Source organism: Argopecten irradians, chromosome 6, assembly GCF_041381155.1.
Source record: "Argopecten irradians isolate NY chromosome 6, Ai_NY, whole genome shotgun sequence".
Lineage (NCBI taxonomy): Eukaryota > Metazoa > Mollusca > Bivalvia > Pectinida > Pectinidae > Argopecten > Argopecten irradians.
The window spans coordinates 10,053,417-10,125,505 of record NC_091139.1 but is presented as its reverse complement, the minus strand read 5'-3'; the positions used below and the strand labels follow the sequence as shown (position 1 = coordinate 10,125,505).

Genomic DNA, 72,089 nt, shown 5'->3' with positions numbered 1-72,089 from the left:
GAATAATGAATGCATTTTCCTAGGCTTGTCATTTATTTTTAACATTTACATATCATGTACAAATTTTGCTTGATTCATGATATTAATTTCATGTAACATCCGTGACAAAAAAACCCTCAAAAACGATGGCGTTAATTCGATTTAAAGCTGATACACCACCGAAAGAATATTAATTTTTCATCAGGAACAGACGGATTAGTAGTTTCCTTAGGTAATTAAATACCTACTTTACATTTTTCTATCTTTGAAAAGCTAACAATGCATACGTTTTGAAGTTTTACACAACTTGATTCATCAAACGTTATAGTTTTCAATAGATTGCTGAAGATAAGATAACATGTCAAAATTTTCACCTAGTTACAGCACATATAATTTTAAAAGTATTGTATTTTTAAGGTGTAAATTCAAATAAAAATATATATGTTTACTCATGTAGAAACAAATAATTATCTCAAAACTGCATGTACTTGTGGGTATATCTTGTACTCATGTACGAGTCTAAACTCAGTGTAGGAGCATCAAGCGATATGTGAGAGTAAAGATGATCCAAACTTGTCTAGCTGATAAAAAAACCCATTGTGTCCACCAATCGAAAATGATAAAGATTTGATACAACACGTAATATAGACAACAGCTGCAATGTTATACACAACTACCGTGCAAAAAAACGTCTTGTAGTTATCAAAACAACAGAAGGTGTCCACAATATTATATTGGTGCTTTCATAATATCGAATTTGCTAAGTACGGTTAACGTGCAAAGGGCGACAACTCAAAGTACCAACCCATGGAGAAAATTTCTATTAAACTTTTTTTTATTTTTATTTTCTCCTTTCTTTTATCTTTTTATCATTCATTGTTTATTTTTTATCTGTTGTTCGCTCCCTCACTGCTGTGAGATATTTATAAGTTTTTTCTACATTTTGCGGAGTAGTCATGATTTACCGTCAGTGAAAAACTACAGTCTAGCCAACATGATGTATTAATAAAGAATTAAATGTAATGAGGAAGTTAACCGATATCAACACGCCAATTGTTCGCGCTTTGTTGGTTGTGGCGATGATGACGAGGTTTATGAATCATGTAGAAACCAATTAAGCCTATAATTTTTTATGTAAGCTACGTCTATTTCTTTTTTATTATTTGTTTTGTCCTATGAACATTCACTGGAAGAGGATTGGGTTAAAATGTACAACGAATTCAGTTAATTGCAAATGAAGTATGCAAGCGTTAATTAACCCATTGCCAGAATTAATTCAGACTGAATTTCAGTTAATTAAGCCTACGATTCTAGTGGACGCTGTTTTATTGATTTGTCGACCACATCACTTCACAATGATCTTAAATATAATATGACTATAACAGCTAACTTGGTATATGAAGGTGCACAAATAAGACAAAACCACTAACGTTTAGAATTTAGATAAGAATACTTCGTAAACAGTTGAAGGATATAAGTTTTTGAAGAACGATAATTGAGCTTAAATATGGAAGAACTCATCCTAAAATATCTATTTCCTTGACGCCTGCTTTCACTTGGCTGTCGCGAAGATACTAATAAGATACCTAATTATAAGTGACTAACACCAGACATGATTTCTCTCAGGATTCTAATCCTTCAGTCTGACGATCAGACAGATCAGGTGTACAGCGCAACACAATTCCTCTTTTATGGTCATTTCATTGCACTTATAAAATTGGTATATATAACCACCACTGTTTTTTTTAACTCAAATTGCATGTTTAATTAAATCCTCTAAAAAGATTATGGAAAGTTGATGTCTATTTCGTTTATATTTTACGTTGATGACTTGCTTTGCCCATGATTTTTCAATTTATACCGATAAAAATAGAAATCATCTTTTTCTGGTTATTTAAATTATTTTGATTTTCAAATACTAGTTCTCCAGAGGGAGAATATAGATAAACATTAAATAGTATAAATATCCCTTCCACAAATTTTCGGCCTCTTGGCCAACTTCAGGTACATACAGTAGAAACACAAGAAAAGCTAGGTGAAATCAATCTTGAACGTTTTGATATCTTACACGTTTTGATATCAAAACGTTCAAGATGGATTTCACCTAGCTTCTCTTGTGTTTCTTTGTACCTGAAGATGACCGAAAAATTAAAGGGAAGGGATATTTATACTATTTAATGTTCATAATTTTGATGTAAATTGATGTGACAGGTTGTTAATGTTACGTCAAAATAAGAAACATAATAAACAGCAGATAAATTATAACGTTTTGCGACATGTTGCAAACATTAAATTACATTAAATTACATAACGTAATGAAGTATTTGTGACTTAAAGGCTATTTTAGGCAACCTATATTTCCGTTTTGCTTTGTTTTCAATTTAATTACCGCGTTGTTAAAAAGAAAAGCATCGCGTGGGCTTACCATTATATGCCTTACAAATGACAGGACTTGTCCAAAGAAAATGTATATGTAAACTGAAACATATTTATCACTAATGTCGTCTCATCGAACAAAGAAAGACGTGTATAATAGCCAAGTTGTCATACTACAAAGGTCAAACCGTATTTAAATTGACCGTAGAAAAGTGGTCCTATCGAGCAGGTGGTCGTTATACAGAGATTCTTACAAAGACAGATTTTCCCGTATTTTCTGTAATTTTAATGAAAGTGAAGAGCTATGATACATCTCTATGATACTTTTCATTCATGTGTTGTGTTTATCTTACATTACAGAATCTCTTTACAGGTACTGAAGTCAAGTAACGCTTTATAAAATGAGTGATTATGCCTGGTTACATAAGCGATCAGGACAGATGGTAATACTAGCAATAGACCAGTTCAATGTATTTGGTCGGAAAACATGCAATTAACCGTTCACTGTTTCTCACTTCATGATAAACCGCATTGATTTTATACATCGCCGCGAAAATATACATGTTATCACAAGATTACATCATTTCAATCCATTCTGATAGTGATGACATATGTACCATGTTGTGATTTGTATACCGATATCTTAATGTATTTACATTATATATTTTATCCTAAGTCCAATATGTCTTGCGTCGCGCCATTACTGCATTAATTGACTTTTATTATGGCTATTAATTCCAACCATTTTTATATTATATTATTTCATCTTTAAAGGCCCACTACCTTTCCGAAACAAAAATCAAAAGTTTCTTTAAGACAATTGTAGCATAATCAGATTGATATCGATGACCTTAGATGAAGTTAAAACATCAAACAAATGTGAAATTCTCTACGTGATAGATGTCAACAGTGACGACCAATTATGCTGTGTTGTCGTCAGGCGCAGTGATAGTCAACTAACGCGCGGTAATTAGGACGACGACGGGAAACATAAGACGACCCGCGTTATGAAAATGAGAATGAGCCTGTTCTCCCTCTTACATTTAATCTTAATTGATGTTTCCGCTATCAATGAGATGTTATTAGACAGAAACATTTCATTTAGTCGATGTTATGTCAATCTTCTCCTGAGGTAATAATTAGATACACACCTGTTTCCGCCAACCCTGTAGCTAATCCAAGACAACTGAACGCGCCCATCATGGCTAGATAAGCCTCCAGTAAAGAAATCGCGACAGAGTTTTCAGCGATCAGCCTCAGACTACAAGTGAGAGAAATATAGGGGCCGAGTTTGCCAATGAGAACGCTCGTACTTAATGATCCACAGTTATGAGCTAAGTTGTACATTGTAAAATAGGAGGAAGCCTGAGTGAAAGTCACGCCCGTATTTATCTGGATCTCCAATAACATTGGTGCTAGTATGTTATCTACCCAGCCCTGAAATAGAATATGATGCATCACAAGTACAGAAATAAAAACATCTAGAATACAATGTATGCTATATTCCCCTTTGTTACATAAAATCTGCCTAGTATGTATTCTGTTCCATAAAATTGATTTTGCTGTTACGTTTATTTAACAAAAATAAACCATTTTTATCAAATAAGTATTTACAGCGTAATTATTTATTGTTAATGTAGAAATAGCAGTAAAAATTTTCTGAAGAAAAATACCACGAGACTCAATATATGAGTCTGGAGTTTTGGAAGGTTTTATCGTCGACGGAAAAAATGTTATCTTCATATTCTTTGAAGGGAGAAGAAGGCGAGACAGCAAAAGATGAAATAAAGATCTTATTCCGACACATTTCTGTTTGGTGTATGGATTCATCCTCCTCCTTAGTTTTAGGTGATGTAGACAAACCCATAATGAAAGCTTTTGAAATGCCAATATGACTATGTCTGTAGGACATATGCCCGTCGACATGTGCAATGTGATGCTTGATATACTACGGGATAATTATGTACCTTTAAAATCAATAAGGAATTGATGATTATACATAGCTTTCTATAACACACCTAAACGTCGTTAAAAAATTCATATGCGCTTTTAATTCCTCTTTTATAATTTATCAATAATGAACATGGAGCATATGGGGCAGTACATATATACTGTTTCTCTCATACGGGTATAATTAATTTTTCTTTGTTTTCATACCAAATCTGGCTTTCTGATTGGCCAATATATTTTTTTTGCATACCATTATGAAAAAAAATCCGAGAATGGCGCGAAACCCCGACGTTATCGTGACGTCACAATAGAGACATTGACGTTGCGTATTGATTCGGAAAAAAGAATCCCTTGAAAAACCACTATAATGTTACATTTAAACATACTTCATTTTATCAAATAGAGTATAAAATCAATTGTAAGTATTGATGTCACTATTTTTTTAATTTTATCGGGTTATGAAAAAAATTGTTTGCAAACTTTTGTGAGAATCCGCTACGCGGACTCACACAGTTTGTAAACAATTTTTTTTTCATTTAAGCATTGATGTCACTATTTTTTAATTTTATCGGGGTATGAAAAAAAATTGTTTGCAAACTGTGTGAATCATTCTCACAAAAGTTTGCAAAGAATTTTTTTTTCATAACCCGATAAAATTAAAAAATAGTGACATCAATATTTATAATTAATTTTATACTCTATTTGATAAAATGAAGTATGTTTAAATATAACATTATAGTGGTTTTTCAAGGGATTCTTTTTTTCTGAATCAATAGGCAACTTCAATGTCTCTATTGTGACGTCACGATAACGTCGGGGTTTTGCGCCATTCTCGGATTTTTTTTCATAGTGGTATGCAAAAAAATATTGGCCAATCAGAAAGCCAGATTTGGTATGAAAACAAAGAAAAATTAATTATACCCTGATAAAATTAAAAAACTGAGTATACTTTGCAGTTGTATAAGTCTTTGCCATGAGTTTAAAAATGAGAAACATTTTCCTGCAAAACAATACGCAAACGTTTTAACTCCACTGGATGTCTATATCTTTAGTCAAACATTACTGCTCAATGCTAAAAGAGAGGCTTTTACACGATTTTAAGCCAACCATGGTCAATATGCAATATTTTCATACAATTCCTCTAGACCAGTCTTCTAGGTTGTCTCTAGGAAAATATTTACCTCTAATGCAGTAGGTGATTTATTCATAATTTGAAATGAAGGATCGAATTCGTTGATTTTCCTGCCGAATTGGTTCTATACACTTGATTGGGTCCATATCCAGAAGTAGGGCTGGTTAAGGTTCACAGTAATTGGCTCTTGCTGTATATAATCGTGTACGATGTAGCCTGGCATTGTAAGACAGGAAGATAGGATGTGCGGCCGTAGCGTGGTCGTCACAATAAGGATCCACGATGTTCTCTTTATGTCTGACCAGTCAATGTGCAATCAAGAATTGCTTGGCCAGAGTGCAATGGCTGAAGAGTCAAGTCCAGAAATAACTTACTCTGCACCAAATGCTGAAGTGCCGATGAAAATTATCTGTTGATATTCTATTGAGGTGTATGCTGCCCATTCTTGTTGTCCCCCTTTATACAAACAACACTAACTAGTTTTCTAAGTTCAGTATAGAAGTTTTATATATCGACTCAATCTGTTACGTCCTTCGTTACAATTATAAAATTCGTTATACAAACAATGCAGATATATCACGGGAACCTTGACTGCTTTCTTTAAAATCAAAGTTTGGATATAAATAGTTGTGCGGTGCCCATACCATCAAAGAGGGCAGAAAAACAGTGCTGTCCTGAGCATACCTAATGAGCTAAAGAGCGAAAACAGTTGTATGATACCGACGTTCATGCAATTCTGATTTGGAACAACGTTGGATGACGTGGCTGTAGTGGTAACCTTCATCGAATGTCCCTAAGATCAGTTTTAGATGTAGATGAGTAATTCGGTATAACGATTGTGTCATTAGCTAGCGAATCAGGTGATACACTTTTCTTTTCCCTCAGCAAGATACAGCCACATATCAGAACAAAACAAATACAACTTTCCGTCAGTATAATATATCCGAAAAACATGTTTGAAACATGTTCCATGAAGTAACTTAAAAAAGGGGCGTTAGCTGCAGAACCTAAACATGACAAAGTCACAATGAAAGATGCTATTTTACCAGTGATGGGGAAAAAGCATTCTTCAGCAATAACACACACTAATGTCCATATTACAGAGTGTCCAAATCCAGCCAGGGAACAGCTTATCCACATGACAGCATCTAGGTTATATATCCCGCTTAGTATCAGTCCACAGAAAGATAGGATCGTTATCACAATGTGTGCTGTCGCAGTTTTTATCGGGTTGATACCTCTCTTCGCGTATATAATGCCACAAAAACTTCCAATAGTACAACATACGATATAGCTTGAAAGGACTAAAGCGCCGTTTTGGTTGCTCCAACCCATTTGAATAAAACAATAATACGAAATGAAATCACAGAATATATCATCGATCCCTGTGGTCAACGCTGTTAGCAAACCAATCAAAATAAGTCCTATATACATATGCTTCCCAGTTAGATGATTTTTTGGCTTCATCCCATCGTGCTTGTAATCAATTTTGAATTTCCTAAATTGTGACATAAAATAAAAGAAAATGAACGACATCGAGGTCATTATTGTTATGCCAGCTGCTATACTTAAAGGGAAAATCAGACCTGATGGTGGTCGTTCGTGTCTGGAAATCAGAGATATTTCCGTCGATAGTGAAATATTTATAGTCATATTGTAATTTGTCAATTCCGTGTCAGCTTTAACTGATTGATTTGTTGATGAAGTGATGGCACTTATGTCTTTATGTTTCACCTGTCTAAGGAAAGGTGTGATACTGAGGGGTGATATCATGGATCCGAAGTTCTTGGCGAAACATGCAACATGCATTGGCACATCTGTGTCAGAACTCCAAAGACTCATAACCTCAGTCAGGGCGACTGAAACAAAAAATATATCTATCTGTTCGACAATCGAATTTTATGTAATGGTATGAAAAACATTTTGAAAATATGTCCTTTTGCTTGTATCAAACATTTTCATTGGCTTAAAAATTACTTTATCATCCCATAAATTGAAAATCGCGTCGCCGGTTGTAACGTCACCTCTGATTGGTTGATATAAGGGCATAATCATTTCATAGAAAAAAGAATTTTGTTTATCTTTAGTAAACTGAATTATAAGGATAAATTCGCGGTTTATTTACAGTACACTCAGATTTTTTTTATATTATATCTCTATAGTATAGAAAATCTATTCAATTAATCCTTAAATATGCTCGTTGAGGACACCATCTTATTAGAATGAGCCTGTTCTCCCTTTTATATTTGATTTTAATTGATGGTTCATCATCAATATATTGATGTATCCGCTATCAATGAGATGGCATTAGACAGAAACATTTCATTTAATCAGAAAAAAGGTCGATGTTATGTCAATCTTCTCCTGAGATCATAATTAGATACACACCTGTTTCTGCCAACCCTGTAGCTAATCCAAGACAACTGAACGCGCCCATCATGGCTAGATAAGACTCCAGTAAAGAAATCGCGACAGAGCTTACAGCGATCAGCCCCAGACTGCAAGTGAGAGAAATATAGGGGCCGAGTTTGCCAATGAGAACACTCGTACTTAAAGATCCGCAGATATGAGCTAAGTTGTACATTGTAAAATAGGAGGAAGCCTGAATGAAAGTTACGCCCGTATTTATCTGGATCTCCAATAAAATTGGTCCTAGTATGTCTTCAACCCAGCCCTGGAATAGAGTACGATGCATAACAAGAAGAGAAATGAAAACATTTAGAATGTAATGTATGCTATCTTCCTCTTTGTTACATAACATCTGCTTAGTATGCATTCTGTTCCATAGTACTGAAAACAATCTGATTCTACTGTTATGTTTAGATAACAAAAATAAACTGAAGATGTATTTACAACGTTACTATTTATTGTTAATGAAGCAATGCCAGTAAACATTATCTGATAAAAGATCCCACAATTCTGACACGAGACTTAATAAATCAGTCTGGTGTTTTTGAAGGTTTTTATCATTGACGGTAAAATGATATTGTCATATACTTACAAGGGAAAAGAAGGCGAGGCAGCAACAGATGAAATACATGATCTTATTCCGACACAGTTTTGTTTGGTGTATGGGTTCATCCTCCTCCTTAGTTTTAGGTGATGTAGACAAGCCCATAATGAAAGCTTTTGAAATGCCAATATGACTATGTCTGTAGGACATATGCCCGTCAACAAGAGTAGTGTAATGCTTACTTTAATGCAGGATAATTATATATCATTAGAGTTAATAAAAAATTGATGAATATACCTAGCTTTCTATATAACACCTGAACGTCGTTAACAAGCTTCATGTGCGTTTTTATAATTTATCAATAATGAACATGGAGCATATGGGACGGGATATATACAGTAAAACCCCTATAACTCGAACAGCAGGGGACCAGATCAATAATTCGAGGAATACAGGGTATTCGACTCATCCGAGATTGGTCATGATCAATCGTTGACAGTCAAAATGTCCGATCTCCCTATATATAGCTATGACAAACAATGCATTGCAATGACATTTTAATTACCGAAATTTCAGCATTTTGGTTTTTTATGAAAGTGTTTTTTGATAGCAATATCAAGTTGAAAAAAAATGTATTACATAAAATGAGGGTTTTAAAATACTAACGACAAAGTAAATCAAATGTAAACGATCGTCAAACGTGGTACAAAATACCATATTGGTTAAAACAGACAATGTGTACAATATCGATGATTTAATTATCAAAATCATTTAACACATTTACAAAATAAATACACACTATAAAGTTATTAACCAGCATAGTTAAGAACAAACAACGATACCTATGGCTACCTTGTAAAAGCGTTAGGTTACACGTGTTCAAGAGGAAAGTTACGAAAATACAATATGCGGGAAAAGATAAAAACGAACATGGGTCACCTTCTTTTGAAAAAAACTCCACAGAAATTAAAAAAAAATATTGAACTTATACAGGAAGTAGGACGTCCGCGATTTCTTCCGGCTCTTTTGTCATTTCACAATGAGTACTTTCTATTAACTTGAATGAACATCTTCCGTATGTTCGTATTTAAGCGAAGATTATTACGAGAGAGATATCGATAATTTAAAGCCTTTTCTGAAATATTAAAATAAAGTTTGCATCAAACAAAGACTGGCGATCGTGTACGTAAGTAATACTGACACCGTTAATCCCTTAATTACCGAAATGCTGGATACGACACTTGTATTAACACAGGTCGTGAGCTATCATCCGTGATGGTCGGTGCAGTCAGGTGTGACAAAGGTAAAAAATTATCAAGGGCCGAACACCTGTTCGACGAATGCATGGGTAGATACTATGTATTTGCTGAAACGGGGATATATTTCTGTTGAAGGAATAAGGGGTATTCGACGAATAGCTGTTCGAGCTATCCGGGAGTTTGTTACAAAGATTATATAGGGACACGGTCTGGACCGTGCGACCAGTTCGACGAATATGGGGTATTCGAGGAATCCGGGTTCAAGTTAGAGGGGTTTTACTGTATTTAGTGTTTCTCTCATACAGGTGTAATACTACACTCGTACTGGATGACACTGTATCATATTGCTACGTATGCACTACACCCTTGTGACGTATGTTATGCAACAAGAATACTCTTTAATCGGTAATCCTTGGAAATAGAGACTGAGATTACGGTAGAGGCAGGATTTGCTTTAATAATATCACGCAATATTTTTATATGGAGACCGACGGCCTTTCCTAAAACTAAAATTGCTACAGATTGCAAAATGTCGTGATATTTTGATTGTGATATTGTAAAAAATTGTCGAAGTATGAATGAACATACTCTTTCATATGTGGATAAGAGATATTCTTCCGTTGGGATCACACAATGTTGTTTATTACTTAAACGTAGAATATTCCATTCTATCCCATCGAACAATGACATCTGCACTTCCGGTGAGGTTGAGATTTTTCTGTCTTACCCTGGGTAAGACAGTCTCTGGGTAAGACAGTCTGCACACGAAGAACATATTCCCGTGATAAACCGGAAGTTGTAAAACGTAATATGAAAAAAAAAAAAAAAAAAAAAAAAAACTAACCTGTGCAGTCCAACTGGATTATCCATATCATCTTTAACCTCAAGCGCGTGCTGAACTTCTGCCTAACATTCTTCGTAAAAAAAAATAGACATTCAAGTTTGAATTCGAACGAGCTAGATTTGAGAATGTGACGATTATGTAATTCATTCAAATATCTTAATTTCAATCATGAAGTATACTGAAATGTGTAAATATACTCCTTCATATACATACAGACATATCGACTGTCGTCTTTTACACATTTTCCGAATAATATACGATATAAATGATTCAATTAACATAATAACATTTACTCTTCAACTTGTTACATCATTGGTTCAGATACTTTACATATATATTTCATCAGGTAATAATAAATAGTTAATTAGTGACTCCGTGATAAAAGAATACTTCAACATGATCGAAAATGGTTTTACTTGTAATTTGAGTCATCTTGATAAATATAGGTTATTTGTAAGTACTAAGTGCCCTTTATTATAATGGATGAATTCTACGATGATAAACCAGACCTATAATATCCCTGACATATCTGTCGGGTACGTACGACAAACTTATAGCGGCACAGAGGGAACACGAAAATATATTTTTCAATGGTGGGTAATTTTTTTTTTGTTTTATACGAAGATGAATAATGTTTTATTTTATATAGGATGAACATTTTTTTCCGCGTAATAACTTTTACGTGAGCACGTAAAAGAAAACTATATTTTTCACACCACATATAATAAAATATGTTTTGTCCTACATTAAAGCATTTTTCGTGTGATCTCTGTGCCGCCGTATAAACCTAATCAAACGGGATTAACGAACACTTTTACGGAAAACTTCTAGGAACATAAAATAGTATCAAACACGTCTTATGTTATACAACAAACGCAAACAGTTAACCATAGAACGTCATTTTTTGTTTAATGTTTTTATTATAACTAGTCTGTTATAATCATACTGTTAGTTAATTTTCGACGTATTTTATTTAAGCATTGATGTTATTATTTTTTAATTTCATCGGGGTATGGAAGAAATTTTGTTTGCAAACTGTGTTAAAAAATAGTGACATTAATGGTTATAATTAATTTTCCAGAATAATTGATGAAATCAAATACATTTACGTACGATTCCATTGATTTTCCAACGGAATATTTTTCAAACTCAATCAGCAACATCAATGTTTCTAGTGTGAAGTCACGATAGTGGTATGAAAAAAAGAATCGGTCAATCAGAATGCCAGATTTAGTATGAAAACAAAGACAAAATAATTACAGCCAAGCATTTATCAACTTCTTTTTGATAAAAAAACTTTAATTTTTTTCTCGCTGTGTTAGTTGAATAAGGTACTGAGGTTAGTACGAGTTGTCGAGTTGTCTTCCTTTATTCCAACCAACCCTAAGTTAACTACTTTACTAAGCTCGGTATCATATCTATTTATGTTAGATCCGTCAGTTTTGTCCTTCGTTAGCATCACTCTTTAAAACTATTGATTTTACATGTACATTATACATAACGGTTATTATATTATTAAATAAATAATACATATTATGACGTTATATCAAGTTTTTGTACCGCATCAATTGGCCTTATATTGACATATACACCTAGTCCGCTAAACCTGCCTATATGATATTAGGCTTTTTTATTTATTTTTTTTGCCTAATATATAGTCTATATATTAGACAAAAAAAAAAAATTTAAAAAGCCTAATAATATAGGCAGGTTTAGCGGACTAATATACACCCTGTTCTGCTTCGGCAGAGGTGTACAACTAAAGTTGTTTGTATTTTGAAGTTTCTTGACCTAGTGTGTCTCTGACCCAGTGTTAATGAAGTAAATTATATGATTTGATCTAATTTTGGCCGGCATTATATTATCCAACAATATTTGATTTATCAGCCTGTTGGTCAAAGTTCAGTTCTATATTTAATTTCGTCCTAAAACATGTTTGAGGATTACATAAGACAAAGGTTAAATACCACCTTAGTTTTTAACGGAAAGGTTTCAAAAAAGACCATGTACATTGTATACTGAATTTATATTTTGTATCTAATATGGTTAGGTCAAAAGCTAGTGAAGTCATGAAAACTAAGTAAACTGTGCAGTTGTATATGGCTTTGCCATGCGTGTAAAAATGAATAGCATTTTTTGTTGTTTGCAAAACAGTACGCAAAAGTTTTAACTTCATCGGATCTCTATATCTAAAGTCAAACATCAATGCTCAATGTCAAAAGGGACACTTTTACACGATTCAAAGTCAATGGTGGTTGATTTGCATTTTTTTATACAATTCCTCCAGACCAGTTCTCTAGGCTGTCACTATGAAAATATTTACCACTAATGCAGTATGTTGTTTAAAATTTGACATGCATGAAGAACCGAGTTCGTTGATTATCCTGCCGATTTGATCCCATACGCGATGGGGTCCATATCCGGTAATAGGACTGGTTAAGGAGTCACATTGATTAGCTCTTACTGTAGACAATCGTGTACGATGTGGCCTGGCATTGTAGTCCAGGATGATAGGATGATCGGTCGTAGCTTGGTTGTCACAATGAGGATCAACGATGTTCCTTAGGACGTTGCCTCTGTATGTCTCTGTATGTCTTGGGACGTTGCCTCTGTATGTCTGTCCTGTCCAATGTGCAATGAATGGAGAGTCCAGAAATAACTTATTCGGCAACAAATGCTGAAGTGCTGATGAGTATTATCTGTTCATATTCTATTGAGGTGTATGCTGCACATTCTTGTTGGTGTTAGTTATCCCCCTTTATACAAACAACACTAACTAGTTTTCTAAGTTCAGTATAGAAGTTTAATATATCAGCTCAATCAGTTACGTCTTTCGTTATAATTATATAATACGTTATACAAATAATGCAGATATACCATGGCAACCTTGACTGGGAATGAAAATCGTTATAACCATGACTTTTTGTAAGCGTGTTCCTTATAAACGTGTTTCAGTGTAAGCATGTAACATAAAATGACAAAATTGTTTATACGATATTTAAAACCTGACAAAAAGCAAACTAAAAGAAATAAATCAATGAGCAGCCACTATAGAATGTACGCAGGCAATAATACATTTATGTAGGCCAAACAAGTTTCAATCTGTAAGGGGAAATGTGAGGACTGGTTATACTCGAAAACAGACATGTGTATACATCTCCGATGAAACTTATGAAGGCATTCGTTACATTTCATTGATTGGATTTAAAAAAACTAATTGTATACACACACGACATGGGTAGAGACCTGGGTTTTGGCAGATATCCTCTGCCAGCAATAACAAGTTTTGGGTTTCTCTTTTGAGATTGGATGTCAAGTAATCGTTGGAGAGTTCCGGGTGTTTCACAATGTGTACATAAAAGAAATATTTTGAAGCATGTTAATAACGAAAATGTAATTCAAAGTATCTCCTTATAATTGTTCCTATCTGTCTAAGAACGATCCGAAAAGGAGAATAAAATTCCAATAAGAGAGCTTAACTCAGGAGCAACACTGTACGTACGTCTCATCTATTCACTATATTGAATTATCTGTCTCTGTATGTCCGACTAGCCATACGGTTGTTATGTCACTATTGCGTACTTTGTTCTCAACAAGACTCAACAGAAACCTGCATTCTTTAGAATCAAAGTTTAGATATAAACAGTTGTGCGGTGCCCATAACATCAAAGAGGGCAGAAAAACAGTGCTGTCCTTAGCATACCTAATGAGCTAAAGAGCGAAAACAGTTTTATGGAGCCGACGTTCATGCAATTCTGATCTGGAACGTTGGATAACATGGCTACAGTGGTAACCTTCATCGAACGTCCCTAAGATCAGTTTTAGATGTAGATGAGTAATTCGGTATAACGATTGTGTCATTAGCTAGCGAATCAGGTGATACTCTTTTCTTTTCCCTCAGCAAGATACAGCCACATATCAGAACAAAACAAATACAACTTTCCGTCAGTATAATATATCCGAAAAACATGTTTGAAACATGTTCCATGAAGTAACTTATAAAAGGGGCGTTAGCTGCAGAACCCAAACATGACAAAGTCACAATGAAAGATGCTATTTTACCAGTGATGGGGAAAAAGCGTTCTTCAACGATGACACATATTAATATCCACAAAACAGAGTGTCCAAATCCAGCCAGGGTACAACTGATCCACATGGCAGCATCTAGGTTATATGTCCCACTTAGTATCAGTCCACAGAAAGATAGGATCGTTATCACAATGTGTGCTGTCGCGGTTTTTATCGGGTTGATACCTCTCTTCGCGTATATAATGCCACAAAAACTTCCAATTGTACAACATACATTATAGCTTGAAAGGACTAAAGCGCTATTTTGGTTCGTCCATCCCATTTGAATAACACAATAATACGAAATGAAGTCGTCGAATACAGCGTCGATCCCTGTGGTAAACGCGGTCAACGAACCAATGAAAAACAACGCTATGTACATGTGCTTTCCACTAAGTGGATCGTCTAGCTTCATCTCATCGTGGCTGTAAACGATTTGAAATTTTCTAATTTGTGATATAAAATAGAAAAAAATGTACGACATTAAGGCTACAATGGCGATACCAGCAGATATACTATAAGGGTAGATCAGCTTTGAAAGTGGTATTTCTTCTTTAAGACTGTTATGAGTTTTTGTTTGGAGTGAAACGTTTATAGTCATATTATGATTGATGAATCCTTCATTTGCTATAGATGATTGATTAGATGACAAGTCACTGATATCATCATTGTTCACCTGTCTCAAAAAAGGTGCGATACTGAGAGGCGATAGCATGGATCCAAAGGCCTTGGCGAAACATACAACATGCATTGGTACATCTGTATCTGATCCCCATAGTCCCGCTATCTCAGCCAGTGCAACTGCAAAGAAATACATTTATTCATGATACATTGGAATTAGAACAGGGTTATAAAGAAGTTATAGAGACCAACGAAATAGCATTGCTATAAGCATAGTTCGTCCTCAATAATAATGATTTATATCGAATATACTGTTTTCTCGCACCTCGGACAGGGAAATCTCACATGATACCCGGTGCTAGATTTTTCTATCTCGTCCGATCTGTCTGGTACCTTTACGCGAATTTTGGCGGAATTTTACGCCATTCATGTAAAAGTCCGCGCATGTGACGTCAAACTCTCGAACCGGTGACGTCACAACCGTCAGATAATCAATATCATTAGAAATATGTGCATTCAGTCATTTACCATGCATTGTTTGGTTGTTGTTTTTAATTACGAAAACAGTATGTATCGATTGATCATCGTTTGTCTTTGATATAACCGAACTATAGTTTTATGCGGAATGACTGAAATCGAAGCGCAGATGAAATGGTTAATCGGCTTTGAACCAGGAGGCCCAAGACGGGATAGTTTTACACTCTGAACGCGTATATAGATGGGTTTTGTTATATCTTAGAGGCGCGAGAAAAAAAATCTATTACTTTTAACGCCTCGGTTGGGATTATGTTACAAAATCTTAGCCCTCGACTGAGATAACCCGATCTCGTTTACTTACAGGTAACAGATTTTATTATTATAACATTTTTTTCTCAGTTTTTACACCACTAATTATACACTTCAAGTATTCAAAAGGCGCTTCGACATTTATTGTGAAGAACATTCTTTTGCGCAGAACAATACCCTTTTACATAGCTGGTGTAAAAATAATCTTCCATTATTCACTGATTGTCACCGGTTTTAGTCGTGGGAGATTTCTCTGTCAACCCCTAAGGTATGACAGATTGCGCGCGCTAACCTTTTAAACCTGAAGACATTAACGTGATGACATGACTGCATGCGTTGTGACCGTGGAGTGAATTGTCGATGACGTCATCAATATCGACGTGCAGACGATGGAACTATGTTAATGTCGCGGTGGAAATGCTTCTGTTAAGGCTATCATTTCCTCTTTTTCTTTTGTATGTAGGAGAAAAAGAATCATTCCCTACCTATGAGTGTGTGACAACAAATCACAACCCTCTGGGAATTCCTGAATGTCAAACCCTCGGCAAGCCTCGGGTTGGACGTTCATGAATTACCCCTCGGGTTGTGATTTTGTTGTCACATCTTTTTAAGTAGGGAAATATTCTATTAGTCATTAAATAATCATGGAAAACTACACACCTGTTTCCATCACCCCTATCGCTGATCCAAGACAAGCAAACGCGCCCATCATACCCAGATAGGATTCCAGTAAAGAGATTGTGACTGAACTAACAGCAATCATTCCCAGACTGAAGGTGAGAGAGATATAGGGACTTAGTCTGCCACTGAGGAACCCCGTACTCAGAGATCCAAAGATATGAGCGAGGTTGTACATCGTGAAATAAGATGAGGCTTGTGTGAAGGTAACGCCCGTGTTTATCTGTAGTTCCAGCAGCGCCGCTCCTTGTAGATCGTCTACCCAGCCCTATACCGAAATAGAATACCAAAATGTATTATAACTATTATTATTTAGAATATAGATTTGCTAACTTAACCGATGTATCCCTGATAAAATTTCGACAGGCTTTGCATCAGGAAAATAAGCTAGAGATTAACTCATTTACAATTAAATATGCTCCGCCGGCAACAGAGCGTTATAATAATATGTATCATTTGAAAAATAAATAGTTAAATGTTTAATGGTGTATTTACGTATGTCTAACTTACAAAATATGCCAATGAAAAAAAAAATTGCTTTTGACGTCTGCGCAATCATTCCATGTATAACAGGTCATAATGTCCTAGATACCTTCACGGTGAAATTATTTGTCTTAAATACTTTTTTATGAAGTAAAATACATTTTTAAGAAGCTCAAAGTTTTCATTGATAGTAATAGAATAAGGTAAGTAGCTTTTGTTATTGAAGATAAATATTTAATAGAATGCTCATGTATTACAATTAATAGGTAAAATAATATTATCGTTCGTCAGTGGTATAACTCATTTAACATGTTATGGTTACAAGCCAGTAAATAAAGGACGAACTTTTGTTTTCAGTTAAAAGTGCTATTATCGAATGCGTCTCTATAACAATAAAAAGTGATAGTATCATATGTTGTGAAGTTGACACATTGCATATATATACTTACGAGAGAGAAGAAGGCGAGGCAGCAACACACTGAATACAAGGTTTTGATCCAAAACATTTTTTGATCTGGTTTGGATTCATTATCCATCTTAGCATTTGGTGACGTCGATGAACCCATTATTAAAGTTTATTTGGAAAAATGAAGATATTACCAGAACATTTGTCTTTTCCAAATCACAATATGATGTTGATATTGTGCACCTCGTGCACCTAAGTGACTTTGCAGCAAGAATATCAAAGTGATAACTATGTATAATTTTCTATAGTGCATTACTAAATATCATTACGAGTCTGCATATGTACTTTATAGGTATTATTTATGTGTTATCAATAGTGTGTAGGCATGTGGGACATATGGTTCGCACTGTACTCAACCGTTAATGACTGGTTCATTGATTATATACATACTTAATCAAACAGACAAAATAATCTATCAATAAGTCGGCACTGTCATCCTCTAATGAAGTTCTATATCAAAGTATGGTAAAATAAGGTATTAAGGTGACATTTAATGTCAAAAGAGAAATTATGTGTGAACGCAATAGACGTTCAATTCGAGCGGATAAGATTATATTTGTGAATAATGTCCTATACCACATTAATGTATATAAATGTATATGTATTTCTGTCATGCATGTCGGAATATGTCGTAATTGTAAACAGCTGTTATATTTCAAGATATCGACTGTCAACTATTGCACATTTTGCGGAGATGGTGCGACATAAAGTCTCTTTTAAATGATGTATTATTAGTTTAGTTAAATTGGAAGATATTCCTTTTGGTGTAAACAATTTCAACAAATTTTATTTCATACAAAATGTGAAAATTAAAGGGATCACCCAACAGGCTAAGCATATACAGGTTCTCTCACATTGGGTGTAAATACCACTGAGTTCGATTAATGGATTAACAGCAGTCGACCAAGAACTTGATAAACTGTGTACAGGGAGTTTTCGCCAGCTAATTGGGATATTTTGTAGTTCCCTTGTGTTCTACATATGTATGTCATATTTAGTGCATCTTAGATCTATCTTACTTACTGCACACATTAGCATTCAAATTGTCTATACATTCCTGATAAAAAGTCTTACATAGAACCTGTGTTTAAACATTTGATTAGGTCAACATTAAATTTAAATTAATATTGAGCCAACCTACGGTACCATTATTATACTGACATAGGTATTTGGTATGTTAAATTTGTGATACGTGACAGAAAAGTCATATCCATAATACCCCGATATATGGTACTGCAACTCCTTCATAAAAAACAGATTTATACAAAATTATCAAAAAGAATGTCTCTTCCGATTTGAATTACCTAAATAAGATACGTTATTTATAGCAGATGGATTCTGAATAGTCAAACCAGCCATTTGCTATCTCTAACCTTGCTAGTTAGTCGTTCATAGTTAACAAGGTCAATGTGGTGCCGGGCATGTCCGATTTTAGCATAGAGATTATCACCGGATGTTATTTCCTCGACTGTAAAACTTTCTCATCAGTATGTATCTATCTAACCTCTGTCAAGTCGGGATATCTGTTGTGACAAAATATTCATACCGAATTTCTATAGTAGATATTGACTATTTGTAGTTTTGGTATCCGGACTGGGTGATGTATAGGTCCTCTATCTCTCTTTACATATCGTTTTTAATTATTCATTAGAATAACTGTTAAAGCGCTAGAGGTGTTATAAATAGCAACAAATGAATTACATTCAATATGGGACAACGTGGCTGTTTGGAAAAAAACCCAAAAGTTAAGTAGCTCTGATGCTTTAGAATTGTAGAATGAGCGAGTCGCTGTGGTTTACACATATAATAGTGTTAGGCAAGGTCCCTATCACTCAGCTGACGGAGCATGCTTCTTGGCTAAGTCAGTAGAGCCGTAGTTTTCCACCCTGTAGACCTGGGTTCGATTCTTGGTCGGGGTATCCGACAGGATTCATGTGTGTTTCTCTGTGTTCTGCTACATAATCATGTTTCCTGACTATTTAGATAAACAAAGGACAGTTGGTTTGTTGGTAGGATTAATATTCTTTAAACAGCTCGGGTATCATGAACGACAGTATTCTCTGTATGCAATGTGTTGTATGTGAATGTCAGTATGTATTAGGATGTTACGGCATATTCCTTTCGTGTCCCTATGCATTGGTGGAAACTGTTGTCCTTTTCACAGTGCTATCTCACTAAGTATGTCGTTTTAATCACTTAACGATGAGCGCTTAGCAGGAGCAGAAACTACTACTGGTGTGTCTCAGCCGACGGGGCGAGCGCTCACATGCTGATCAAAAGTGAGGCGGTCTCAAGGGAGAAGTCAGGATGAAAGTCAATTAAAGTTAATTAGGAAGAAAAGAAAAGATAAAATTCTAAATTATATTTGATAGTCACCTTTTACAACCACGCAATGTGGCAGCACCCACAATTTTAACTTGAATATAGTGAAATAAACTTAAACATCAACTATATCACCGCCCAAAATTTACTTTTAAGCTTCGCTGCCTGAAGAGAACTAGTAAAGTTCAATTACTTCATTTTTCAATTAAGATTAATTATGGACGGCGCGATAATACATTCTTCATATTGATGACCTAGTTTTAAGCCACTTCAGTTTTAAAAAAGGATATCGTTGTGCATTTAGAAACAGTTGCAGAAATGTTTGATGAAGAGTTATTTAACATTGCGGAGTCTAGAAGAATGGACATACTGTGATAAAACGCTGACATACACTGCAGATCCAAGCAAAACGGAAACATAATTTTATTTGACTGCATCGCATACGATAGACACAGGGGTTCGGTTTCCACCAAGCTTAGTTAACACATGTTTTAATATCAGCTACACATAATTATTCGACGAAAAGTTTTGATTATGTATAGAGACACGAACTGTATGACATATAAAAAATAGTCAATTTCATCGAAACCTGACCCCTGCGAATCGAGTAACCGGATCAAATATTCGCTGCACTTCAGAACTGCGCAATTTGTTTTAAATATTTTATGATACAATGTAAACCATTAAGTTTTGTAAATGAAAATTTTAATTTCAAAATCGGCGATTTTAATCATGGCAACGTTCACACAATAAAAAACATGCATATACAATGTAACAGGTTCAATGTTGCAAATTTGCATAATACTAATATACCGAATACATATAATTTGATATTTTTTTTACGGTGGGAATTTTAATTGGTTAGTGTAAATAGAAGAATTGATAATCAATCTTACACTTCAGTTCATTTCATGAGATTATTTTTTTATCCTTCAATGCACGCAACAAAATTGACAAGAACAAAAAAAGGTAAATTAAGCAATGTGTTTTTCTATCTTCAATAATGCGAAAAGTTCCACGTGCAAGTCATATTTTTTCAAAAAAAAACTTCAATACATTGGATGAAAGGTATAATTGAATGCAGGCATTAAATGATTAAGTTTTAACTGCTTACAAAAACACAATACATATATGAAAAATTATAAAGCTTCAAAAACAATTAAATGTAAGTCTTTTCAGAATAACAATAGCAATATTGGTGAAAATTGTGTTATAGATCAGTAAAATACATAACAAGGTCATGAACTACCTAATATACATTTCTATAACAATTGGAATTAAGAATAGCGTAAAATGTTACTTGTCATTTCTATAATATAAACTAGCCAATGCAAAGTAAAGTATATGAGGGTAAAACTGACACCCAAAATGTGACCAGTATGACGTCACTATTGTTGACGTGATGACGTCAACTGTTCACCGGTCAAAATGACTGTTCTATCTTGTTTCAATGTTATTGCAGAGATCCCAAAATGAGTTAATAATGTAAACAGAAGTATTAAACTGTCGATATAGATGCCATAGATTTGCAGACAATCGATGCCACAGGTAGATAGTTTAATGCTTAAATATATGATTGTAATCATATGCAATAATTTTCAAACACTTTTAGCTATGTTTTCGAAATGGACTAGGAGTAATTTGCATTTTTGTCAGTGTTAATAATAAAAGACAAAGAAATGAATACTTGCTGAAGTGTAGGAATTTGTAATGTATTGTCACTTTGAACAAGTTCATTGATAGTGTAAATATGGTACTGGATGAACGTTACGCATTATGTTGTATCACCTATTACATGGAAATTTTACAATATATCATCTATTACACGGACATTTTACAATATTAACTATTACACGGATATTTTACAAGATGATCTGTTACATGGATATTTTACAATATTATCTCTTACATGGATATGTATAGTGTGGAAACAGGAACAATAATCATATATTTTCAGACCGATTGCTTGGTTTGCTAATCATTTCCTTTATAACCATTGTCTATGAAATAGTCTAAATGCACCTTTTGACCACTACGTACTTGACATCGACTAACTATCAAAATTAAAATTACATAACGGCTGTGCATTCATCCTCATCATTGTTCACACCCCATTAAATTTCGTGCCGCACCCGTGACGACGATTTCATATTTAACATATCAGTGATAAAATATATCAACCATGAAACAAAATATGAAAATATTAGCTTTAATCAAATTTAATTAAAATTAATTTATGACCCTAGGGGAATGATATTTACCTAAAGAGGTGTTTTATTTCCCGAGGGCTTGCCCGAGAAACAATAATATAGGGTTGACACGTGCAAGCTTTTGTGGAATTAGCTAATCAATTATTTACTTCCTATTTCCAAATATTTTATTGTTACGAAAACATTAAAATTAATAGGATAAGACATCAGGCATAGCCTATCTTAGTATAATAAGTGTGTTCTTTCTGCAAACAACTATATCAAACTTATGAACAACGACAGCGCTAAAAACAGTCCTATCGGTGTTTAGTGAGCACCATACAAAAGGATGTATGACAATCGTACGTTTAATACAAAATTTTATATAATTATGTCGAGTGAGCGAATTGTAAGCAAAGTTGAAGAAATCAAAAAGATCAAAAACATGAACAGGAAAGATATCATGTATATATAAACCATATGCTATTCCTACATTCCCTTGCTAACGCATGATTCGTTGTTCACGAATCGACTTCGGAACGCCACATCTATTTTGTAAATAATGACGTAATACGTTGTAAATAATAATGCATTATATCAAGTGCATATGTTTGTATTGTTCCGTCAACTACTCAAACTCCTCAGTATCAGTACATTCCCATCATCTGCATCGTTTGTCCTTTATGCAGTGTAATTTGAGCGTCTGGAACAGACCTTATTAAGACAGGCATTTATGATATTATTTGCTGTCTTCTTTTTCAAGTTATACCGATTTCTTTCTCAATCTTAATGAGGGATTATCTCCTGTCATTATACTAATCAGTCTATGAAAGGTTGTGCAATCACTTCCAATAGTCTATTTAATCGTTTTGTTAAATCACCCCGTTATAATTCGTCACTTGTACCTTTTCCTTGATATGGAAATGATTGACAATCTTGTTCAGTGTGACAGTCATCAGTCGATGATAACTTCCGTTACGGTACTATAGATTCGCTCATAACAATGTCTAACACATTAATGTCCTTGCTATTTTCTTTAAAAAAAACCCCACACAAAATCTATTTCCTACACACAGATGTGATGAAGGACTTGAGACGAGGGAGATCCATTGCTATGATACACCCAAACACAGAGACCAGGACCCCGACTCCAAAAACAGATCCGAGATTCCTGGCCGATTTCCTGCTATCTCCAGCACAAACGAGTTTCCGTCGGTAGAAACTGGTCCGTTTCCTGTCTATTGTTAACTTCATCTTTAGCTCTTTCAGTCGCTCGGTCAGTTCTGACATTGTGGGTACTGTTCTGTTTACATATCGACAACATTGGGCGACCGGGCAGGGTGTTGTAGTAGTGTTTACACATTGTTTACCCGGACAGGTTGTTGTTGTAGCGTTTACACATTGGGCGCCCTGGCAGGCTGATGAAGTATTTAATGCTACATTTGGAGATGCCTGTGACGTCACGTCAGTGGAAATAAGAGACGACAAAGTGTTTACGTCATCAATACTTGTTGATGACGTGGACGAAGCATGCGAGACGGTTGCGGATGACGTATTTGGTACGGCACAAATCATTCCGAACCCTGGAACATATTGATAAAGTACATGTATATATTTACATTTGTATAATTAGAACTTTATTTTGAGTAATATCAACATTAAAACTCTAGTTGGATTTTTGCGGTCACAGCTTCTGCCCTGGAGCCGACGAAGTCGGCGTAACTCCAAACCAGCCCTCTTTCTCTTTGACACTCATTTGGATATTCTTAATCGATTGTTCATAAAACAGCAGCTATTTTTTTTGTTCTAAATACAAAAATCTACACGCATTTTCATTGTTGATTCGCATTAACGTTAACACGTTATTCACATGTTAAGATTATTTAGTACACGCATTTCCATTATTATCGAATATTTACCTCTAAACTGCAGTTAACACAAAAATGAACATTTTCCTTAAAAAAATAATTATGTTGTTTGTTTTGGTTATCGATCACTTAAATTCTATTCTTCATAGTAATCATTTAACATTACAGAAATATTCTTTAATTCTTATATGTATTCCTCTTTTCACCAATAACATTTGAAGATACCTATAATTTTTCAAGCATTTTTAACAAATTGCTCTTGACATTATCAATTACAACCTCCTTTTTATTATTATTTTTTTAGTTTTTAGTAAAGACGAATTTTTATACTGACCTGAAACCTTAACCTCACATAAAGCTAGTGATCTCCCATTTGCGTTTCGCATGTAAACACGTAAATACCGTCCCACAGAGCCGTTTGTACAGGGGAAAACTCTCTCCTCCCCATCCCCTATACCGCCCCCTTCGTGGAAGTGACAGAGTACCGCCCCAGTCAGGTGTCCTGTCCCATCGTCTTGTTCAAACATGGATATTTCTATACCGAAATCACTCAGCCGATAACCTGCCAAAAATAAAACGATGAAAGATGGATTTTGTGATGTTGATTCATAATCGCATAAATAAATTCACTTGAAAAGCTTGTTATTTTGTTATTTTTATACTTAACTATTTTATTAAATATTGTTTGAACTAAACTTTAATGTGATATAAATGTACAAAAATAGTTATCGATTTCGGGTTGATGCTTTTCTAAATATTCTCGTTAATTGCATTTTTTTCAAATTCTCTCTATCTATGATAGTCATAGCCGGGTCGTCATTTTCTAATCATGTACAATGTGATCTACTTGTAATAAAAACTGAAGCCGAGACTTTTGAAGGGCAGATGATCGATGTTAATTTATTCAATCTGGCAAGAACAAGAACATAAGGATACAGTTAAATAACTTCCCATTTCCTTCCCACTTGGATTCATGTCAGCTTTCGATATTTCATTCAAAAGAAGGGGACATATCATTCCAAACAACAACATCTATAACTGGCCATGCAATATATTATAAACCTCACGATAGCTTTTGAACCTATACTCATATTCTCATTAGGAAAAGTACTGTCTGGCGACATATAACCGTGAAAAACATATTATCGTGATTTTTTTATGGAGAAACAATCCAAATGATTTTTGTTTGATTGAAAAGATACCACACATAAAAATGTCAGGATCAGGACTTTTAGAAGAAAAATCTATGTTTATCATGAAAAGTCCATATTGCAATAAATCTAACCGCACAAGTTTAACAAAAATCAGGGGAATTACGATATCGGCTTTATTCTAAGCTAAATAATCCCGATGCAAAAATCGTCTAATTCTTGTAACGACAGACGGCAGCGTCCATAAACCGAAGATTGTAAGAGAAATCATTCCATCTGAGTGGCCGACACAAAATAACGCTAGTCGGCGTCACCTAAGCTCTTCTGACTAGACGACAAAATACAAGGCAAGGAAATATATATATGTCCATTTATTTTTAATTGTATTGTTATAGAACTAATCACTAACACAACTCATTTTAATATCTTTAATATTAATGTGCAATGCTATTAATGTGTCCAATCTTGTGAAAGTATTCGTCATTTTGTCAAAAATGGATTATTAAATGACGGCCTTTTCATTTCTCCCGAAGGCATAATACGATCTTAAACAAAGCACGTTTTCTCTCTTTTTTTTTGCTTCAGGTACTTTTCAAAAACAATTCATTCGCACCCATGAAAAATAACAAAGTTTCCACCTCACTCGATGAAACATAACTGATATTCATCAAGAAACAAGGACTATTCTATTTATTACATTTGTTTTCTCGCTTCCATTTACAGAAAACCAGCACTACTAGTTCCGCCAAAGGTTTATTCCGCCATTGTATTTTACAGAGTTATTTGCCCTTGACGTAATAATCACATTTTTGTAAGTATAACGTCATACTTCTACACAAAAATACGACATCATTTTTTGTGCACAAACTATTTACCTAACAATCAAAATTATATTTTCACTGTCTATGCTGTATTCCGGTTGGTCAAAAGCGAGTGAAAATATCAAAAGTGACGTTTACACTCCAGTGAAAATATCACTTATATTTTCACCATAAAACCTTACATTTGATTGCGAAAATGTAATATAAAAGTATATTCGAAATAAATAATTAATTGAAAAATGGTTATCTATACATTTTTGTATATCGATTTCGAATTTATTGATACCATCATGCATCACTATTCAAAATATTATTTTCTGAAAAATTTCACGATAATATGTTCAGTAACATGACGCAAACAACTTTTTTAACGACTGTTTTTATTGCAAAATACTATATAAATTGACTGAAAGGTTATTAGTTTAAGATATTGGATATATAGTAAGGAATAATTACAACCCTTAAAGCTCATAATCAAATGAATTTTTTTTCATGATAATATGTTGCCGGCCAGAAGTGTCATACCTACCGAAGCCTGAGTCACCTCTGTTTACAATACTGACGGAAATGACGTCATATTGTTGCTGTAGATCGACCTGCCACCATGACGTATCCTCGTTTGGAGCCGTGTGGCTACATGACCCTTCAATGTAGTTCGGGTTATCATTACCGTCGTTAGCTCTCCAGGCGTAACCAGCTGGTATGTCGTAGAAAGCGGATCCCTCATACAATGAGGAAAGGCTGGCTGGCTTGTTCAAGGACAAATTATGGAAGAGTACACTAGTATCTCGAACACATGCGACGCTGCCAGTAGAGTCTGCTAAGATAAGAAGTGTACAACATAAGATGTTCCGTCTTTTAGTCTCAGGTGACAGTTATATCCTCGTTAGGGGGGGGGGGTTGCTACGAACGTGTCTATTGTCTCCTATTGATCTAATGCTAACTGCTGTGTGATGGTGTGAAATGCCAAATATCTCTCGACCAATCAGAATATATAATTCTCACTTGAGGTATAATCATAGGCACTGTCACCCTGTAATGTATGTAGTATGTATGTAATATAATAGTGGGGGAGGAGAAATTGGTACCCATGTACCCCTCTGGCAGTTTTTCGAAACATGGTTTTTTAGGACCGGTATGATGTCTAGTTTGATTTTATGCTTGCTGCCATTGACAACTCATGTCCCATGGGGGTCATATGGCGGCCATCTTGGATTTCAGGTATCAAAAATGGCCAAAATGACACATTCGCATATATGCGCATAGATAGAGAACCAGACAACATTCAGAGACAAATAAACACATTTTTTGATATGATTGAAACATGCTGAATACGATTAAATCATAATAATGACGTTACGTCTTCTTATTTTTGTGAAATGACGGGAAAACAATGAAATTTTCAGCTTGTTTTCCCTAAAAAATCGATAAATGTCATAATTTTTATCACAAGTAAAAAATTGATGGACAAATCACCTTGTAACAGTCATTTCGAATTGAACCAACTCTTATATAAACATATGTGTATTATAAAAAGACAGATCGCATCAATGAGGTCGGAAAAAGAGAGGGAACCCCTCCCCCTAAAAAATTCACAAAAAATGGCTAAAATGACACATTCGCATATATGCGCATAGATTGAGAACCAGACAACATTCAGAGGCAAATAAACACATATTTTGATATGATTGAAGCATGCTGAATACGATTAAATCATAATAATGATGTTACGTCTTCTCATTTTTGTGAAAGACTGGAAAACAATGAAATTTTCAGCTTTTCCCCCCTAAAATATCGATAAATGTCATAAATTACATCACAAGTAAAACATTTGATGGACAAAACAACTTTTACCAGTCATTTCGAATTGCACATACGCTTGTGTAAACATATATGTATTTTAAAAGGATTTTATGTTTTTTAGCAGAAGAATCGTGGACATCCCCCCTCCCAACACTACTCATAGGGAAAAAACCTCATTATTATTATTACATAAATTACATATTTCCTGATCTATGATTCAGACAGTTCCAAACTACAATTACATTTTTAACAGCCATGGTCATGTAAGGATGTGCCAGGTTTATTGGTGGAGGAAAGGCGGAGTTTCCGGAGAAAAAACACCGCCAGCAGTCAATACCTGGCAACTGCCCCTGTAAATTCGAACAAGCTACCCAGAGGTGTAGGGATTGTGGTTATATGTCGAGACAATCAGCCATCCCGGCCCCAATTACAACTAGAACGTGGTTAGAACCGTAATAATCCTCTCTTTTAGTGAACAACTGGAAACATAGAATTTTTCATAAATTTTCGGCTCGTGCCAGAACGAAACGTACCACTGTGTTCGAATTATTATCCTTGGTTTTTTTGTCCTGAAGACACGATGGTATAGCACAGCTCATTACCACAAAACTAAATCCTTTCGGTATCACGACTGTTACTTTGGTTTTCATCAAACTGCTGCAGGTTGGCGTAGGTTTTCATCACTCCAGGAAAATAAATGTACACATCTATTTCGACGATTCCCTCATACTCCAACAAGTCTAGGAATCGTGAGCGAGAGATGACAAATGACATGTTGGGGGCTTACCTCGACGGCCATTGCCAGTCGGGGGAGTGGTCTGGGGATCAGGTCTCCGAGCACATCAACGTGCTGGAGATAAGGCTGTTCGGTTGGCGCTGCAGGCTTTTCGGAAGATTCTACATTCCAAGGTGGTTTGTGTGACTACAGACAACTCTACAGTTGTCGCGTATCTGGAAGGAAAGGGTGGGGGGCAAAGTCCCACGTCCTTTGTGCCCTCGCTATTCGTGTTCTTCTCTTCTGTCAGGAAATGCGGTTGACTCTCTTAGTCAAGCATCTTCCAGACAGGTTGAATGTTCTGGCGGATAGTCTTTCCAGGCGCCGCAAGCCGGTTGTGACAGAAAGGCAGCTAAATCTCCCGATCTTTGAGGGCATTTGCTAGATGTGGAACATACCTCATATAGACCTTTTCGCACTTTGCCACTAATTGTCCCTTTTTGTCTCTCCGGTGCCAGACCACATGACTTGGGCTGTGGACGCTCTATCTCTAGATTGGGAGGGGATACATGCTTATGCATTCCCTCCATTCAACCTGGTGGGCAGGGTTCTAATAGAAGTTTCGGGAGCATCATTTCCCCTCCTTCTGATAGCGCCCCTGTGACCGAGACAATCATGGTTTCCGGAGCTCTTGTCGTTTCTCTTGGTGGATATTCCTCTGGTTTTCCCACTCAGAACCAATCTTCTGCGCCAGCCTCGGTCCCGGAAGATCCATTCAAGAGCGTGGAAGCTATCTCAGGAGGCCTCGCTCAGTCAGGCTTTTCTTAAGACTTGTCAGCTCCCATCGCCCGATCAATAAGTCTTCCTTACCTGGCGTCTAACATTCATGGAAGATCATCTGTGATTGGTGTATTGACAGGAAGATTGATCAGGTCAAATCCCCTGCCCAGCTGATTGCGGATTCCCTTCTCTATTTGTTTAGGGAACGCAAACTTGCCTCTACTACTAATGCAGGCTATCACATGGCTATTTCCAGTGTACTGTATTCTCATGGTAGACCAGAGTTAGGGTCTTCCAACTCTTTGTCTACCTTGATTAGGTGGTTCAGTCTGGACAGGCCTAGGGTACAGCAGTTAGCTCGACAGTGGAATCTAGCACTTGTGTTACTGAAAGGGGCTCCTTAAGAGCCTTTGGTGTCGGTCTCCATTAAGGTTTTTACTTTTGACTTCCTGCTTGCTTTTGCCTCAGGCCGTAGACGGAGTGATATCCATCTATTCACTTTTCGTGCTTCGTTGGGCCAGATATAGCTCTGTTACCCTACTCACTGATCTTGCATTTTACAAGGTGTTTTGTCCAAAAATTGTTTTATTTTTGATGTAAATTATGACATTTATTGATTTTTTAGGGGAAAAAAGCTGAAAATTTCATTGTTTTCCCGTCATTTTACAAAAATGAGAAGACGTAACGTTATTATTATGATTTAATCGTATTCAGCATGATTCAATTATATTTAAAAATGTGTTTATTTGCCTCTGTGTGTTGTCTGATTCTCTATCTATGCGCGTATATACGAATGTGTCATTTTGGCCATTTTTTGATAATTTTTCAAGAGGGGTGCTGTCTCTCTCTTTTTGCGACCTCATTGATGCGATCTATGTTTTTATAGTACACGTATGTTTACACAAGGGTTTGTTCAATTCGAAATGACTGTTACAAGGTGATTTGTCCATCATTTTTTTACTTGTGATAAAAATTATGACATTTATCGATTTCTTAAGGAAAAAAGCTGAAAATTTCATTGTTTTCCCGTCATTTCACAAAAATGAGAAGACGTAACGTCATTATTATGATTTAATCGTATTCAGCATGTTTCAATCATATCAAGAAATGCGTTAATTTGCCTCTGAATTTTGTCTGGTTTTCTATCTATGCGCATATATGCGAATGTGTCATTTTGGCCAGTTTTTGATCAATTTGTATGGGGGGGGGGGGGGGGGGTCCCTCTCTTTTTCCGACCTCATTGATGCGATCTGTCTTTTTATAGTACACATATGTTTACACAAGGGTTGTTTCAATTCGAAATGACTGTTACAAGGTGATTTGTCCATCAATTTTTTTTCTTGTGATAAAAATTATGACATTTATCGATTTTTTAGGGAAAAAAAGATGAAAATTTCATTGTTTTCCCGTCATTTCACAAAAATCAGAAGACGTAACGTCATTATTATGATTTAATCGTATTCAGCATGTTTCAATCATATCAAAAATGTGTTTATTTGCCCTTGAATGTTGTCTGTTTCTCTATCTGTGCGCATATATGCGAATGTGTCATTTTGGCCATTTTTGATACCTGAAATCCAAGATGGCCGCCATATTGACCCCCCATGGGACATTAGTTGTCAATGGCAACAAGCATAAAATGAAACTAGACATCATACAGGTCCTAAAAAACCATGTTTCGAAAAAATGCCAGAGGGGTACATGGGAACCTACTTCTCCTCCCCCACTATAAAACCTATTCCAAATTCAATGAGGGTAACTTTGTTCTATGGGTTTAATAACGTAGAAGTTTTAAGCCAATAATAAGAGACATTACAAAAAGCTTTTTGTAGCTTTATAAAGCTTTATTTTTTTGTCAATTTCAACAAATTTTATGTCAAAAAAAATATTTGAAAAAGGAATGAACAACAGGCATAACCTATATGAAATATCTCCCTTTATTAAACCAATGAAAATGCTCGGTATAGGCAAGATAGACTTTTAAAGGATTTAAATTTTTTTTTATTTATGAATTCATTAATTCATAGACTTACATTCACACTCAGCACTTTCATATTTAACAAGTATGTAATTGTATTCATCAATGCACTTGCATTCATACAGAACTTTCTTACTTGACATGGTTACATATTTAATCTAATTGTAAATATTTTCAATCAACACACTAATAGTTTGCACATATACATTACATGAATGACAATTTTATAAACGTACATAGATATAAACAGTAGCTATTGTAAAAAGAGAGAGAAAAGTATTTGGTTTTTGTTTAATTACAGTTCATCAGTTTTGTACATTAAATGTCTATCAGTCCAATGTATTGATAAAAGAAAAGAAAAAAAAAAAAAAAAAACCAAAAAAACCCAACAACATGAATTTATGAAAGATAGAAAAGAAGAGGAAAAAACAAGGTGAACAAGATTGTATTTTAGAAAAATATGGGTAGGATGGCATAACATAAAGTAGACATATAAATACTAAAACATTTTTTGACACCAGTAAATAAACAAAAGCTGTCACCTACCTGCGTATGTACACTTGGAACGAATTGCTAACAGTATAAAACATATACTTCTGATCGCTGTTTCCTTGCACATTCTGAATTTAGGACTCAGCTGTGATTTTTACATAAGTTCGATTAAATATCTTTCTTTTTCCGTAGGTTAAAGAGTACGTCCAAACTACACAGTTAGATTAAATTCCATTTTAGCAATGTTTTAAACAGATTAAAAATGTTTAGTTTCAGTACAAATTACTAGCAGAATTTTTACGAAATGTCGGGATGTTTCTATACAGGGAAAGCGCTGCACTAGAATATACCAAACATGGAGCCGACTGCATGCAAGAATAAGTCGCCAAGGTGTATACGTGTTATGTTATCCTACGATGCTGATACTGATAAATATTTAATTTCAAATTAGATAACTATCGAGTTAATAAAACCTAGTTCATATAGTTTTGGCGGATCGATTCCTTCCTACATATATTTATGTAAAAATAACATTTTTGAACATTTTTCACATCGTGTTTTTATAGAAGAATTACACGGATTAATGCCAATTAAGTCCTTGAACAAAATGTTAATAATAGTAATTAGTTACAGATGGTTTTAATTTTCAAACTTTATACTTAATCAATATTGTGTGACCAATTGATGAATTTTATTGTCCTGAGTATATTTAAGTTATAAGAACTATGTATGGTTTGTGCTTTTTTCCCCATCAAAATTGTCGAGTTTTCAAACCTGATAGACAATGATTTGAATTCAATATGGTGGAGGTGATTTCGTGCACGCCGTCCCCGATACCGTACCCGATCCCCGTACCAGAAATTATGTTTATTACAGATTACTCGACAATAAAACAAGCTACATGTACGATAATAATTTTGGTACGGTTAGATTTGGAATTCAATTTTACTTCATTGTATCTTAAATGTATGTTTATGTAACGTGATCGAGTAAATTACTTAACGCTTCTCTGTTATTGCTTACTTAAAACCCTAAATCACTTACACGCACGGTGTTGTGCGTGCTTGTAGGTGATTTAGGGTTTGAACCGTATACAATACTGAAAGAAAGTTTCGTCTCAAGCTATATTAGTTTTTCTGTATTAAATTGCTATCCATTCAATAGAGCATCGTAACGCAACAGCGCCAGCAATGTTAATAATTATATATTGTTTTTAGAAACTAGTCTGCTTTTGTTTCTAAAGATGCAAACAACGGAATTTACGTTGAAAATATCATGCAATTTTCATGTATGGAGAATTGATTAGCAGTCGCGCTTTTTTTCGAATTATATAATGAGATGAATATTTGATCACATACCATAAACAACATAGAGGAAATTTAACCAGACTGATACGAACAGGACATGGGACTCACACGAATAGCTGTTAATCTGACACTTGCAAAGTCTGGGAGTACTAACAATAGTATGTGAATTTATAATGAAAATATTATATTATAGTTATTTCAAAACGTCGAAATATCATTCAATTTTAATTAAACGTCCAGGTATGATTATCTCTCATACGTGAATATGAAGGATAGGGATATTCTATCATCGGGGTCAAAAATGTTCACTTAAAAAACCCTCGGCAAGTTTCTGTGTTTTTCAAAATTGTGTGACCCTCGCGTAGAGTATCCCTATCTTTATTTAGTCTTATGTATATGTTTGATAAACGTACTTACCATCTATTGAATGGTATGCGGTAACGATGGTCAATATCAAGTAAGAATAGTGAAGCATGATATCCGCAGACTTTGCTTCCTGTATATGAGCCGGGAAGAGACAGCACGTCAGGTGTACCGACTCCACCGCTTTGTTAAATTTGTCTTAAATAAGAATTGCGTCATTATATATCAGGGTAGTTTGTAACTTGATTTAGTTTTTTGGTTGCTCGTGCAGCTGTAAACCACATGGCATGGATCACGTAACACAACACCACATACCCCAAAAAGTCATGGTATTTACACAAAGTGTTTATTGTTACCTCGCGTTGTTCTTACATAAATAGCTCGGGACATCTTAACCACTTGAACTATGTAGGATAAGAGTACAAGACATGTTTTACTAATATATCATCAATCTATTTAAATCTACAAATATCATTTTTTGTTGATATCACAGCTAGAAGTTAGAGCCCGCATAGTAAAACCAATGTATCGATACAACTACTCGTTTTACAGAGACCAAAAGATAGCAGGTGAATACATTGTTCTTAAATATAAATGCGAATCTTTTGTCACTGATAACACAGCTATCATGTTCCTTTCTTTATTATTTTCTTTATATATATCTATTGGCATTTCTTCATAAAGAAGTAAAAAAAAAAAAAATCGTAAACCTTAGGATAATCTTTGCTTATGTAATCGGAATGTTTCTGTACTTACAGTACTTCGAGTAGATACAGTTCAAAACGGGTCCGCATGAACAATTGCGTTATATATATTTTTTTTTTGTCAAATTAAGAAAATATGTCGATGTTTATTTTGAAAAGTATTACAAATCACGTCGTAAATATACCACTTTAAGATAACAATTCGACAATGTTTTGATAAAATTAAAGAGCAGTTTATGTAGTTCCGTTTGGGAAATTGGTCTAAAACATCTCTTTACCGAGACTCTCTGCAAGGCGAAAGTGTCTTGCATTTTGAAGACAGTCTCGACTTTCCGGGATGGCCCCTAACTTGTTTTATAGAGGAACTGTCTAGCCGAAACTATATTTCTGTTACGGTATCCCCATTCAGAAATAAAAAGTCAGTCCTTGATTATCGAATGGTGAACAAATGTGGTTATATGGCAAAGACTGGCTATTTTCCCTAAGACCGTTTATGGATATGTAATTGGAGTAAAAGAAATGTACATGTAGCTGTCAGATTAGGCTCAGCCTCGTTATTCCAAGGGTTACTACCAATGTCGTTATATCCACCCCTGGGGTTATGTCAAAGTAAAACTGAAGTCATTTTAGGAGAAAAGAAATGACTTATCATAGGCCTACATAGACTTTCTTTGGAAATTATGTAGAAAGTGGCGTCCAACGTCATAGCCATACAGTCAACCACAGTGTACCGTTATTCGATTTGTTTTATGTACATTGAATGGCCGCCAAACTACCTGTCTCATGTGTTGTCAGACATAAAGCCACCAGTGGCCTTTACTGTAGCACCAGCCGATCGAGTCTTTAGTTGAAAAAATTCAACTTAGGAGAGTATAAGCAACCAATATGGGCCCTCTGAACACTAGACGGGTGCCGATGAAGTTACCGGATTACTGAAGAAGACTCCATAATAATTTTTAGTGTTAAAATCAATTATGAAATTTCTAAATGTAACAATTTGAAGAAAATTGATATGCATATGCTGTGTATATCATCTTTATTATATGCCTTCAAAAGTGTCCTTAAATCGCATCCTAGATCTAAGAATCTGTCGGGACCGAGTTATTACCACAAACCCTCTGCCTCTGGGTCGCAAGTTAAAAACCCATGTGGGGCAGTTGCCAGATAATGACCGAAGGACATGAAACCAAACAAGTAAGCGTGAGTCCTACTGTTAAGTTGGGAAACATATTTGATTTTTAAATTTACTTTAATTATTGCAGAAAACGTTGCTTTGTCAAAACCAAGTGAACAAAGTAGCAACCAGGGTAGGCCTGATCTCGTTGCTAGTAAAGTTGTGGATGGCTGTTTGGATAGAGTAATGAACAATGGCTGTTGTACACATACACAAGGCAATAGGCCAAAAACGGTGTGGTGGCGGGTCGATATGGAAGAACTGATGACCATCAACAGGATCACAATCACCTACACTAGTACTGGTGAGTTAATGTTTGTACATTTTAATGATAAACGCTATTTTACATAATAAGTTCCATGCACATCTTTTTTCATTACGACATTCAAAAGTTTCATTTTAAAGGGCAATTGTTTAACAAGATCTAATTCCTGTAATGGTAGAGTTGACATTTAAAGTAATATGAAATCAACTGCATTTCTGTTATTCAATATATCAATAACCTTACCTCTTCCTCCACATGTAATTTGCTTAAAGTGTTTTCCACGTGAGCTACTAATTAAGCGAAATATTTTGCCAAGGAACAAATATTGTTAAATGGGCGCCGCATCACGTCCGTCTGCCTGATTGTTTGTGTGTAAACAAATGAGTTCCAGAGAATATTCTGAAAAATAAAATAGTGATTATTTTCAAACGGTACATGGTTAAATGTGTATTTTTGTATCAAAAGTCACTAATATGATACAAATTGTTTTCAAGTACGAGTACTAAAACGATATTACTCCTTCAGGGAACATTTTATTTTGTCATCGTATTTTTTTATTTCAATGAAAAAATATGTTTCGAGGATAACTGAATACCATATAACCATTGTTCAAAACCTCCCGACCAGATTAAGGGTTCTTTCAATTTTCCAGTGTACAATAAACATTTTATCTTTTTCAGGTGAACGTCGGGATCGTTTTGCAGGCTATCACCTCTACATATCCGACACCACAAATACCCCGCAGGACGGTACTCTGTGTTACGTGGACACGAGTAGCACAATAGACGAGGTCCAGCTGGTGGTGACACACCAGTGTCCATTTGTTGGTCGATACGTCACAGTGTATAACTATAGGACAGAGCCATGGAGACAAAGCTGGTATTACCAATACGCTATCCTAGAACTTTGTGAAGTAGAGGTGTGTGGGGTGAGTATACCAGCATCTAGTAACTTAGTACTGGTGATATTGAATACAGGTATAAATTTAGCAACTTTGAAATTAAATTGAGCATATATTTTAATTATTTCTATTTAATTATAGTATGACCTTGTTGGCCTAATTTTCGTCAACGTCAAACACAAAGTGCATTAAGTATTTATAAAATTGTTATGAAAATGCGCTTAAATAGTGCACAGTACCTAGCTGACGAGGTTTTATTTCTTCTTGATACATTCGAAATATAGCATTAATTTCACAAACATACTGAAAAGTTTTTCTTTTTTTTTTATCTAGAAATGTTAAATTCAAAACGTGTGTGCATATAAAAGAATTTCCAGAAAATGACAAAAATACTCAATTTAGATACATATAAAGGTCAGAGTCACTTAGACTGAAATTCCTTTACCGACTCATTCCTTGCCACTGCAATGCTTTAACATTAATTTATAATCCGTACTGATAAACAATAATTGATGCTTTTAGAAATTAAATATTAACATTAAAATTATAAAAAAATTCTATGTAAATTAAATTGCGTCTATGTGTGTTTGACTCTAATGCCATCTACTAGTAATTTTATGTCTGCTTTTCTGTTTAACTCGACTTCGTGTTTAGAAACGTATCAACGACACTCTTTTATAAAAATCAACTGATTTAATACTTTCTGAACAGGATGTCCTGTAGGGAAATTCGCAGGAGATTGTAATATCGATTGTCCCTCGGAATGTTATGGCGGGAACTGTAACTCCCTAACAGGTGCTTGCTTCTGTAAGTCGATATTGTATTGTTATTCTCAATCATTAATGAATTCAGTGTATCATAACATCATCCATCTGTGAATGATTCCGATTGTCATTTTAAAGTTTTCAAGCGACCAAAATGTATATTGCATAAATAATATCTAAATCGATACTCGTTCATATTCACGGCATCAGCGGACATCGTGCGATCATTACTCATTAAGGACTTTTAACAATATTATAACTGTAACACAAGTTAAATTATTTAGTTTTTGTTTCCTTTTTTTTTACATTTTTAGCCGTTTGAAGTATGATAATTTGACAAAATATCTGTGCCTTTTTAGATTGTTTCACAGGGACATATGGGGATTTCTGTAACATCACTTGTCCAGAAAACTGCAAAAACAATGTGTGTGATAAAGACACCGGGGTGTGTGCAGGTAGGAGTCAGCAAATATTTAAAAAAAAATATTTACACGTACTAAAGACTGTACAGGTACTGATCAGTCTCTCTTAGAGATACATGACATATACAACCAGATGTAGAATTATTTCCCTTTATTTTATAATTTTCTTCTTTGTTTTCTTTGTATAACATAGCTTAAATATCAGCATAAGGTTAATGGGGTTTAAAAATAAGAAAGTTATTTATTGATAACATCAAACGGCAAAATACTCTGTAAGGGTTCAATTCAGAGTTTGAGGCGTCAAGTGTCTGCATGAAGATATCATAAATTGTCTCCTTTACCATGTGAAATTCATTACTTTTCATGGTTTCTTAAGAATGACACATTTAAAATATTTTTTCACATATTTTGGTTAGATATTTGATATTATAAAATGTGGCCTTAAACATAACTAAGCTAAAATCAAAATTAAAAATTTGTGATTCAGTGCGACTTAACTTTTTTTTTTTCAGATTGCATTCCTACTACGTTTGGTCCCAGATGTGAACAGGATTGTTCTGCCAATTGCAATAATAGTCTCTGTGATAAGGAAAACGGTTACTGTTACGGTGAGATTTTTTTTTTCAGTTATAAATTATAAAATGACATAATTAAACATTATTAAAGATGCTCCACCGCTGACAAATGGTATTTTTTCACTATCAAAAACAGGAGCAGACGATTAAGTATTTTTCTTCAGTTACAAAAGTTACTTAATTTACACCATTACCACCATTGAAAAGTTTGAGCTTCTGATTTTACTTCAAGTTAAAAATATAAAAAAATAATTAATTGCATCCCGAAAAATTCCGTGCTACTATATCCTATATGGAATGAAGTACTGATTGCGCATGTACCAAAGGCGAAGTAAATTATTTTATATTATTTTTGTGTTAATTATACATATATATACACGATTAAACACCAATTATTGTTCAAATGATGAATATCATTTATGCTTTGTCGGCGGTGGAGCATCTTTAATATAAAGACACTTAACTTAACATCATTGGTTAGTTCATTTACTATTTATTAAAATCAAATATATATTTTACTGCAGAACATCAATTCCTTTACATTTTCTTTTTTCCTAATAATTTCAAAAAAAAAATGTTTTCCAGTGATAGTTGTTAATTGTATGTAAATTATTATATTTAGTACATTGAGTTATTATTTGTGAATATAATTGTCCTGTCAATTGTATACCCGGTTTGTGTGGAAAGGACACGGGGTACTGTATAGGCGTAACCAGGTTTGTGTGTGGAAAGGACAAGGGATTCTGTATAGGCGAGTAGTGTTTTATCACCTCAACTGTTAGATCAGACAGTGGTGTAACACAATGCAAAGTGCAACGGAATAAAATCATAGAAATGTCTAACGATATCATGAGGTCACGTACCTGGATGTTTCTCCCTTGAATCAAAACAGAGTAAATTCATCATTAGTTTGAACAATATTTATGTTTCTCTCAACCTTGTTATGAAGTGATTCAATCAAAAAGAAAGGTTATTGATCAATGAACCTAAATTGATTATTGTTATCGTCGACTAAATATAATGCTGCCATCATAAATATGATACGTAATAAAACACAATTAAACTAGATTGTCATAAGGTGATCATTATTGCGTTTTAAAGGCGTACTGTAACGTTATATAAATGGTACGAACTTAATTACATCGTTGAAACACATACTAGCTTCAGTTAACTAATAAGTAAAATCCTTACTTTCAGAATGTGTCTCCGGAAAGTACGGTAATACTTGTGGAATGAATTGTCCTGTCAATTGTAAAGAAGGTTTGTGCGGAAAAGACAATGGCCACTGTGTAGGTAAGTGTCAGTTCGTTTTTCTATGTTATTGTTGATTAAGAGCAAATATTTACTAGTATTTACACTGTTTATTACCTGGAACTATTTACCCAAATACATGTTGTTTCAATTTAACACCATTGCACTTCAAGCAACATCCATTGTACATCCATTTAAGTCGCCATACTGTAACATACGCAATCGCACTTAATGATATAATTACATATTTAAACTTTGTGCGGAAAGGACGATGGCCCTTTGTTTTTGATTTTTTTTTTTTTTAATTTTAATTTATTTTTTATTCATTTTTTTTTTAAATAATATACACAAAGACAACATTGTGATGAGTTCAGGATGCACAAATAAAGTGACAAAGTGAATAAGGGAGACAACTCTTGATAGAGCAGAGAAAATACACCAAGGACAAGACAGAAACAGCGGATAAACCTAGGTCAGAGACAATTCAAAAACCTTTTACTGGTTACTATATTATGTTACTATTTGTAACCAATTTTGTAAAGCTGTGGTGTACAATTTCATTTAACTTTTTTTTTTAATTTATTTTTTATTCATTTTTTTTCAAATAATATACACAAGACAACATTGACAAGAGATACATGAAAGACAAATATAATAAATGTGACATATGAAAAATTATTCAAAATCAAATATTTAATTGTACTTACAATTATCATACTAAACATTACATAGTACACACACATTGACTATCTATCAAGAGTTATTTCCCTTCCACAAATGAAGTGACAAAGTGAATAAGGGAGACAGCTCTTGATAAAGCAGAGAAAGTACACCAAGGACAAGAGACAAAAAGAGGATAAAAGTAGGTCAGAGACATTTCAAGAACTTTTATTAAAATGTTACTATTTATATATTTTACCAATTTTGTAGTTCTACAAGTATCAGTGGTTTACGCTTTAGATTACTATTGGATATTATAATATTGTGAGCTTTTAATTCAAATTTAATGCGATTTTTAGACTGTTTATGTTAAGTTCTTTTTCAAGACATTTACAGTTGTAAATGTATTGTTTTACTAGGAACAGTATCAAGTTTTCAGCATGAAAATTAGAATGAGAACCATCTTGTTTGCCGAAAATCAAATTTTGTTTTTCAAATCTAAGACTTAAATTATTAGTAATTAGCGATATTTTTCAATCAAATTTGATACATTTTCACAGTCCCATAGAGTGATTGTTTCAGGATATGTTTTACAAAAAAGTACAAAGATTGTTGTTTAATTTACCGATTTTTAATAAAAATGATTTTGTAGTTAGTATTCCGTGATTAATTCGGAATTGAAACCATTGAAGTTTGGAGCTAGTAGTAGCACTAAAAGAGTGTTTGATTAATTAACGTCCTATTAACAGGTGCTTGCTTCTGTAAGTTGATATTGTATTGTTATTCTCAATCATTAATGAATTCAGTGTATCATAACATCATCCATCTGTGAATGATTCCGATTGTCATTTTAAAGTTTTCAAGCGACCAAATGTATATTGCATAAATAATATCTAAATCGATACTCGTTCATATTCACGGCATCAGCGGACATCGTGCGATCATTACTCATTAAGGGACTTTTTACAATATTATAACTGTAACACAAGTTAAATTATTTAGTTTTGATTTCCTTGTTTACATTTTCAGTAGTTTGAAGTCAGATATTTTGACAAAATATTGGGCCTTTTTTAGATTGTTTCGATGGGACTTACGGGGATTTCTGTAACATCACTTGTCCAGTAAACTGTGAAAATAATGTGTGTGAGAAAGACACCGGGACGTGTGCAGGTAGGAATCAGCAAATATTAGTTTAAACAGTATTTTATTCATATAATGATACATATAATACAGTAAAGAAACACATTTCGGGATCGGAAAACAAGCTTAAAGCTTATATAAATTCCTTTCCCTGAAATATCAAGCCAGAGGAATGTTCGGCACTGGAAACACCTTTTACAAGATATGTATAAAAGAAAGTTTAACGCAGAGCTACATGACATATACAACCAGATGTAGTCATTGCAACGGACAAAATAGAATTATCTTCCCTTTATTTTATAATTTTCCCGTATCTTATCTTTTACTGGTAAAATATATAGCTTAAATATCAATATCAGGTTTATGGAGTTATAAATTAATGTTGTAATTCTTAAAATAAAAAAAGTATTTATGTTCACTTCAAACGGCAAAATATTCAGAAAGGTGTTCAATTCGAGAGTTAAAGTGTCTCCTTTACCTTCTTAAATTCACCAGTTTTCATGTTTGTTTGTTTGTTTGATTAATTTACGTCCTATTAACAGCTATGGTCATGTAAGGACGGCCTCCCATGTATCTGGTGTGCTGCGTGTTTTGTTTTGGGAGACTGCGGTAAATTCATGATGTGTCTTCTTGCATAGTGGAACTGTTGCCCTTTTTATAGTGCTATATCACTGAAGCATGCCGCCGAAGAACCAAGCAACACACCCACCCAGTCACATTATACTGACAACGGGCGGACCAGTCATCCCACTCCCTTTGTGCTGAGCGATAAGCAGGAGCAGAAAAAATAGTTTCTTAAGGATGACACATATTTATTGAGCTTGAGGTGTCTGTTATAATTAAAGTGTCAGCAGAAAAATATCATGAATACCTTTACCATCTTAAATTCATCCCTTTTCTTAAGGATGACTCATTTAAAATATGTTTTCACCTATTTGTTAGATATTTGACATTACAAAATGTGGCATTAAACATAATTAAGTTATGGAGATAAGTCTCAAACTGTACAATATGTGAGAGAGAGAACGGTATCGAGGGGCCGTCAGAGCCGTGATCTGTTCTCTCTCCCACGTATTGTTCAGTTTAAGGCTTATCTCTAACTTAAAACATAGCAAGTCTTTGTGTTAATAAAGTACACTTTTATTTCTGATATAGGTCAGTTTTTTGCCTTTGTTTATGAGCTCATGAAACTCTACCAATGTGCATCCAACCATGAAAATTCCAATATAGACAATGGCAACATAGAATTACCTTTGCCTGCGTTATGTGTGATGAATAGCATTCATGAACGGAAAGCATGAAGCATGCTTTTGGGTTGGAAAACTTTCTGTAAATTCATATTCACCATGTCCCGAAATAGTGATGGAGGAATATTACTTTCTCAATTTAAGCGATATATTAACGTGGCTTTAGTGACTTTTATTGCGAAAAGGACTTTTATTTCCAATGTCCGATGTGGTAAAGAAATGACATTACAATTTAGGCGTTTGTTTGAAAACGTCTTGTTAAAATGATCGCATATAACAGTGATTTACAGGCAAGTTCAAAACAGTTGGTGCCGCTAGAACTTTCATTGAATTCAGTGGATTTAAAATTTCGACTTCTCTAGGGACAATTTTTGATTTATTTATACCATGTGCAATATCAGTCAACAAGCCAATGGGATTTAGGGTTAAAATTCTGAAATATTCTTCAAACAACACCAAAATAAGTGTAAAACTACAGTGTAGATGATTTGGAAATTTAAAATCAAAAGCGGTGTACAAAAACAAAAAGGTTTCAGATAGCGGAAATTTGTGTTAATGCTGTAGATAAGTGTTAAATGGTGAATTAATAATAAGGAGGAAATTTCTATCTGGGATATATATATACAGAAATTCTGTGGATGTGTTTCATTCCGCATCAATAGAGGATTAAATTCTCTTCATAATCATATGTGGGATTTTTCGTAATTTGGATTAAAAATACTGGAATATTCCGGCAGGTTGTGTGTTAATATAATTATGGGATTATGCCCGGAGACATATACTCACCCGTATTGTGTAACTCATGCTACCTTTTACTGTCTTATAAGTAACTGTCTTATATTAGAGTCACATATAAGACAGTAAAAGGTAACATATAGGACAGTTACAGGTAATGATCCGATAATCGGGGAGTTAATGTACAGAAACAACAATAGATGACATCACAACTACGTTTTAAGCTAAAAATCAAAATTTTGTGATTCAGTTCGACTTAACTTTGTTTTTCAGATTGCATTCCCACAACGTTTGGTCCCAGATGTGAATATGATTGTTCCACCAATTGTAATAATAGTCTCTGTGATAAAGACACTGGGTACTGTGAAGGTGAGATTTGTTTTCAATTATCTTAAATTACAAAATTACATATATAACCTATAGACACTCAACATCATTGATTATTTCATTTACTATTTCTTAAAATCAAATATGTATTTTACTACAGAACATCAATTCCTTTACATTTTCTTTTTCTTAATAATTTCAAAAAAAATATGTTTTCCAGTGATAGGTGTTAATGGTATGTAAATTATTATAGTTAGTACATTGAGTTATTATCTGTGAATATAATTGTCCAGTCAATTGTATACCCGGTTTGTGTGGAAAGGACACGGGGTACTGTATAGGCGTAAACCCGGTTTGTGTGGAAAGGACAAGGGATTCTGTATAGGCGAGTAGTGTTTAATCACCTCATCTGTTAGATCAGACAGTGGTGTAACACAATGCAAAGTGCAACGGAATAAAATCATAGAAATGTCTAACGATATCATGAGGTCACGTACCTGGATGTTTCTCCCTTGAATCAAAACAGAGTAAATTCATCATTAGTTTGAACAATATTTATGTTTCTCTCAACCTTGTTATGAAGTGATTCAATCAAAAAGAAAGGTTATTGATCAATGAACCTAAATTGATTATTGTTATCGTCGACTAAATATAATGCTGCCATCATAAATATGATACGTAATAAAACACAATTAAACAAGATTGTCATAAGGTGATCATTATTGCGTTTTAAATGCGTACTGTAACATTATATAAATGGTACGAACTTAATTACATCGTTGAAACACATACTAGCTTCAGTTAACTAATAAGTAAAATCCTTACTTTCAGAATGTGTTTCCGGAAAGTACGGTAATACTTGTGGAATGAATTGTCCTGTCAATTGTGAAGAAGGTTTGTGCGGAAAAGACAATGGCCACTGTGTAGGTAAGTGTCAGTTCGTTTTTCTATGTTATTGTTGATTAAGAGCAAATATTTACTAGTATTTACACTGTTTATTACCTGGAACTATTTACCCAAATACATGTTGTTTCAATTTAACACCATTGCACTTCAAGCAACATCCATTGTACATCCATTTAAGTCGCCATACTGTAACATACGCAATCGCACTTAATGATATAATTACATATTTAAACTTTGTGCGGAAAGGACGATGGCCCTTTGTTTTTGATTTATTTTTTTTTTTAATTTTAATTTATTTTTTATTCATTTTTTTTAAATAATATACACAAAGACAACATTGTGATGAGTTCAGGATGCACAAATAAAGTGACAAAGTGAATAAGGGAGACAACTCTTGATAGAGCAGAGAAAATACACCAAGGACAAGACAGAAACAGCGGATAAACCTAGGTCAGAGACAATTCAAAAACCTTTTACTGGTTACTATATTATGTTACTATTTGTAACCAATTTTGTAAAGCTGTGGTGTACAATTTCATTTAACTTTTTTTTTTAATTTATTTTTTATTCATTTTTTTCAAATAATATACACAAGACAACATTGACAAGAGATACATGAAAGACAAATATAATAAATGTGACATATGAAAAATTATTCAAAATCAAATATTTAATTGTACTTACAATTATCATACTAAACATTACATAGTACACACACATTGACTATCTATCAAGAGTTATTTCCCTTCCACAAATGAAGTGACAAAGTGAATAAGGGAGACAGCTCTTGATAAAGCAGAGAAAGTACACCAAGGACAAGAGACAAAAAGAGGATAAAAGTAGGTCAGAGACATTTCAAGAACTTTTATTAAAATGTTACTATTTATATATTTTACCAATTTTGTAGTTCTACAAGTATCAGTGGTTTACGCTTTAGATTACTATTGGATATTATAATATTGTGAGCTTTTAATTCAAATTTAATGCGATTTTTAGACTGTTTATGTTAAGTTCTTTTTCAAGACATTTACAGTTGTAAATGTATTGTTTTACTAGGAACAGTATCAAGTTTTCAGCATGAAAATTAGAATGAGAACCATCTTGTTTGCCGAAAATCAAATTTTGTTTTTCAAATCTAAGACTTAAATTATTAGTAATTAGCGATATTTTTCAATCAAATTTGATACATTTTCACAGTCCCAAAATATATGAGTGATTGTTTCAGGATATGTTTTACAAAAAGTACAAAGATTGTTGTTTAATTTACCAATTTTTAATAAAAATGATTTTGTAGTTAGTATTCTGTGATTAATTCGGAATTGCAACCATTGAAGTTTGGAGCTAGTAGTAGCATTAAAAGAGTGCTTATAAATATTTCCCCATTCTCGATGGATGGACCTCTTGTTGGTAAGTGTCAGTTTAGTCGTAAACGTTGACTTTCTATGTTATTTCTGGATTAAAAAACACATATATTTACATTTCTGCAGCAAAGTTATTTGAGATACTCAAGATTACTGAACGATTAATTTTCAATTAGGAACTCGGTTTTTTTTCAGATTGCATTCCCACAACGTTTGGACAAAGATGTGAACAAAATTGTTCTACCAACTGTAATAATAGTCTCTGTGATAAAGACACAGGACACTGTGATGGTGAGATTGTTTTCCAATTATCCTTAATTACAAAATGACACATTAAAGGTTATAACGTATGGACACTTAACTTAACTTCAATGATCATTTCATTTCTTATTTCCTAAATCAAATATTGGCACTGTGTTGGTAAGTGTCAGTTCAGTCGAAAACGTTGACTTTCGATATTATATCTGCCTTATCATTTCTGCAGCAATGTACAAAGCTATCTTTGATCAGCAAACTTATAAGGACAAAGTATATTGTTATTTTGTTTTAGCATATCGCTGCTTTAATGAAATGTGATAAATCGAAACACATGTAATGGAGATCGTCCCTTCTGTGATGTCATACGTCTGTAACGTTGCTATCCGAATCATAACTCGCTTCGGCTATCAGCACTCGGGAAATATTTCGTTTGGGAGCTTTCCTAGTGTTTACTTGACATATACCAATCAAAAGTTGTGGTAATCGGTAAATCTAGTTTAATCTTATTTTTTATGCATGAAGTAAAACCCAAGGATCACAATGGATCATAATGGTCAATTAACATTGAATACACATGGATTGACGGGGAACCAAAATGAAAAACTGCGGGCCAGTAACAACTGAATGACCGTTATCATTTGTAACTGTGTGCCCATATTTTTGCAGGATAGAACTGAGTTCGCACATCATATCGATGCTGATAGGGAATGAGTTGTGTTTTGAATGGAAACATTCGAGTTTCGATCTTCGATAGACACGAATCGTAACATACCAGTAAACTGTGTTTCGTCAGGAAACGGGCAAACAATATACGAAAATAAAATTGCTGGAAAATGTTTTTCTTTTTATTCTTTTTTCCTTCAAAATCTTTATTTATAATTTGGAAGGTATTATTTCGGAAAACTGTTAATTTCAATACAGAATCACACAAAGCTATATATTCGCCCCAGAGTAAGGCTGTTTTTTAATAACAAGATTGAGGTTATCTTTACATGTTATAAAAGTTACGACGAAGAGAAAACGTTATTTATTTTAAAATCCTTAAAATCCGGAATATTAAGTTTTAGAACATATCTTTAAGCAACCTTGGAAGAAAAATTAACCAGGTGACATATGAATTTTATGAGCTTTTGTGATCAGGGTTTGTCTACAAATAAAAAAAATAATCGAAACCACAAGGGACGATCTACATTAATTACAGTTGATAATTGTAGAAGTTTACACAGGCTCACTATAACGTTGTACAAATTATATAATCAATGTTTAAATAATGTCGTATATATAATAATTTAGTAAATAGTAAAATCCTTTACCTTCAGAGTGTATCCCCGGAACGTACGGTAATACTTGTGGAATGAATTGTCCTGTCAATTGTAAAGAAGGTTTGTGCGGAAAAGACAATGGCCACTGTGTAGGTAAGTGTCAATTCGTTTTTTGAGCTTCTTTCAGTTGGCATTCATAGCCAATATGAATGCAAACTGGACAGCGGCAAATACTATGAAGCACTTCATGTTAAATTCGCCTCTGTTCAGTTAGCTTTCCTATTGGCTGTAAATGCCAATTGAAAGACGTTCAATTCTTATATTTACATTTGGTTATAATTTTGCATCTAATGAAATAATTATACGTCATCGTCATGGCTGGAACAGCAATTTTGAACAGCCGTCATCTGTGATCGCTGTCACGATAATTGTGACGTCACAATGATAATGACGTCATAATAAGCGCTTTAAGTTTATTGTCTAGATGATTGCCAACTGCGTTTGATAAGGTTACATAGTGGGACTGCAATAAAAATGTAAATATTGTTGATTAAGAACACTATTTTTAGTACTCGTACTGTTTATTACCTGGAAGTATTTACCCTAATATCTGTTGTTTTCATTTTAACGCCGTTTCACTTTTTATCAACTTTACTGTAACGTACGCAATCGCACTTAATTATATATCTACATATTTAAACCGTGCATGCTATTAAGATTAAAACGTAAATATTCTAATGCATGGTACATATCATGTCAAAATACGTATTATAATATATGTGTTAATAAAATATAAAATTAATGTTGATACACTTAGTTCAGTAGTTAATAACGTTTCAACGTCGGTATAAATTATAATTAAATATATAAGAAATTGCGATCAATTGTCAATCAATCTTAAGAGATTAAATATGTAGACAAATAACATATCTTATATACATATGCACATAAAAACATGCTGATGAAACCTGTGAAAATAACAATAAAGTGGAGAGTGCCTGCACGTATCTTTGTGCTAGTTACTAATTGATCTATATATAATATTTGTAGTACATAATTACTTTACATCAATATATATATGAGAAGGTATACTATTTTCAACTTTGATCCATAAAACAACAAAACAGTTCGAAGAATGCAAATGTCTATGCCTGCACGTATCTTTGTGCTAGTTACTAATTGATCTATATATAATATTTGTAGTACATATACTTTACATCAATATATATATGAGAAGGTATACTATTTTCAACTTTGATCCATAAAACAACAAAACAGTTCGAAGAATGAATCTATGCTGCACGTATCTTTGTGCTAGTTACTAATTGATCTATATATAATATTTGTAGTACATAATTACTTTACATCAATATATATATGAGAAGGTATACTATTTTCAACTTTGATCCATAAAACAACAAAACAGTTCGAAGAATGCAAATGTCTATGCCTGCACGTATCTTTGTGCTAGTTACTAATTGATCTATTTTATAATATTTGTAGTACATAATTACTTTACATCAATATATATATGAGAAGGTATACTATTTTCAACTTTGATCCATAAAACAACAAAACAGTTCGAAGAATGCAAATGTCTATGCCTGCACGTATCTTTGTGCTAGTTACTAATTGATCTATATATAATATTTGTAGTACATAATTACTTTACATCAATATATATATGAGAAGGTATACTATTTTCAACTTTGATCCATAAAACAACAAAACAGTTCGAAGAATGCAAATGTCTATGCCTGCACGTATCTTTGTGCTAGTTACTAATTGATCTATATATAAATATTTGTAGTACATAATTACTTTACATCAATATATATATGAGAAGGTATACTATTTTCAACTTTGATCCATAAAACAACAAAACAGTTCGAAGAATGCAAATGTCTATGCCTGCACGTATCTTTGTGCTAGTTACTAATTGATCTATATATAAATATTTGTAGTACATAATTACTTTACATCAATATATATATGAGAAGGTATACTATTTTCAACTTTGATCCATAAAACAACAAAACAGTTCGAAGAATGCAAATGTCTATGCCTGCACGTATCTTTGTGCTAGTTACTAATTGATCTATATATAAATATTTGTAGTACATAATTACTTTACATCAATATATATATGAGAAGGTATACTATTTTCAACTTTGATCCATAAAACAACAAAACAGTTCGAAGAATGCAAATGTCTATGCCTGCACGTATCTTTGTGCTAGTTACTAATTGATCTATATATAAATATTTGTAGTACATAATTACTTTACATCAATATATATATATGAGAAGGTATACTATTTTTCAACTTTGATCCATAAAACAACAAAACAGTTCGAAGAATGCAAATGTCTATGCCTGCACGTATCTTTGTGCTAGTTACTAATTGATCTATATATAAATATTTGTAGTACATAATTACTTTACATCAATATATATATGAGAAGGTATACTATTTTCAACTTTGATCCATAAAAACAACAAAACAGTTCGAAGAATGCAAATGTCTATGCCTGCACGTATCTTTGTGCTAGTTACTAATTGATCTATATATAATATTTGTAGTACATAATTACTTTACATCAATATATATATGAGAAGGTATACTATTTTCAACTTTGATCCATAAAACAACAAAACAGTTCGAAGAATGCAAATGTCTATGCCTGCACGTATCTTTGTGCTAGTTACTAATTGATCTATTATATAAATATTTGTAGTATATATTACTTTACATCAATATATATATGAGAAGGTATACTATTTTCAACTTTGATCCATAAAACAACAAAACAGTTCGAAGAATGCAAATGTCTATGCCTGCACGTATCTTTGTGCTAGTTACTAATTGATCTATATATAAATATTTTGTAGTACATAATTACTTTACATCAATATATATATGAGAAGGTATACTATTTTCAACTTTGATCCATAAAACAACAAAACAGTTCGAAGAATGCAAATGTCTATGCCTGCACGTATCTTTGTGCTAGTTACTAATTGATCTATATATAAATATTTGTAGTACATAATTACTTTACATCAATATATATATGAGAAGGTATACTATTTTCAACTTTGATCATATATAAAACAACAAAACAGTTCGAAGAATGCAAATGTCTATGCCTGCACGTATCTTTGTGCTAGTTACTAATTGATCTATATATAAATATTTGTAGTACATAATTACTTTACATCAATATATATATGAGAAGGTATACTATTTTCAACTTTGATCCATAAAACAACAAAACAGTTCGAAGAATGCAAATGTCTATGCCTGCACGTATCTTTGTGCTAGTTACTAATTGATCTATATATAATATTTGTAGTACATAATTACTTTACATCAATATATATATGAGAAGGTATACTATTTTCAACTTTGATCCATAAAACAACAAAACAGTTCGAAGAATGCAAATGTCTATGCCTGCACGTATCTTTGTGCTAGTTACTAATTGATCTATATATAAATATTTGTAGTACATAATTACTTTACATCAATATATATATGAGAAGGTATACTATTTTCAACTTTGATCCATAAAAACAACAAAACAGTTCGAGTGTTTTATAGCACGTCTTAAAAAACATCTCTTTGAGAAGTGCGTAACAGTGAAGAACATGATAATGACGTAACAAACAACCACGTACAATTTTGCTCCAGATCGCAAAAGTGAATCCAAGAAAACCCAACAAAAAAGACAGATCACAGTAAAATACCAGGAAACTGTAAAGAGAGGACAAATATATATAATCAAAGATTCCATTTTGAATCGGGCAGCAAGCAAAGCCCGTACACGCCCTCTCCACGTGATTGCATTCCTGTATTGTATATTGAAGCATAATTTAAGAGCATATCTTTAAAAACATATTTACACTGGACAGGATCTATAAAATAACATTTAATCATTTTTTAGAATTAATACAAATCGTACATATTACTGAGAACACCTTGTTAATTACAGTAGAAGAAATTATCTATAGCGATGAACAAAGACAGAACATGTGCAGAGAAGATGGATTAATGTCAAAATATATTTGTTATACGTTAGTTCCTTAATATACTCTATTTATCTACGTTTAGCATTATTCTTTCTGCCATTTTCTTTTTCTTACCTTCTTGAATGAATTTCCGTAAGGTACGGTGATTAAAGTAGGCATGTCTGTCCAACATATTATGAGGACAAGCTGTTTGACCGAATCACAGGACACAATATTTAAGGATTAACCTTTTATTTTTTTTAGTTTATGAGATGATAAACCCAATTGAGCACGAGGTAAACAATACTTTTCTTTATTTAAGATTGCGTCCCGACGACGTACGGTTTAACTTGTGAATATAACTGCTCCTCAAATTGCCAGGATAGACTTTGTGAGAAAACCGATGGAAACTGTACAAGTAAGTAAATACTAACACACAAAAATGTTTCTTTCCTTGTTTAAGAAGTAGTGACACTTTTGATCGTTCGAGGCCTTTAATGCGATACAGTTCTTGCATGGATGAAATTTAGGATCATTGTACTTGCATAGATATACGTTAAGGTCAGTTGTTTCCTTTTCGAAACACTGAAGTTGTATATCTAATGATAGTAACTTTTTTCTCCAAATTCAAGAGCCGGCAACTGAAATATCTAGATTATATTATTTTGCAAAAGTAAAATATGAAAGTAGAAATTGATTTATTTCAGTTTATGCAAGACAAACATATTTTTCTACCTCGAAATTATTACTAAATCTGCTTAACTGAAGAACCATTTTAAGAATCGCTACGTAGTACATCGAAATCGTAATTAGATCTGTCTTTGCGTGAAATATTTTGGAATCCCATATCAACCTAATGAGGATTCGTTTTCACTTCAAATAAATATAAATCATGCATTTAATATAAGATATTAAAAACAATCAAAATGCATGAATTTTAACAATACTTATCTATAGTTCTTAGCTGAATAATTACATCGGATACTGATTCGTTTAGCTGAAAATATTTTGACGAGTCACAAATCAATGTAATGACCTGTCCGGATCGATTTCATTTTCTCAGACTGCACGCCTAGAAAGCAGGGCATAAAATGTGAACACAACTGTCCGAGGAATTGTAATACTATACAATTGCTAATATTTGTGGGGTTATTAATTTAGCCTAATTCGGAGGTCCATTCATAATCGCGAAATTTAATACCTCGCGATAATTTATCAAAATCATGGTTTCACGTATTATAGTTTGTCATAAGAATGAGACTTGAAAAGGCTAGACAGATAATTCGCGAAAATGAAACCCCGCGAAACAGTAAATCGCGATTTATTACACCCACAAAATTTAACAACTGCACAGTAATAGTTTGTACGAGAAGGACACGGGACACTGCATACGTAATGCAATATTTGAAGACTGATATGCCGTATACAGTGTTAACTGTATTGAAAGAGAATGTCTTTCTTCTGTTCTGTGATGGTTTAACTATTTGTTTTTTAGAATGTATCGCTGGAAAACATGGTGATGTTTGTGACCAGGACTGCCCTGGAAATTGTAAGGACACGTTGTGTGGAAAGGATTCAGGACACTGTATAGGTAATTAAAAGTTAAACCTTTTGCCTTTTATATATATTTTATTGAAAAAGAATTTCTTCCTTCTACTTTGTAATGGTTTAAATATCACTATATCTATTTTTATAGAATGTATCACTGGAAAACATGGTGATGTTGGGTCTGTTTTTTTATTCATTAATATAAGGTCGTATATACCTACTCTCTATTTGCACATTACAGAGTTGTCTGCCATTGCGGGTAGGTATTAATTGTGTTGTCATGTTTTCGGGTGTAACGTCACACAAATCAGAGAAAACGACGTACATTTCGCTCAAAAATTATGACGTCATAATTGATACCTACCTGCAAGGAAGTTAACTCTTTAATAAGCAACGACGGAATAATTGCTGTCGGGTTATCTCCAACCGAAAAACAATAAATGTACAAACTACCTATGATTCAGTCATATAGTGAATCAACGCCTGAATGAATAAATAAATAAATGTTTGTCATTGTATGAAAAATTATACGTTGTATTTGAAGTATATAATTATATTATCTAATACTACTGCCTTTGTACAGACTGCATTCCTACGACGTATGGCCTTACCTGTGACAAGAACTGCTCGATTAATTGCAAGGAAAGATTGTGTGATAAAGACAACGGATTCTGCCAAGGCAATACACAACTTTTGAACTTCTATATTTGAACTTACAAACCTATAAGCTATAAAACAAATAATATTGTGCTGGTTTATACAAAACATTAATAAAAGCAATAATCTATTTATGTAATTCGAGTTTTATATCAATTTGAGTTATCAAATATATAAAAATTTCCAGACATCTTTATCTGGAATACATTATAAGATTATTTTAGTTTTTTTTAGTTTCTATGATTATAATTTTAACACGTTAAGTGTCACAGTACTCATTCCTTTATATTTTTATCTGGAAATATTTGGTATGTGAAAGGATTTAAAGTGTAAATCGTTACGTTTAACGTTATGTATGAAGGTCACAGGGAACATGTTCTGTCGTAAAGAATAAAATTCGATTTAAATCTCATCTTGTTAATTAAAATGCTGATATATATTTTTAAAAACTTACTATATCATTTAACTGTAGTGTAATAAATAAATGAAGAATTATTGTGATTAGTGATTTAACTTATCACGTTTTAATACCTAAATTGTAGATTGTAAAATGGGGTTTCACGGTGAATTATGTTCGATGGAATGCAATAACAACTGTACTGAATGCGATCAGCAGAACGGGGAATGCACAGGTAAGTGTCCAAATATATCGATGACACTATAATTATTTTACCTTAAACATTTGATCGCCACCATCTATAAATCCATGACCTGACAATCATTTTGGATGAATTAAAGCCATTTCATAGCATATTTTGTTTTATTTGACAGGATGTAAGCCGACTTTATACGGTAGACAATGTGACATGACATGTGGCCATTGCAGTAGTTGTGAATTCGACTCAGGTTTTTGTGTGACGTCATGCGAACCTGGTTACCAAGGAGACTACTGCAGTAATTATATTTTTTCATTACTATTTCAGAGCACGTGTATTATATAAGTGTTTATCTAAATAGTAATAACGGACTTACTTTCTGTAATCGCGCGATGAACATTTATTTTATACTGATCGAAAACCTTCGTTTCAGTACAAAAGACAATTAAAAAGCAAGAAATGAAGTTTCTCGTGATAAACCCGTGGCCACGCGTTGTCATAGGCACCAAATACACCAATGTTTCGATGCAAATAGTAAAATAATACGCTGTGAAAGTTATGGAAGACTGCATTTGTGTAAAATGAAAGGAGTTTGTCCATTATATTTTGTAAATGCAAGCCAATAACTCATATGTGTAAAATATTTCCATTCCCAGAACAAAAGATCCCAAAACAAATTGCAGGTCCAATAGCTGGAGCAGTTGTAGGAGTGGTCGTGGTTGGTGCTGTCGTCATAGTTACTGTCATCTTTATCAGAAGGTGGTACATTTCAATATTGAAAGTTAAGAACGTTAAAGTTGAAATAAAAACCAATGTTTCTGTCTTTAAGTCCACGAATTGTACGTTATAATAGATAATATACAGTTGTTGACTGGGATTTAGGGCAATATATGATTTGTTAGACCAGAAGACTTTATTTAAGTCGATAATTGCTTTGTTGTACCCAATTTTGACGTCATTCAAGTCCAACAGCACATTTGAACAGTCGATTTTAACAGTTCTTAGGACCGCTCGACAGAACAGTTCATTTACTGACATTTATATCAGTAGAGCTTATATAGAAACTATTTTATAGGGGTATAAAACTTATTTTTAAATGATATCGTGAAATAATTGCAACTGTATGTGTTAAGTTAAGGGTATTTTATCATAATGTTTGCTTTTGTATCAAATAGTATTTATGATTCAAGAAATACTATTGTAACTACATTAAGTTGACGAACAATGTGTCAAAATGACTGCTGTTGACCTTGTAATAAATAATTTAAGAAAGGCCAAATTTGGATGCGTTTTTACTAAGCTTTCTGTAATGTCAAAAAGTATTTTTTTTTTACCTAATTCTTTCTGCGACTGAAGGTTCACTGTGTGGTAAATATTATACTTTAAAGGGTGAATTGATAGCCTGCTTGTATTTCAGTTTTAAAGCTTGATGTATTTTAGGTGCTTTTAATACTGAAATAACAAATATCATAAAGGGTTGATAATTGCACACTGACATCCAATCTTTATCATGATTATAGAAAGAGTTGTCTGTTTATTTTTAAGCTTTTATTTTCTTCAAGCTTCAAAGCAATACTGTATTATTCAACATTTGTATTTTGATGTGTTTTACTGCAGACGTCGTCTTAATGCTGAGAAAGAAGAATCTTTAACTGATATCGGTCGATCAAACGGACATCAAAGTAAAATATACAACGAGGCAAAGGAAACAGACAATTTCCAAGGCAAATGTCAGGCGGAAAGCATCTACAGCAATGTGACAGGTGATTTATACTTATATTACTATTATATAATATATTGATATTATATACTATTATAACGACAATAAAGGAATATTTTTCAACACATTCTTGCATCGTCTTTAACCGAAAGAATGTTTCATACACCCCGACACCGTATATTATGTAAATGATTTACCAGAGACAAACCAGCGAAATAATAGACTTTCGAAATGGACCCGGTGTATAGAAGTTTGATTCCCGGATAGCATTTTGTCCAGGTCATTGATTGACTGGTTAATTATGCATTTTAAATATAAAAATAATTATATAATAATAGATTGTTGGGAATTAGTGATATAGATTTGGATAGATATATCAAAATTTAGTTCGATATATCAATTTTGATTATGAATAGGTAAACGTTTCAGCGCTTAACTGACCTTATTTCAAAATGAGTCGCCTGATGGGAGTTTGAACAGAAGGAACCATTTTTTTCTCTCGTGTTATATACTAACATAGATTTTAGTTAATAAACACGATAACTGACTTGGATTCGACTGTTTGAATCCTAATCTTTAACATTGTGGTCTATGGGAAATCACTCACATGGTTGATCTCTATACAACAGAACCAGGCGAGCTAGCAGAAGTCGATGCCAGTGTGTATGTAAACACTAATATAGTTAACGGGAAGTCGGATGTTTACTATAACCCCGGACCTGTTGGCTTTCCTATTTCCACTCTCAAATCCCTCGTCGAAAAGAAAATGGAAAATAAGGCCAAAGCCTTCGAGGACGAATACAAGGTAGATTCTGTATCATTAGAACTATAACAAGTAACGCGACCTATTAATTGATAATGATATCATGATGAAGTGAAATCCGTAAACGAAATCGACACTAGTGCATTAAGTCTATTTATAATAAAGCAAATGAAGATATGTGCCATAATTAATTAATTTGATTGGAAATAGTAACATTTTTCTTATATAAATAAATAAATGTTTTTTGCTTTTGTTTGTTTGTTTTTTTGTTTTTTTTTTTCATTATTTTTAAATAAAGGTCTCATGCGACCAAACCAATGGTCCTTTTAATAAAGTTTCGTTTTTGTTTGTCGATATTCTTAACTATACCCCATAATGATGACCTGTTGTATCTTAACACTGGTTTCTGCATTAGGTGCATGGTTTGCGTTTTGTTTGGCACTACTAGCAATTAAGACATAACGTCTATATCATTTTGTTACAGTCAATACCATCTGGAGATTTACATGAGCACAAAATTGGAATGATAGATAAAAATAAAACAAAGAATAGATTCAAAACGACGTTCCCTTGTAAGTATGCATATAATATACTGTTAAAATAAAACCGAATTCCAATTGGTTTATCATAATATTGAATCCAGTAAGAATTGACACCAAACATTTATATCTTATTTCTATTCTTCTTTTGTATCGTGTTATATAAATGTTTTAAATTCGCATTTTGGAAAGATATATATATATATATACTTATATCAACCAAACAATTATATTATACCATTCTAAGAAGCAGGTAAAACATCGTCTGGTTTTTATACCAGATAATTCATCTCATTTCAATTTTCATCATTATTGTATCATTTAAACATTTTTTTCTACCAAATATATCTACTTCTGAATCAGTAAAACCGCGTCTGATTTTAAAGGCTTTATCAGAAGCTGAATCAGTTTTGAGGCTCAGTGATTTTTTTTTAATTTTCTACACAAGCCATTCTCGTATACGCAGTTAAGATCAACAATGAGTTAATATTTCTATTACAGACGACCATTCCCGCGTAATCCTTGATACAATCGGTAAAGATCCTCACTCGGACTACATCAACGCAAACTACATCGATGTAAGCGTATTAATATATATATATGCATTCATATAATGTCAAACCGACATAAAATGATACTAACCCGGGCCCAAATTAAGCGATTTGAAATGTTCCTATTCCAGCATTAAATTCGGGAACCAATTTCATATGTAAAATGTAATTGTTTATTTTTGTTATTTTTTTATTATTTAACAGGGTGTCAGAAAACCTGCGGAATACGTGGCAACACAGGGTAAATTTCTAATTATCACTACAAATGGAATCATATACAAAGTAATACAATATGTGATTTATGCTGAATACTGTCTTTTTTAGTAAATAATCGTTAGACGAAATATCATTGTCAAATACCGTTAACGTATTAGGTATAATTTCTATAGAAATATAAATTATACATTACCAGTAAGCATGAGTTTTTTTAATATTTTTATTTTGTTGCGTACTTTTCAGGGCCAAGGCCTGCAACGGTTAAGGATTTCTGGAGGATGATCTGGCAACTGAAAACCAGCAAAATCGTAATGTTAACGAATCTCGTAGAAGGAGGAAAGGTATGTATACTATATCTTATTTATATTAACTGTATTACCGATTATATTTTATCAAATTTTGGCGTTACAAAGCAGTACTCTTTATGGTTTTTTCTGAATGAAGCTAAAATTTTATTGGATGATTTGTTACTTACATTAATGTTTTCCTTATAGCTTGTATTCACTCAACCTATCTATCTATATAAGCTATGTTGTGAAACCGTTTTAATATAACGTTTGTTACACAGATCCGTATTCATCTGAGAATAGTTATAAAAATGTATTCAGTCTCATAAGTACTGTACACCAGTTCGCGTTATGTCAAGAAAAACCTGGAATGCCATGATTCAAATCCCACGCAAATAGTTGTATAAAACCCATTCATGAATATATACACGATTGTTGGTAAGAACTCTTCTTCGCAAGATAATAAATATGAGAACATAAATTGGTTTACAGGATTAAATATAGGTTATTATTATATTTGTGTTGTAGGCTCTGTAATGATTTGATTCGTCCGAGATACTTCATTCAATAACAACTTATAAGTTACAAAAGAGGAAGTAACTATGATAAATCACAATGGCTCTGTTATGGCATTCACTGATAGGCTTTATTTTAATCTCAATATGAAGTCCGACACCTAAAAAACGATTAAGTCGGAACAAATAATATAAAACGATATCTACACATTGTAAGTAACTGTTTGTATAAGATGGAAATTAACATTGCAATACATTTTATCACTTACATAATCAGCCAAAGTGTGACAAGTACTGGCCTAATGAAGGAGAACCGCTTGACACGCCACATTTCAACATCATACTGGACAGGGAACGGTCGTACGCCTTCTTTGTCATCAGGGACCTAAATGTTACAGAAAAGACGGTAGGTTATAGATTGTATTTGTAAATTATGACAAAAATCAATATCATTATTCTTATTACATGGAATGATGATATAGAAACTATAGAACGTTAAATCAATGGGTTGTTTGTAATATGCTATTATCATTGTTATTATTATCAACTCAGACGAAGACAGTCAGACAGATACATCAGTTCCACTACACCACGTGGCCAGACCACGGGACTCCTGACCCTAACGAACTCGTCGTCTTCCATCGATGCGTGAGCAACTGCGAGGCTACATTGAAAGGGAAAATGGTTGTTCATTGCAGGTGACAATAAGATATATCATTTTAAAACGACTCGTCGGTTCATTTATCGGTTTCATAACTGGAATATAGATCTTTTCTTTGAAAGGAAATAAGGTGGATCATTACAGCCAAGCAAATTTAGGAAGCACACGTTCTGTATGAGAAGCAGTCAGTGACACTTCAGGGTAATGATAAATAAATTATTGGCATCAATGCGTCATTAACACAAAAAAGTTTAGAATTCCATTATTGGTACAGATACTTTCGATCAGTTTACAAAAGTGTATATAAACTGTCATTTTGTTTTCTGAAAATGTTATGAAAATTTTAAGAAATTACGTGGCGGAAGGCATTAACGGTTGCTATACATTGACAGTGCCGGTATTGGAAGGACAGGAACATTCATGGCCCTCGATGCTCTACTGAAGGAAGGAAGAGAAACCGGACGTATTGATGTCAAGGGATATGTTAACACAATGCGGAAGGATAGAGTCAACATGGTCCAAACTGCTGTAAGTTATGGAGATTGTTTTCAATCAAGCATATTTTCAGAGAAATTGTGCGATGAACATATGACATGTGTCTTTTTATTCTCATGTGAAAGAGGCGATGAGCCTAAATGGACAATCTGTCTTGGCAAAATACTAGAATTGTCTCTCATTAGGAAGAAAACGGGTAAAAAAAATTCTGAAATACTCAACGCATACAAGCCTTCCACAAAGCTTGTGACTTGATGTATTTACATAAAAGTAACACCCATCGATTTATTTATCCAGGGACAATACATAGCTATTCACCAACTCCTTATTGAAGCATTTGATATGCCAGACACTCTGATTCCAAAAATGAAGTTCCACACAGAACTTAGTGCACTCTCAAACGGCGGCCCGACCAATCAAACAAAGCTCAGAAAGGAATATCAGGTAATATATTATTTGAGTTTGATTATAAATCATTTGCAAGATTAATAGAATCTTTCCCTATCTAGAGGGTGTGACAACGAAATCACAACCCAAGGGGTAATTCACAAGGCTTGCCGAGGGTTGGACATTCAGAAATTTCCCCGAGGTTTGTGATTTTGTTGTCACACCCTCATAGGTAGGGAATGATTCTTTTCCCCTCCATATACAAATGAAAAGGAAAAGTTAATAACCCAAAAGAAGCATTTTCACCGCGATATGAACATGGTTCCGTTGTCTGCGTGTCAATATTGATGACGTCATCAACAATGCACGCCGCGGTCACGCCGCATGAAGCAATGACGTCACGTAATTGTCTTCGGGTTCAAAAGGTAAGCGCGCGCAATATGTCATTCCCTAGGGGTTGACAGAAAAAATCTCTGATGGCTAGAACCGGTGACAAATCAGTGAATGGTGGGAATACAACGTCACTGACCAGAAAGGAATAAATTGGAGTAACCTACCTCTTCAGGTATATAGAGGTTACTATACTGTAAAGATTTCAGTTATACGATGTGCTAGGTTAGCTTATAACAAAAGGAATAACTTAATAACTTCACATTTAACCATTTCGCTGCCACGGGAATTTCTCTGATTTTCTGAATTGCCACGATTTCTGCTGGCATTTCAAACCTCCCATTATGACGTCATTTATCTATGACGTTAACAGTTTTGCATACACCTACCATCTCACCACGACCTCGGCGTCAAGACGGTATCTGCGTCAATTAAAACGATTGAATAAAGACACGTCGCGCATTCCACATGACATGTCATACCTCTATGGAAAGCTGACATAATTACCTAGTGGCTTAGCTTATTGGTAAATAACGTGTTCGCAGTGAAAAAGTTTGCGCTGCCATCAAACTTACGGATGCACTAAAAATTGTTAATATTCATCGATTTTTTTCCGCGAAGTGCAAATTTTATTTGATATTGAACGATAATATAACACGCGTTTAGTATTTAAATAGTTATAAATTAAATTCACTTGACAAGAAATCGTTTGTTCTCTGTATCACTTTCACAATTTCTTGTCACTAACTACTGTGGTGTGTCATTTCTGCCAATGTTAATTTTAATTACGCGGGTTGTCTTATGTTTCCCGCCGTCGTCCTAAATACCGCGCGTTAGTTGACTATTACTGCACCAGACGACAAAACAGCGAAATTAATCTTCACTGTTAACATGGATTACGCAAATGATTTCGCATTTGTTTGGTGTTGTAACCTCATCTTAGGTCATCGATATAATCCTTATTATGTTATAATTGGTTTTTAGAAAATTTTCATTTTTATTTCGAAAGGTAATGGGCCTTTAAAATTGTATGTAAAATGTGAGATCTGGTGATAGATATGGGTTTAAATTGTTAAGGTTTCCGAACTGAACAACGTTCGACGGATGACGCACTTCTTTTAAAATCCCAATATGAGTACATGTTACGTTACGAATATATGCCTATATTTACTTGGTTAGGAAAAAAATCCCAGTTCAATAAAGAGAAAAAATAGAAAATTTAAATTCAGAAATTAAACACGGAAAACCGAAAATATTTCAAAATTCGAATTCTAAATTGGATCATCAATAAAAAAAATAACTAACTCTCTCCCCCCCCTCTCCCCCACAACTCAACTATCAAGTACATCCCTTATTTCCTTAATATACATGTATGTATATATAGTTTAATAATCAACATTTCATCACACTCTTGATGTGCTGTAACAATTAAAATCGAAATCTGGGTTACAGTATTTCTACCTAAAATAACTTCGCTAGGTACATATTTACACGGGACCACTAGAAGGTGACCTACGCATATCATATCTAGTGATTTTCTAAAACCTATGCTTCTCCATGTCTTTACTCTTTATTTCTTTCCAACAAAATGGATGTTGCCAAATTAGTAATTCTATTACATATATGTCCATATACGATGTCAAAGCTATAACATGGAGATCAGTCGAACAATTAAGGGAGCTATAACTTAAACTCAGAAATTGAAGTAATCGGTAATTAAGCGTTTTGAATTAGTTTCCGATGTAACATAAACATTATCTATATAAATGTTTAATAGCAATAATCAGAACTTAAGCACTAGCCTTATATAATGTATATATACATGTAGTTTCTAATATACACAGAGGTTTTAATTTTGCTAAATTCGCGGACCCATCCAAATTCGCGAAATTTATTTTACTTCGAAAAAATTAACAAAATCATGGTTTCACATATTATAGTATGTCTTTTGAATGACGCTTTCAAATGTTACATAGATGATTCGCAAAGATAAGTCCCCGCAAATATTTTCAAAACAGTAAATCGTGAAACTTTACATGCACCCACGAAATTTAAAGTCTATATACACAGTATATAAACATGTTCGCGCATCTACGTTGAACCGTTTTGGAGTTAGACAGCAAACTGTAATTTGTTAATTTTTTTTTCATAGTAACTGATAAAATACCAAAAATAGAAGGTTCCGGATAGCAAAAGGTACAACAATTACACCAGCCTAACATATACATAAAGTTTCGTGAAAATAAGTTGAAAGGTTTCGGAGTAAGGTAACTCTAAATTTGTGTCATCACATATGCAATTTTCCAGCATTTCTCATGTCGGTGCAGGGACATCACAAATATATTGATGACGTCGTTAACAATGCAAAACGTGACGTCAAAATTCGTTAAAAAGCACATCGGCCCAGATCGGCCCTGTGTCAGTCAACGTAAAAGTCAGATCGGCCCAAATCGGCCCTGTGGCAGCCTAAGGGTTAAATATGAAATGTAAAATAAAATAGTCATTGTTTTCCTTCTTTTTATAGACATATCTCGGGAAACAAGGCGCTTGATGTTAAATCTCCCGAGTCATTGTAGGATACTTTTTATTGTTTTATATTGCAAATTCAGGATTACAACTAACCCTGCATTACATAAGAATATAGAGTTTGATATGTCACACACGAAATTAAATTTTATTTTTGTAAAATTATGCGGACAATTATGTTTGTCGCTTTATGTTAGTAATGAAACCGTAACACGTTTTTGTTAATTTGTTCTTTTTTAGTTTTTTTCATGTACAATATTCAAAACAATTATTAGACTTCAGCAGCAATTTAGCCCCCTAAATAATGTCGCTTGTTAACGTGAATGTATGATGCGGAAATAGATTCTTGCAACTTTAGTGTTCTTAGAAAAGCCCATCTCGCATGCCATAGTCTCGGTAGATATGTTCCAGTGCAGGTAATTTACTGTCACCGTATACATGTAAATTTATTTTTTCTATACACTCGCAGGCATCTGATACTTGCTTTAGTAATAGCAAGTTGCAAGAAAAAAAAAGTAAATAAGTATAAAAAGATGAAAAACACATCAATTTTCTTGTTTCGATGAACTAATAATTGGCAATGCATAATGTTAACTTTATTTCATGAAGCTTATCCGATCTACCAAACCGAATTACGATGAAACAGACTACACAGCAGCCCTACTGCCATCGAACAAGATGAAGAATAGGACCTTATCTGTCCTTGCAGGTAAGCTATATAGGATCGTCATCAGTTAAGAACATTCTCTATATTTGAATAACTCATAATTTTGTTTGTAATGAGCATTTTCATTGGCTAAAAATCTACTTTATCAGCTCATTATGAAAACATCGTCGTTTGTAACGTCACTACTGATTGGCTGAGATAATGGCGTAATGATTTCATAAAAACGAGTCCCAAAATTAATTTGGAATTTTGAAGAGATTATCTTTAGTAAATTGAATTATAAGAATTAACTCGCTTCGCTGTTTATTTGAAATACACTCAGATTTTTGTTGTATATTTCCATAAAATAAACAAGATACTCAAGTAAGGCCAAACCCTAATCAACAACAAAAGTTCAAGCACTTTTTTCAGAAATCGATATATGATTTATGCACAATAATATTTTTCAAAAAGTGTCTACAAGATCATAAATTCAATCAATTAATAGTTTTTAATAAAGATTGTTTTTCGTTTAGTTGACAAGTTTAGAACTTACCTGCAATCACAGGCTACATGTAGAACAGACTACATCAACGCAGTGTCAGTACCTGTAAGTATTGTAATGTATGTATTGTCGCTGTCCAGGTTAAATGAAGTTTCAAGTCTGGTCACCCATCATTAATTTAAAAAAGGTCACATTACATACCTATGAATGAAAAAAAAAGATAAAATGTGCCATCTTGCTAAACTTTTAGGAGGAGGAGAAATAATAAACTTTATCTATTTTACATCGATTGCGAAACAAGTAACAACTTACACAAATCACACTTTGTATGACCCGGATCTTGATCTTAACCTCTCCCTCTCAGAAACAGACTTGAAAGAATTTTTTTTAATGCCTTTACATATTTTACATCTACATGTAATGCAGTAGAACCCGCACATTAAACATTTGAAACTGATGCGCCCTGAATACCCAATCAGCAGGCTCCGAAACATTCACCTCTATATGAAACCTTGTGCCCAAAAGGAGATTTCCATAGATATATATTTGGTTTGATTCCCTACACACTTAATATATCGTAGTTATATCTAATATCAAACAATAATCATCCTATCATCGATAGATATTAAATGGACCTATCATACGTTAACTGCACGACCATGTCCTTCCTTCTTACCACGCTTTACTCTAGATTGTGTTCCACTCCTGCTCCACTTATATACATTTTTCATATTTGATGAATATAATATTTGCGTTTTTCCTTAATAACTTTCTTTACGGGATTAACTTTCTCTGAAACCAAAAATACCTGTAGTTTATGAGATATACGTTAGTACATGTATGTCAAATGGTAATAGTGAATGAGTTGACATTATTCAAATGTAATTATAATGTATTTTAGTCAAACTTAGATATAATTATTTCTAAAAGAAATTTATTCAAAAGACCTGTTGTCTAAAAAAATCATAGAATCCTGTGAGAAATTATTCCAAAGTGTAGGTATTATTGTAATACATTGCAACAGTTGTCGACATTGAAGCTATGAATAACATATTTTCAACTTTTTAATTCATTTTATTCTGATGTACCGTTTTGGATTCCCCCTCATTATACCCTATACTCTCGATAATAAGCCTGATTTGAAAAAGGCTGGTCTTGAAAGTAAACTTTGGATTTCTAAAAGTCAAATATATCTTGAAAATATGCCGGTTTTGAAAATAGGCCGCACTTGAAAGTAAGCCTTGGATTCCGTCCAAGGAATTTATTTAAAACATATTAAACCTTATTTTATCATATGCATAAATACATGCATAAAAATTATGTATATATAAATATTTGTATTAATCCTCAAAAATAAGTCATGTACTTTTTAATATATTTGTTTTATTTTAGTTTTAATATTCAATTTTCAAAAGTCGGTAATATCATACCTTACAGGATAACTGACTTCATAAATAAGACGGGCTTAAAAAATAAGCCGGCCCTGAAAATAAACCTGGGATTTCCTACAAAAAAATATATAAGCCGCAGCTTATTATCAAGATTTTAGGGTATTATTAATATTACGTTGGTGGTAGTTTATGGTTTTCATTGTGAATCCATTAATTTTCATAAGTCCTACACGTCCAAGACTGGGTACATCGTCACTCAGACTCCCTTGGAGGACACTGTCGTGGATCTGTTGACGATGATAATGGACCACAACTGTCAGACACTTGTCATCATTAAGACGGAAGCCATTGTAAGTGATCAAAAACGGAAAACTTATCAAATTCAATCAAGAACATTTAAATATTGTATTTCCTATGAATTATTTGTTGCAAATACAAATGCAATCTGTTTGAATTCAGTCGAATAAATACATTGCCAAGTCTTTGATTCAATTTTGTTGCATTAAATCCTGCTTAAATTCTTTAAGAATGAGTCTTTTGCAGCAACTTTAGTTTCTGATATTGTAGTTTTGTTTGTTTTGTAACTTTCACAAAGCATTGATGGTATGTAATAATGACAATGTGACTAATTCACATACCACGTGATACCCGATAACATTTGTGCGGGACTAGTATCTCCAATGGTAATGGAACGTAGCTCTTTGTAATCTTCCCGCTGAAATGACGTTATCCTGCGATAACGTCATTTGACGTCATTCCATCACCAATAGAAACAATAGTCCCGCATAAACTTTATCGGGTATCACGTGGTACGTGGTCCCATTTGGGATTTGATATTATAGGACTGGCTGCCAGAAGAGGACGAGGAGAAACGGATCGGAGATTTCAAGTTACATCACAAAGGGATGTCCTCTGCAATAACCAATGTAGATGTGCATGAAATCGGAATCGAAAACGTGGTATGTATGGTTGTATTTAGGATTTGCCGATGTCGGAGATGAGAATAGAAATTTGTTACAATTATAAACATACGTCCTTTTTTTGTCAATGAATTTCTTCTAAGACACTATACTGGCGTATGTTATGTTTTATAGCACATATTGAAGCGCTGAAATTTTGTGGTTTGGTTATGTATAAGAAGTTTAATCTAAAACGTTGGACTCTACTAGCCTTTATACTGTCAAATGCATAACGATAACAACAACGTTGCAGACGGTAGTAAAGATCTACTTGTAACTTTTTTTCACGCAAAGGAAATATAGATATGATCTGATTTTTCCCTATTCTAATTGGTTAATACATGGTCATGTGATTTTGATATATAACAATTCGATTCGGTGTTTCCTATTTTAGAAACACAGAGAAACACAATGTTCATTTTGTGATATTACAACCGCTTGTGAATTTTCCGTTGCGTTCTTCAGGGTGGCGTGATGTTACCATCGTTCTTCTTGTAAAACATGCACATCAGAGAAGCTTTTTGATTCGTCATTCGTCAAAGACACTGTGTTATATCTAATATCAAAATAAAATAATAATATAAATTATCTATATGGCTATAACTACACTGGTAAAATACAAAATAATTCCCTCGCCAATGTTTAATTCTTCTTGGGCAGTATATATTAATATGGACCTTTGTTGTTGTTGATAATGACCGAGGGCGTAGCCCGATTTCATTACTCTAAATTCTACAAAGGTGATATAACACCATATAGACAGAAACAATGGTCCTTAATTTTTATGTTAGATATGTCGTTTCTTTAACAGATGTCAAAAATAATCAATATGTATATACTAATTTCAAGAAAAGCATTTGACTAAGAACACCACCCTGAAGAATTCAGCTTTTGGGCATTAGAGTTCGCACAGGAATATTGACTCGGTGTTTCTAAAAATGGACACACCGAGTCAATATGCTATATATTGAACGTCCCGTGACCACGTATTGTGGGGAAAAAATCAGAACATTTTTAATATAACAATATGAACATTAACAAGGTACATGATAAAAAATTGATAAATATATTAAGGGATAGTTTATTTGAAATGAAAATAAAACACCAGTCAAATTTTGTTTAAAGTAAGTATATTCACATTATGAAGTGTTTGAATATCTACTCATATGGAAACTATTATATCAAATCTGTCCTATTTAGGAGAGCGGGTTAAGCACCTCAGTTCGAGTGTTCCACATGACAGGATGGGATAGAAACACTGCAGTCCCCCAAGAGTCTTCAGTGTTGCTACAGCTTCTTGAACTAATTGACAGCCGACGTAAATCGGACGACACCAAAACAACCGTCGTTATGTGTCGGTATGTTTTGTAAAAATATTTTCATGATACAGATATGCCAATAGAATTTAGAAAATATTTTTCATTAATTTCACATGAAATAAACATTGAAAGAGATGTTATAATACGTTGAGAGTACGAAAAGTATCCCAGTTAGTTTCCCGAGATTCTGATATTCCGTTGTTTTATGTAATTGTACATCGTAATTAAAACTCCTCGCCATACACCAGAAGTGTGAATAAGGTGTTTCTATATAAAAATCCATGATGTTACAGAGATGGGTATTCCCAGAGTGGACTGTTCTGTTGTATCAGCAATGCCAGAGACCAAATGAAGTGTGACGAAGAGGTGGACATCTATCAGATTGTACGTCAGTTACTCGTACGACGTCCGGAGTTCATAACTAATTTCGTGAGTCTTTCTCTTATCTATAACTACTAGAAATTGTTTCATGATCCAGTATTCTGAACTCATAGCTGAAATAAAAACAAAGTTTTCCTGCCACCATTGAATTAATGGGATGGGATAGAGTGGGACATTTCGGGAAGAAACAAGAAATGACAGACCGAGATAAGGCGAAACTCGACGGACTGGAAAAAGACAACGCAGACCAGGAAAGGGCGAGACTTGACGGGAAGGAACAAGCCCGTCTCCATAGACGGGAAAAATACAAGACAGACCGGGATAGAGCGACCTCGATGGGACAGGGCGGAATTCCACGGGTGAATAAGACAAAATAGACCAGGACAGGGGGGACCTAACATAAGGGAATAAGGCAACATAGATTGGGACAGGGTGGGACTTGACGGGAGTGAACAAGGCAACATACACTGGGACAGGGTGCGACTTGACGGGAGTGAACAAGGCAACATACACTGGGACAAGGTGGGGCCTCACGGGAGGGAACAAGGCAAAACAGATCGGACGGGGCGGGACGCGACTCGCTATGCAAAGAGATATCAAAATGTTTAACCATCATTTCATCAAATAATCATATCAATTCTGAACATGCTTATTTGTTTCTGAAATAAGTGTCCACTGTTCGGTGTTTTGTTTATCCTATAAACCTGACACGTTCTTACATGACCCCGATATTTACTAAGATGTTAGACCAATAAAATCAAAATAGCTTCATTTAGTCTTAAGGACTTTTTATAGGAATAACTATAGCCTTACCATGAATCAATATGTTATATGTTCATGTCACATTTTATATTTTTATTTTCTAATATAGGACCAGTACCAATACTGCTACAACATCATCAAAGACTACCTGGATACCACCGATGTGTATGTCAACTGATGTGACCAATGATGACCTATATAGCATGATCAAATACTCCCTGGAAATAACTGATGTGTAGATAAACTCAGCAGTGATGATCTATATATCATAATCAAACACTACATGGATACCACCGATGTTTATGTTAATTGACCAGTGATGATATTTAACAATTAAAGGATTGTTAGATTGCATCTATTGGAGATATAAATGCAATCTGGGTGACAGATAAATAGAATAGCGCCCGGTACATTTTACTTTCTAGTTCAAAGTAAAACTTAATTGAGATGCGAGTGAACTTAATTGAGATGAAACATCTGAATTTCCCGCTTCAGCCATTTAACCTCAACAGCCAAGTTCAATGTGATAAAAAATAGTCCCTATAAAAAATTGAAAAGATTACAAAATTTCAATGTTATTCAATAGCTTTTCAGTTTACTTTCAATTATCCAGACATTTCAAAGATTTTTTCATAAGTTTCATAACCAAAATGGTTCATTCAACTATAATGTCAATTTTCCCGCGCGGACTAACATGGTGTCAGTAAACAAGACTCGCATTCATTTATGTAGATATTACTACACCAAGTCTAGGCTGCATTTATTGGCTCATAATGCAGATCACGGTTATCATTAGAGTAATGGGAGTCGCAGTGGCAAAATGTAAATATATATATATGACCAGTGATGATCTATTAATAACTGCATTATTAACATATTTTTCAATGAACTCATATAATATGGGGCAAAGTAAAGTGTTCAGGGTGATGTTCCATTGGACTGTATTAATCGAACAGCCTCTTATTCAAGAAGACTTGCCTCTGGTTGTATACAATTATCAAATAAGACGTCACCATATCCAAATATAAGTAAAATTTATTAAATATAAATACCGTATAGCCGGTTATTCACGCGGGGTTGATATTTTCACAATTGCGCGGAACATCGCCCTGGTCGCGATATTTTGATCCACGAAATATTAACAAATGGTTGAAATATATATACCCTTAAAGTTATATCGCAAAAATTCGAAACCGTTAAAATTTGATTTTCTCGTTTATAGGTGAAATCGTGAAAATTTTTGACTCGCGAAAAATACTGGAAATACGGTATCAGTGAGAGATTTTCGACTGAATTCATATTTGACAGTTTATCATAAGATGATATCGATTTTACATTTGGAATTGGCGCTTGAACTGCGAAAAAAACGCAAAAATTAGCATATCGTGAGAATAAAGTGTCTTTCAATACCTAAATACCATAGCTGTGTATGGACACTTTCGTAACTAACAACAATCAAGGATATTTGTAAATGAAATATTTCTCTCATAACGAAGATATTTGCTTTCCTAATTGTTAATATCAATAATCTGTCAAGATCTGAAGTAAATGCACAATACATAGGAATACTTTCTTTTATAACCACTAACTCCATTTTCTTGGAATTTTTGGAATTTTGTAGAAAGCATACTTTTAATAGCAAACAGAATTATTTATCCAAGAGCTGGTTATATCAGATATAATCCATTACCTTTTCATAAACAAAGCAAATCTACCAATGATCATTTCACTTTAAATGAACTATTTACATACATACATGTATATTCTAATTATAACGTTTTCACAAATGCTTTATGTCCTATTTTGTTTTTTTTTATATTTTTGTGTTATTTTAAACTGTTATTGTTATCGACAAACTGGGCCAACACGAGATAAACTAGGCCGATATTGAAAGTGATTCAGAATATTTCTAAAATCATGAGGGTGACTACATTATACGACGGATGTTCCGATTAACATTGTTTGATGACATCTTATTGACAACAAATAGACACGTAAGGGCAAGTCACGGTATGAATAGCGTTATTATTATCATCATTATCGTGTTGATTTAACCAGGTATTATACCTTAAACGAATCGTGAAACATTGAAACTTAAAGCATCGGTAATACAAATCCGAGGCATTCCAGTAGACCTACTGTACTGTATACATGCTGACAACGTCAAAAACGACAAGTCGTTTACATGCTGATAAAAATCTTATCATTTTTTACAGATGTAATGCTGCTATAGAGGTAGCGTAAGCATAAAAAAGTTGGTCATACAATGTCTGAATGTTATGTCTCAAGAAATAAACTAAACTTTGCGGCGGCACAGAGGTGACACGAAAAAAAATTAAATTTAGGGCAAAAATATTTTATTTTATGTAAAGTGAGAAATATATTTTTCTTTAACGTGCTCACGTTTATTATCACGTGCTCACGTAAAACAGTTTGTGCAAAGTAAGAAATATGGTTTTATGTGAGACGAATAATATATTTTAAATGTAAGGTAAAATATGTATTTCATTTATCTGCTCACGCCATGAAATTTGCGTGCTCACGTAAAAAGTTTTACGTGGTCACGTGTTAATATAAAAGAAAGAAAAACATTGTTCATACTACACAAAATAAAATATTTTTCAACATACATAAATAAATAATATTGTTCGCTCTACATTAAAATTTATTTTTAACCCTGCATCAAAAAATGTATTTGTGTCACCTTAGTGCCGCCGTAAAATTTGATTTTGATTAAAACTTTAGTAAATCTGAATTTTTTCTTTGTATGTAATGTATTTAAGATTGCGATTGATGATGAAAGTGTTTAATTAATAAAAGTATCATCACATAATTCCACATTGGCCCTATGATTAGGCCTCGGTCTGTAGACCTTGGCCTAATAACAGGGCCGATATAGAATAAGCTGATTAATAACCGTATAATATT

At 33.6% G+C, this 72,089-nt stretch overlaps 2 protein-coding genes across 3 annotated transcripts; one reads left to right on the top strand and one right to left on the bottom strand.

The window, feature by feature from the left end:
- Positions 1-23,146: 23,146 nt before the first annotated feature.
- On the bottom strand, positions 23,147-33,816 carry LOC138324939 (uncharacterized). Of its 2 annotated transcripts, none has more exons than XM_069270214.1 (4): positions 33,439-33,816; positions 26,476-26,763; positions 24,309-24,536; positions 23,147-23,689 (listed from the first exon to the last, which is right to left on the bottom strand). In XM_069270214.1, exons 1-4 carry the CDS (start codon positions 33,494-33,496, stop codon positions 23,166-23,168), a joined length of 1,098 nt encoding a protein of 365 aa, XP_069126315.1. In that variant the 5' UTR covers positions 33,497-33,816; the 3' UTR covers positions 23,147-23,165. The 2 variants fall into 2 exon arrangements, with proteins under 2 accessions (XP_069126315.1, XP_069126314.1); XM_069270213.1 differs by having other exon boundaries at positions 26,476-26,766; positions 33,439-33,815.
- Positions 33,817-33,907: 91 nt separating this feature from the next.
- Positions 33,908-69,614, top strand: LOC138326201 (receptor-type tyrosine-protein phosphatase T-like). Its single transcript, XM_069272328.1, has 34 exons — positions 33,908-33,953; positions 35,351-35,560; positions 36,208-36,459; positions 37,140-37,235; positions 38,127-38,222; positions 39,387-39,482; positions 41,175-41,270; positions 43,496-43,591; positions 44,381-44,476; positions 46,012-46,107; positions 47,394-47,489; positions 51,670-51,765; positions 52,843-52,938; positions 53,479-53,574; positions 54,095-54,184; positions 54,324-54,446; positions 54,805-54,907; positions 55,766-55,911; positions 56,498-56,673; positions 57,116-57,203; positions 57,672-57,748; positions 57,926-57,962; positions 58,181-58,278; positions 59,017-59,145; positions 59,292-59,437; positions 59,793-59,928; positions 60,193-60,339; positions 63,808-63,907; positions 64,381-64,454; positions 65,965-66,090; positions 66,583-66,699; positions 67,900-68,057; positions 68,312-68,447; positions 69,271-69,614. Exons 1-34 carry the CDS (start codon positions 33,908-33,910, stop codon positions 69,337-69,339), a joined length of 3,840 nt encoding a protein of 1,279 aa, XP_069128429.1. The 3' UTR covers positions 69,340-69,614.
- Positions 69,615-72,089: the final 2,475 nt, after the last annotated feature.

What these genes read in the sequence shown, in the direction of transcription:
- LOC138324939 (XM_069270213.1), bottom strand. Translation starts at nt 33,496, where the DNA reads ATGCTTCACTATTCTTACTTGATATTGACCATCGTTACCGCATACCAT. An exon ending in CAGAGGTGACTCAGGCTTCG is followed by an intron (nt 24,537 to 26,475) that starts GTAGGTATGACA and finishes TATTTTTGGCAG; the next exon opens with GTTATCGGCTGAGTGATTTC. An exon ending in ATGTGAGGTTAAGGTTTCAG is followed by an intron (nt 23,690 to 24,308) that starts GTCAGTATAAAA and finishes AATATGTTCCAG; the next exon opens with GGTTCGGAATGATTTGTGCC.
- LOC138326201 (XM_069272328.1), top strand. Translation starts at nt 33,908, where the DNA reads ATGTATCGATACAACTACTCGTTTTACAGAGACCAAAAGATAGCAG. An exon ending in GGAAAACGGTTACTGTTACG is followed by an intron (nt 38,223 to 39,386) that starts GTGAGATTTTTT and finishes CCTTACTTTCAG; the next exon opens with AATGTGTCTCCGGAAAGTAC. An exon ending in TAAATGTTACAGAAAAGACG is followed by an intron (nt 59,146 to 59,291) that starts GTAGGTTATAGA and finishes TTATCAACTCAG; the next exon opens with ACGAAGACAGTCAGACAGAT.